Raw genomic sequence first — 50893 nt, 5'->3', positions numbered from 1 at the left:
TTACATAATTTTTTTTAAATTATATAAAAATTCTTTTAAAAAATTCAATTATTTTCGAAAAATTACATTAGAATATTTTTAAAAAATTAATTCTCAGAATTGTTTTATCATTAATTTATTTAAATTTACTTCTTCAGATTCTTATTAAAATTTCGGAAAAATCATGTTTAATTTTATAATTAAAATTCTTCCAAAATTTGATTATTTATTTTATTTTTCAAAAGTTCAATTATTTTTGAAAGATTTTGTCAAATTTCAATTATTTTTAAACGATTTTACCAAAATTCAATTGATTTAAAAAGATTTTATCAAATTTAAATTATTTTTAAACGATTTTACCAAAATTAAATTATTTTTTAAAGATTTGGTCAAATTTATATTATTTTTAAACGAATTTACCAAAATTAAATTGTTTTAAAAAGATTTTATTTAATTTTTAATTATTTTTAAAGGATTTGACAAAAATTTAATTATTTTTAATAGATTTTGTCCAATTTCAATTATCTTTAAACGATTTTACCAAAATTCAATTATTTTCAACAGATTTGACGAAAAATCAATTACTTTTTAAAAGATTTTATAAAATTTCAATTATTTCGAAAAGATTTTACCAAAATTCAATGATTTGAAAAAAATTTTGTCAAATTTCAATTATTTTTAAACGATTTTACCAAAATTTCAATTGATTTAAAAAGATTGTATCAAATGTTTGAATTATTTTGAAAAGATTTTGTCAATTTTCAATTATTTTTAAACGATTTTACCAAAATTCAATTATTTTCAAAAGATTTGACCAAAAATCAATTATTTTTAAAAGATTTTATAAAATTTCAATTATTTCGAAAAGATTTGACCAAAATTCAATTATTTTTAAAAGATTTTGTCAAATTTCAATTATTTTTCAACAATTCTACCAAAATTCAATTTCTTTAAAAAAGATTTTATCAAATTTCAATTATTTTAAAAATATTTTACCAAAATTCAATTGTTTGGTAATTTTTTAATTGTACATGTAATTGAAAAAAATCTTAAAAATTATTTAGAAATATTTTTAAAATATTAATTTTAAGAGTTTCTTCATTATAATTTTTTAAAAATATTTTACCTTAATAACTTTAAAAAAAAACAATAATTACTGTTACAAGATAAAATTTTTGTTGCAACATTGAATTAAATAGACGACTTTTTCGACTTTTTTTGTGTCTTAAAGTCGATCCGAGGCCTGTTGAATTAATTTACGATTGGTAAATCAGAAATTTTTTTCTCCAGTTTGAAATGAAAATTTTTAATTTCTATTTAATATAAATTTTTTTCTAGGTTCTACAAATATGTTGTGATTATTTTGCAGATGACGACGCAAACTTCCATTTTGGGTAAAGGCAGTGTTGCAAAAATTACAAGAATATTTCTTTTTTCCTCCACATTCGTAGCGAATATGTTTAATTAAACTGTTTGCTAAAATATAAGTTCTACCACAAACAGCACAGCTAAATTTTCCTTCAGGTACTTTTTCACTTTCCTTTGTATTTCTATATTTTCTCGCTCGATTTTCTCCGAAATTGAGATTATTTTCTGAAATTGAAAAAAAAATTCATTAGTTTATTTAAAGCGGTAACTAAATTAATTAAATTAATTAAAATTAAGCACAAAAATATTATCAAAAGAAAATAATTATACAATTTATTTACATAAAATGTTATAATAACAGTGAAGATAAAAATAAGAAATACGAATTTATTTTTTTAAAAATTATATACACCTGATTGATTACATTCTTTTTTTACATTTTTAGTGATAAAATTTTTTTTTAAAACGGACGAAACAAATTTTTAGTTTAAAAAATTAGTTACATGTATTTTTTTTAAGTTTTTCAAGACGAAAATTCGAATGAATATTATAAGGAATTTGAGTGCCAGCTTATATAATTAATTATTTCTAAAATTTCCAAAACCAGGAATTGCTCCAGTTCGATGTTTCTCAATGTGTTTATCTAAATAAAATTTGTACGTCGATTTATATGGACAATAAATGCATTGGAGAAATGGTTTTTTACCGCATTCGTGCGATAAATGTCGTCTGAGATTTTTGGCATCATAATAACGTCTACCACAATTTTGACAAAAATGTCGTCCCAGACCACGAGATCTTCTCGGTTTGTATCCTAGAAACATAATAATATTTTTTAAGTAGAAAATTATTTTTCATTTTTTTTTTAAATTAATAAAATTTTTGTCATAAATATTGAAAAAGTGTCTATATAGAAATGTACAAATTGAAAAAGAAGGAATTAAAACTAAAACAGCAAAAGTATATATGTATATAAATTACTATTGTAAATAATTAATTTATTTATTACTATTACTAGCAAAAGATACGCGCGAAACGCGATATTCCATTTATTATTATTTAAATAATAATTCCATTTATTATTTTGTAAATAAAAATGTTTATATTTTAAAATGTAAGCATAAATTATTTTGAACAGTTTTTATAAATTCTTAAGAAAAATTAATTATTTTTATACGTTCTATTAACATTTTTCGATTCAATTCAATTATTTGCAAAATTTTTAATAAAATTTTTTCAAAACATTCAATTATTTTCTGAAATTTTTCAAAACAATTCAATTATTCTCATAAAGAATAACATTCTTTGGAATAATTCATTTATTTTTATAAAACGTAAAATTCCCCGAAGGAATTCATTTATTTTCAATACAATTTTTAATAAAATTTCTATAAAAAGAAAAATATTTTTAAAAATATTAATTTGAATTTCATTATTTTCAAAATTATTCATAAAACTCTTTCAAAAAATTTAATTATTTTCAAAAATTCTGATAAAATTCTTTGGAGGAATTCATAAATATTTTCAAAAATAATAAAATTCTTAGCAAGAATTAAATTATTTTTAATTACAACTTTTAATAAAATTTCTCAAAAGAGTGTAATTATTTTTTAAAATATTACAATTATTTTCAAGTTTTTATAAAATTCTTAAGAAAAATTAATTATTTGTTTTATTGACATTTTTCAATTGAATTCAATTATTTTCAAAATTTTTAATAAAATTCTTTCAAAACATTGAATTATTTTCCAAAATTCTGTTAAAATTCTTCGAAACAATTGAATTATTTTTATAAATTGTAATAAAATTTTTCTAAAAAATTCAATTATTCCTCAAAAGTTTTTATATAAAATTCTTTGTAAATTTCAATTATTTTTCAAAACTTTCAGTAAACATTATTTTTAAAAATTACATTTTTTTACGAAATTTAAAGAAATTCTTCAAAAATTTTTAATTATTTACCACGAAAACGAATAGAATTTTTTAAAAGAATTTAATTTTCTGTCAATAATTTAATAACATTTAATAATAAACACGATTATTTTAGAAACAAAAAGAATTCTTCATAAAATTCAATTACTTTCAAAATTTTCAATAAAAATGATTAAAAAAACATTATTTAAAAAAAATTCAAATAAATTCTTCAAAACAATATAATTATTTTCAAAAATTTTAATGAAATTCTTGCCAAGAATTAAATTATTATTTTCATTACAATTTTAATAAAATTCTTTGTAAGAATTCGATTATTTTCATAAATAATAAATTTCTTTCCTGAAATTCAATTATTTCCAATACAATTTTAATGAAATTTTTCGATTGAATTCAATTATTTTCAAAATTTTTAATAAAATTCTTTCAAATATTTAATATTTTCAAAAATTCTGATAAAATTCTTCGAAACAATTGAATTATTTTTATAAATTGTAAAATTCTTCCAAAAATTCAATTATTATTATAAATTGTAATAAAATTTTTCTAAAAAATTCAATTATTCAAAAAAAGTTTTTATATAAAATTCTTTGTAAATTAAAATTTTTTTTTAACTTTCAGAGAAATTTTTTTTGAAAATTTACATTGTTTTTACGAAATTTGAAGAAATTCTTCAAAAAATATTTAATTATTTTACAAAAACAAATAAAATTCTTTAAAAGAATTTAATTTTCTGTCAATAATTTTAATAAAAATTAATAATAAACACGATTATTTTAGAAACATAAAAAGAATTCTTCATAAAATTCAATTACATTCCAAATTTTCAATAAAAATAATTAAAAAAAACATTATTTAAAAAAATTTCAAATAAATTCTTCAAAACAATTTAATTATTTTCAAAAATTTTAATAAATTTCTTACCAAGAATTAAATTATTTTCATTACAATTTTAATAACATTCTTTAGATGAATTCGATTTTTTTTAAAAATAATAAAACTCTTTACTGAAATTCAATTATTTATTATATTAATTCAATATACCTATTATATATTCAATTATTTATTATAAAATTTTATTTAATTTTAATTAAATTTATGGAAAGAATTCATTCTCTCGATAAATTTAATTAAAATTGTATTGAAAATGATTAATTTTTTAAAATTAATTTAAAAATTGAAAACATTTAAAAAGAAAAATTAGAAAAGTTAAGAAAAAAAGAAGAAAACAAAAACTAACTTCAAATTATGCGAACAGATTACCGGAATACAACGATTATGAATATTGATTATTAAAATTAATTAACTTATAACTAATATTATTTATTAATTAATTTATTACTATTATTTAGCAATTAATTTATTACTAATATTATTAATTAATTAATTACTAATATTGATTATTAAATACCATTTTTTTTGTAGTGGGAAGTAATGTAGTATCGAGTATTGTAAAAAACGATTTTTATTTACATTTGTATAAAGACATAACGGAATAATTGTAATACAGAATTTTCGAATCTACATGAAATTTTCTATCTAATTGAAGGCATATCGGGATGAATTAATTTTACATGTTTTAAAATGCTCGCTTTATATTTGGAATAATGAGGGCAAAACGGACATTTTTGAGACGGTTCTCGACCACATTCGACTTTTAAATGTCTGCGTAATGATTGCTTTATTTTATAACTCCTTCCGCACCGGGGACATGAATACATTTTCTGTTGATGATAGCTGTATTGTCTCCAATCTGAAAAAAATATTTTTCGTCATAAAATTGCATTTGAAATTGTTCTCGAATTTTAGAAATAAAGGCTTTAATCTAGAATTTAGTGTGAAGCGATAATATTTCAAATATGGAATTAAAATTATTTTCTAAACACTAGCACAAAATAACAGTTTTCGCAGCTAATTTATTAACAAAGAAAAATATATAATATTTTATAAAATAATTTTTATAGTGGAAAATAGTGCAAATATATTGAGAAAATACTGTTAAAAATCTTCGTTAAAAAAATATGCAGTACATTTATTTACATATGAAATAAATTAATTATACAACAGAGTATGTGATCACAAAATAATATTTGTAATTAAAAGTTATTTTTTTTTTTGTATCTTAAAATTAAAAATTGCGACTTTAATTTGAGAGCGAATTTTTGTTTCATGAACCAGAGAATGCATCGATACAATAAATATTTTGTCCCGGATGACTCGAACGTATGTGTTGATATAAATTTCCTCTTTGCTTCGTACAGTGTGTGCAATAGGGACAACGAAATCGGGCAGTTTTTCCACACTCATGTTTTAAATGACGGGAAAGTGTTCGTTGATGTTGATAACTTTTATTACACTGATTGCATCTGTAAAAAAATTGCCGATCTGGTTTTTCAGACGTGTGACTTTGTTTCTTCAGTGAGTCGTTCCTCGGAGAACTCGTCCAATCTACAACAAAAAAATTACACTTTTTTTTAATAATAAACATTTTTTTTTACAAAAATAAAACTAATTTTCAAGAAGTTAATTAAATAATATTTAAAGCTAAAAAATATATAGTCGACCTTTTGGTTAAAATATAAATGAAATTGTATTACAAATGTACAAATATTTTCTTAAAAGAAAGAATTATTATTTATTATTCTTTATTAAACACTAGCAAATGATACGCGGTATTCCATTTCTCATTATTTTGTAATTTGTAAATTAAAAAATTTTATATTTTCAAGAATAAACATCAATTTTTAAATTACAGATTTAAAATTTAAAGAATTCACTTATTAAAAATTTTAATAAAATTTGTCACAAGAATTTCATTATTCCCATAAATAAGAAAATTCTTCGCAAGAATTAAAATATTTCCATAAATAATAAAACTCTGCAAAGAAATTCAATCATTTTTATAAATAATAAAATGTTTCGGGGGAATTCAATTATCTTCAGAACAATTTTAATAAAATTTTTTGGAAGAATACAATTATTTTTAAAAATTTTAATTAAATTCAATTATTTTCAAGAATTTTCATCTAAATTCAATTACATATTTTCAACAATTTTGATGAAATTCTTTTGAAAAAAATCATTATTTTCAAAATTTTTAATAAAATTCTTATTCGAAAAATTCAATGATTTTCAATACAATTTTAACGAAATTTCTCGAAACAAATCAATTATTTTCATAAATAATAAAATGTTTCGAAGAAATTCAATTATTTTTAATACGATTTTAATAAAATTCAATAAAATTCAAGATGATTTTAAAAAAATTTCTCTGGCAGGTTAGATTATTTTTAAAAATTGTAATATTTTTCTAAACAATTCAATTGTTCTCAAAAGTTTTTAATATAATTCTTAAAAAAAAATGTAATTATTTATAAATACACTAATAAAATTGTTTAAAAGAATTTAATTTTCTATGAATAATTGCAATATAATTTAATATGAAAATCGTTAATTACAATTAATATAATAAACACAATTATTTTATAAACTTAAAAGAAATTCTTCTTAAAATTCAATTATTTTCAAAATTTTCAGCAAAAATTATTTTTAAAAAACTCCTTTATTTCCATGAAAATTGAAATAAATTCTTCAAAACAATCCAATTATTTTAAAGAATTATAATACAAATTTTGCCAAGAATTAAATTATTTTTAAATTATTTCAATACAATATTTTAATTACATTTTCTCGAAAGAATTTAAATTATTGAAAAAATGTTAATAAAATTCTTGAAATTGAATTCAATTATTTTCAAATCTTTTTTACAAATATTTTACAATGATTCAATGATTTTCCGTACATATTGATAATAATTTAATTATTTCTGAAAATAATTGAATTCTTGAATAGAATTTTATTAAAACTTTTTTAAATAAAATTGAATCGCTGCGAAAAAATTTATTATTTTTACAAATAATTGAATTTTTGCAAAATTCAAAAAAAAAATTGAATTTTTGCAAAATTTAAAAAAATAATTGATTTTTTGAAAAATATAAAAAAATAATTTAACTTTTGCAAAATTTAAAAAAATAAATGAATTTTTTAGAATAATTTTATTAAAATTGTATATTTAAAAGAATTGAATTCCTGTGAAATATTGACTATTTATTAATATTATAGAATTCTTTCGATGAATTTAAAAAAAATATTAAAAAATAATTAAATTTTTCCTGTAATTCAATTAAAATTGTATTTAAATTTTAAAATAATTGAATTCCAGCGAAAATTTCATTAATTTTAAAAATAATTGAATTCTTGAATTGGATTTTATTAAAAGTTTTTTAAATAATTGAACTCCTGTGAAAAATTCAATTATTTTTTAAGATTTTTAAAAATAATTGAAATTTTCGAAGAAAATAATTAAAATTGTATTGAAAATAAAAGTAAAATCCTGTTAAGAATTTTATTATTTATATTAAAATAATTTAATTTTTTTCGAAGATTTCTATTAATTATAAATTGATTAAAGAATTTTTAATACAATTATTGAAAATAATTAAATTATTTTGAAAAATTTAATTGATTTTTTTAAAAATAATGTCGTTTTTTTAATCATCTTATTAAAAATTTTGAAAGTAATTGAATTTTATGGAGAATTCTGTTAAGTTTCTAAAATAATCGTGTTTATTATTAATTGTAATTAATAATTTTATTATTAGTTGTTATTAAAATTATTGACAGAAAATTAAATTCTTTTAAAGAATTTTATTGATTTTCGTGGTAAATAATTAAAATTTTTTGAAGAATTTATTTTTAATTTCGTAAAAACAATGTAATTTTTTAAAAAAATAATTTTCAATAAAATTTTTGAAAAATAACTGAAATTTACAAAGAATTTTATATAAAAACTTTTGAGGAATAACTGAATTTTTTTAGAAAAATTTTATTACAATTTATAAAAATAATTCAATTTTTTGAAAGAATTTTACAATTTATAAAAATAATTGAATTTTTTCGAAGAATTTTATAAGAATTTTTGAAAATAATTCAATGTTTTGAAAGAATTTCATTAAAAATTTTGAAAATAATTGAATTCAATCGAAAAATGTTAATGAAACAAATAATTAATTTTTCTTAAGAATTTTATAAAAACTGTTGAACATAATTGTAATATATAAAAAAAATGTATTAAAAGTTTTATTAAAAATAATTTAATTCCTGCGAAGAATTTTATTATTTATGAAAATAATTGAATTCCTCCAAAGAATTTTATCAGAATTTTTGAAACTATAATTAAATTTTTTAAAAGAATTTTATAAATAATTTTGAAAATAATTGAATTCAATCGAATAATTCTTTATAAAATTCAATTTTTTTTAATAAATACTTTACAAGAATTCAATGAGTTTCAGTACATTAATTTTTTAATTTTAAACATTTAAAAAGAAAAATTATTTAAAAAGTCTGGAAATAAAAAAGCAAAAAGCAACTAACTTCAAACTGCGAACATTTTACCGGAATACAGCTATTATATATTCGTTGTATTCCGGTAATTATAATTAATAATTATTAATATAAATTAATAAAAACGTTTATAGATACTAAATTATAATTTTCAATAAACAAAATTAGTCAGGTAAATTAATAATAATTATTTAAATATGTACAAAGAATGCGACATGTATTTTCAATACAAGATTAATTCGTAATTAATTTATTACTGAAATATATTACAATTATCACTAATTAATTTATTATTAATTAAAAATTAGTACAATCACTAAATAAATTATTTAATAATTTATTAAATATTTAATTTCCTGAATGAGGAAATTTGCATTTCGAAAACTGACATCAGGGAATCTTTGTCTGAATGTCTTTGTTTTGTTTCTGTGTTATTAAATTATTTTAATTGCTCAAAATGTACAATATTTTCAGGATGTACAGTTCTTACGTGAACAGTAAGCAACCATCTGTAGATTGCTTTTTGCGGACAAAAGGGACATTGAAATTGTGGTAATTTACCACCGCAAACATATTTTTGATGTCTTCGTAAATCCCTATCGTTCACGTAAGCCTTATTACATTCGGCGCAAACATATTTTTTTTTTCTATTGCTTCTTATCATGAAGTAATCTGAAATGGGAAAATTATAATTATTTAGTAAAACAATTTTTTTATTTTTAATAGTTGAAATAAAAATTTAGTGATTTCCTGTAGCAATACATCAATTTATACTTTGTGCAATATATTTTAGGCAAGAAAAAAATAATCAATCGTGGCTCTCGAGGTGGTAGACAAAAATTTCCTTTTTTTACAGAAAAAATAATTTTTTTTTTATTTGAAAATATTTTTCATACAATTTTATTATTCATTATTATTTAATTTTATTATTTAAAATTTTTATTAAAACTCATTCCGAACTTGGAACTTTCAAGTCAATCACATAAATAGTGTTTCCCTTGTGTTTTCTTCGGATATGTTTGTAAACGTTCGATCTCTGCTTCATGCAAACATTACAATAAGGACACTGAAAACGTGGTGGTCGATTGCAAAAAACGGCCAAATGTTCTTTCAAACTTCGCTTCCCTGGATACTGAACATTACACTTTAGGCACCAATATTCTCCGTCTCTGGAATCTAAAAAGAAGATAGTTTTAATATATTTTCATAATTCAAAATTGAAATTCAATTATTGTGACAAAAATTCAACATTATTTCAAAGAAAAAAAGTGTAAATAAAAGAAAAATGTCTGTATAATTTATGAATTTTATTTTCATATCATTACATTCAGTTTTAAAAAATATGCTTCAGCAGTTTTTCTTTTCTATATATGGAAATTTAAAAATACAATGTCAAGTTATTTCCACGTCAATTTTTCTTTTTCTTGCAAGATTATTATTTCAAAAATCGAAAAAAAATTGACTAGTTCAGACAAAAAGCAGTCTTTCGAAAATCGAGATTTTTCTTGAATGAAATTTATAAATTATAAATTATAAATTATAAATATCGTGCACGTAGACTCTGAAACCCTCATGTTTTCGTCGAATATGCTGCTGTACGTTTGATGTTTTCTTACTGATAAATTGACAATATGGACATTTGAATCGTGGTGGTTGTTGACACTCGTAACGCAAATGAGTCATGAGACTGTTCTTGTGACGAAAAACACTCGTGCACGATCCACAGGGATATTTTTTAGCGTCGATTGCGTTAATATAACGCGTACGTTGATCCATATACTTTAGTAGTTTCGTCCGTGAAAAGTTTTGTCCGAAACCTGAAAAAAAGAAAAAGAGTTAGTTCAAAGTAAATTTCAAGAACATTTCAACACTTCAACATTTCAACATTTCAACATTTCAACATTTCAAAAATTGAACAACATTTGAAAAACTCAAAAAAAAACATTATAGAAATTCATTCAAGTAACAAATAATTCAAAACCAGGTAATATTGTAATATCTTCCCATATTAGTACAATTTCATGCAAATGCAATAAAACGATAAAGAAAATTGGATCTAAGGACAATACCTTTTTTTTCTTCAGTAGAAAAATACCGAATTGTGACAAATTTTTTTTACAAATTTTGTATGAGTAAGAAAAAAACCAACGAACAGAAAATTAACAATTTTTCATTTTCAGTTAGAATAATTTCGACAAAATAAATGATTTTTCAGCTTTTGAATATGAAAGAAATAAGAAATTTTTCTAACTTAGAGAAGTGAGAAAGTGATTGTATAAAGTGCTTTCATATTACAAACGATACCATTTATTTGATTGAAAATGTATTACAATTTCATTCAATTAAAGTCAAAAACACAATACACATAAGATAAATGAATTAGAACACATATATTATATACGTGTAATGTTAATTATATATTATTGTAATTATTATTAATATTTATTATTAATAATTAAAAGTCGTTGTCATATCTTATAGCATTAGGTTTAGATCGGCGAGCTCTGAAACCTTCCCAGTCCTTGGCATTCGCCAAAACAGATCCTAATGCTGATAATAAGTTGTGTTCTGTTGCTTTAGTTCCGGTATTTTTATCGATATGATTTTTTAAAAGTACACCTGGAAAATGAAAATAAAGTCAATTAGTTAAGGTTGAAAAAGATTTTTATTGAATTGAAATATTGAGAAAAAAAAATAATTAACTTGATTTTTTGGATTAAAATTCAAAACTTAATTTATTTTTAGTAATATTAATTTATTTTGTTAATTTAATTTATGTATTGGATTTAAAATTCGAAAATTGTGTCTTACTTATTATGCACTTGCAGAAAGTTGTTCCCTTCAAGACGTATTTATCTTTAACGGGTTTAACAGCAGTGTAACTTAGGGCAACGTCTCGAGACATGTATTTCTTCATTATGTTTACCAGTGTTTTTGTTGCAACATGGTTTCTGTCGAATAGATCCAGCAACGAAGCCATCTATCGCAAACAAATAATTTCTTTATCAATAAAAAAGTTTTTGTCAATTATTTATCATTGTTTTCTATTTTTATTCAAGTTTCACTCAATTTTTGTCAGTAAAGTCAGGGAAATGTTAGGAAAAAAAATTTTTTGTCAGGGAAATTTAGAAAATTGGGATTTTTCCCACTTATTTTTAAAAATTGCGACTTTTTCAATTTTTATAGTGCGAAAAATAACTATAAATAAATCTTTCAAAAATTATTTTTGAATCATTTTTCTATTTAAATTTTCAAAATATAGAATTAACAAGATTTTGAATAATTGAAATTTTGTACAATTTAATTGAAAATAATTGATTTTTCTCAAGTATTATTACTATAATTTTTGAAAATTAACTTTTAAAGAAATTTAATTGCAAATTTTTAAAATAATTGAATTATCAAAAATTTTAATGAAAAATCTTTAAACGTAAATTTAAAAATGAAAATTAATAAAAATTACCTTCTAATTTTTTAAAATTTAGTATTTTCCGTACTTTCAATCACATATTTCCGAATTCAAATACATGCAAAAAATAATAACATTTTAGAATTATTTTTAACATTTTGGAGAAGAGAATCATGTTCAAAATATTTAATTAAAATTCATCAAGAAATTAATTAGTTTTTCTCTTAAATATTACAGAAACTCTTTTAAGAAATTCAATTCTTTTTGAAAAATTACATTAAAATATTTTTAAAAACAATAATGAGACTTCGCTTGTATAAGTCCTAGGGGCTAAGAACAAGGTTTTGAATAAATTAAATTAAATTAAAATTATTATGATATTTTTAAAAACTACTTAATTCTTAGAATTTTTTTATCATAATTTTTTAAGATTTAATTATCTTCGAATAAAGCAAATAAAAATATACTTTTTTGGACTTATTAAAATTTCGGAGAAATAATGGTTATATATATAATTAAAATTCTTCAAAAATTTGATAATTTTTATTTTTTGAAAATATTATAGCTTAATAATCTTAAGAAAAAAGCATAAACAGTTACAATTATTATAAAAAATTGAATTTTAGTATTTTTAAATTTAATTCTCGAAGAACTTTCAAAAAATTATTTAAAATAATTGATTTAGAGATGAAGTTTAGTTGGAAATTAGAGAAAATAATTTAATTCATGAAGAGTTATAATTTTAATTTCTCGAATTTACTCTATTTTATTTAATTTACTCAATTTTAATAAACTTAAATCAATTTAATCAATTCATACAAAAATTTATGAAATTTACGAAATTTCTTATACAAAATAAAGGTTTCTTTAGGGACATTTTGTTGAATTTTTCGATATATTAGAACGTTGAAATAAATGAATATTTTTTTTCTATTTATTTTCAAAAATTACTAGAATGAAATTGAAAATAAAATTCAAAAACATTTCTAGAAATTAATTAATTTTTTAAATCAGCAAAAAATAATTTTTTTTGTCTAAGAACAAAATTTAAAATTTTAACGAAATGTACAAAAAAAATCGTCATTCATTTGAACGTTGAAATCCTGTTTTTTTATATTGTAATATTTTCGATAATATAAATATTTTCAAAAATGAATGATTTTCATAAAAAGCAAAAATAAAATTAAACATTTAAAATCTTTATTATTTATTTTTCAATACGTGACGCAATATTATTGCAATAAAATTTTAATTTAAAGGAAAAATAAATAAATTTTGTCCGAAATTTAAATTCTTTCAAAATGCGAGTCAAGCTTTCTAAAGTTTTGAAAATTTAAATTAACGAAATTTATTTATTTCTATTTCAAACTTAAATTTTGCGTCATGTTTGAAAAAATAAACAATTTATAAACTTTAAAAATGTTACAAATTAGATTTTTTATTTCTATTCAAATCAATAATTTTTGAAAGATATTTTTCTAAAATATAAAAAACAGAAAAAATTCATAAATTTTCCACGAACAGAAAAAATTTTTAAAATCAACAGAGAAAATTTTAAATGATTGAATTTGAAATTAATTAAGATTAGAATTTGAAATTTATATTGTTTAAAATTTGGACGAATTGTATGTTTGATCCTGATTCTAAATCGGCTGAAGCTACATTGGAGCTTAATTATAAAAAAAGATAAATTTCAAAGATTTTTGATTTTTTTCCAAAACATTTAGTTGTTACGAATTAAATTCAGAAGAAACTAACATTTTAATCGATGAAAGTTTTAAGAAATTGAAATTCAGATTTTTTGAAATATAAATTAATTTAACTATTTTTCAAAAACTGAAATCTTGATTTAAAATATTTGGAAAATTTACAAAAGAGGCGAAATAGGAGAAAATTAATAAAATTATTGAAATAAGTGAAAATTAACAAAATTGGTGAAATGGGAGAAAATTAATTAAATTAGTGAAATAAGTGAAAATTAACGAAATTGATGAAATAGGTAAAAATTAATGAAATTGGTGAAATAGGTGAAAATAAATGAAATTGGTGATTAAATTGAAAAAAGTGAAAAGCTGACAGTCTGTGATCCCTGATTCCTGAATATGTGAAATCAACTTACAAACTTAGCTCGAAGTGTTGCATTTGATGCCAAAGCGACATCGAAACGTTCGAATTCCCCAACGGATTTAAAAGGTAAACTAAGTGAATATTCTTCCATAAATTTGTCAATTGCATCCAATGGCGTTGGTTCAATGACACCAGCGGAATTTAATTTATTAGCCAGCTGCTGTTGACTATGTTGTATGTCTTCCAATTGCGATCGAATTCTAATTAATTCCTTAACAACATATTTTTGGAAGTCTGCAATTCAAGGAGAAACTTTTTTTAAATTGTCTAATAAATAATTGTTATTAACTTCAAATATTTTATTTTTATCCCAAAGTTCCGAACAAAATCTATTTATTTAAAAACATAAATCAAAATCTATTTATTTCTTCTTGAAATTAAACAAAAATTTTATCTCACTATAAAAGAAAATTAATTATAAAGTTTTTAAATGTAAAATTTAAATTTTTCCTGCAATCATTAATTTGTGAAAAGATTTTTAATATTTTATTTTAACGTTAAAAACTTGTAGATAATATTCTTAATTGAAAACTTTTCAAAATATTGATGAAAGGCAAAAAGTTGACATTATTATAAATTGATAATTTGAATTTTAAATTTTTTGGGTTTTTAACACAAATTTTATTGAGTGAGAGTATAAAATATATAATATGAAGAAAGTCTTGTAAATTTCGAAAGAAACATTTTGTTCTAAACTCTGAGACTATTTGTTTAAATTGAAATTCCCAATTTTTATATTTTACAAAAATATTCGATATTCAGATTTCGAATATTATCAAAATAAGAATAAAATATATATTTACTAGATGAATAGCGATTGCTCTCCTCCTCGTCTGGTTTAATACGTTTTTTCTGTGGCTCAGAGTCCTGTTCCTTATCAATTAAATCAAAATCTCTCGCCAATATTGGTTGCAATTCAGAAATGGAGAAATCCACAAATTCAAAATTAGACGAAGGATTTGACGTTGGTAAATCAGGGCCACTTTCTGAAAAAATCATTACACATTTATTTATTTTTGTGTATTTCAAAAAAAAAAAAATTAATCTTTAATGATAAATAAACAGAAGGCATAACAAGGGCGTGGGTGTAATATATAATAAATAAGGAGAGAATAAGTCCTACAAAAATAATAGTATAAAAAGGGAAAAAATGCGAGTGTCAGAAAATGAGAGATAAGGATATTTAGATAGAAAATAAAAAACCGCAGTGTTAGTAAATAAATTTATTCTTATATTCAGATATGTAAACCCGAAGGAAACAATATAATCCTAATTTCCAAAACAGGTTCGTCACTTACTATTACTTTAGTTTTTATATAAAACTCCCGAATAAATTAAATCACATCGCTGATATCTTATCAATTTACCACTTCTTCAACTAATGACCTTTAATTCACTTATATAAAAATTAAATTATTTTAGTTTAGTATACTGTATCTGTACATATATATGTATCAAAATAAAACTTTGTTTTGATTGACATAACCTAAAAATACAAATTGTAAATCTTGCAAATGCTTCAAAAGTGTTTTATTCACGAATAAGATGAATAAAAAATATTATTTAAAAAAGTAGTATTATAAAAAATTATTCATAATATTTACTAAAATATAAATAAAAGTACAACTAAAATTAAAATACTTATATACGTGTAAGTTATACAGTATGAGGCGATTAATAGCTTTTAAAATAAAAATGATTAGATGCAAATGATTGCAAATATTTATTATACAAATATTCCAGTGCTTTTAATACAATAATTGTGTTCAATAGCTGACCTTCAATATCAATATCTTCACTTTTTATCGAAAAAGAACTTAAGGACTCATCCTGAGTATTTGATGGTTCTTCAATTTCCTGTAAAGCTTTCTTTATTGCTCGGAATTTTCTTACTCGTAGACGAGCTTTATCACGTTTTCGTTGAATTGCATCCATTTAGAGATGAGAATTTTCAAAATTTTTATTAACACATTAACTTTATTTATAAAACTTTATAAAGAAACGATAGATTAATTCAAAACGATGCATTTACACATGTGTATCCTGTGTCGCATATTCAACACTTCTCTCCAGGTTCTCATCGCAGGGCCGTATTGTTATGGTGTTCAACAGTAAGAATAAAGAATTTTTGTCAAAAGGTGGAAAATTTCGGTATTTCAGTTTAATTTTGATCCGATTTAGAGGAATAATTTTAAATATATTCGTAATTATAAAAAATGTGCATAAAATTCAATAGAAAATTATTAAAATAAAAAGATAGAAATATTTTTTTACTTCCGCTCCTGGTACAAAAATTGTAACCGCCGTAGAAAAAAAGTAATTAAATAATAATTTTTAAAAACAATTTTCTTATTAAAAAATTAATTTCTTTTCAATTACTGCGGTTATTTATCTTTTCCCCTTGCATCTTTGTTTCAAATGTCTGTTCAAGGAAGATTTTTGCGAAAAACATTGACAACATTTGAAGCATTGGTGCAATTTGCCACAATCATGTTTCTTATGGTAGGTCAAATTGGCATAACTTGCATATCTTGCTCCACAATATTCGCAAACGTGTCTTGACATATTGACTTTAATCAACGAATTTTTCTTATAATCAGTCGCCCAGTTACCTAAAACAAAAAAAATATTTCTTATTAGCAAATTATTAAAGCAGTTAGCGACATTTTTATGGGCCTATATGCGCAATTGCTTCGCGAACGCAACGCATGGGTTAGAAAAGGACAGTATACATTTGTGTCCTTTTCTATCTCATGCATTTCTTTCGTGGAATTGTGCGTTGGCCTTTTTCCTAAAATCGCTTATAGTTAGAAATGAGTTTTAAAATTTAATTTGCAAACATCCTCTAATAGACTAAAAATACGGAAAATACGTGAAAATCGTGAAAATAAGCGTGTGAAAAAAGAAAAAGTAAAATTAAATTGTAAAAGTTAAAAAATATCTTTATTCACATGACTTGAGAGTATATATAAAGTAAACAAGCGTTTGTAATAAATACGAATTTTGCGAAAACTGAATACTTTTAGTTCAACTACAAAATTTCGAGTTCAATACTAAAAATTTTCCTGTTAACTGTCATATATAGGTCTGGCTAATCCTACGATACTGTTTTATTGAGATTGTTACTTCTATCATACTGTAGAGTTACTTCTCAGCTATGTGGGGGTTCATTTGATCATGCGCATGACAGTACCGCAAGGACACAGATGGCAGTCACCAGGTCATGGCCGTATATACGCAGCGTAACGCAAGTATAAGTGCCAACGCTGAACATTGAAATTGAAATTGACACAGATGGCTAACATAACCTATATCTTTCCGACAGAGATGGGTACGTATATTTATATCAGTATTATTTTACGTATAGAAAATCGTTCTCTTTTAATTATAATTAGAAAAAAAGTAAATTCCACTGATACGAAAAAATTGCAACGAAGCTTTATAATACCGATAATTATAAAATTTGCTATATATTATACACAAATTTAACTATATCTCTTCCTTAGAATCTTACATATGAACAAATCTCTAAAATCTATATTTACAAATTAAAACTAAATTTCGTGCAATAAAGGGATCGTTCAAAAAATATGTAACGCTATAACCCCCTCCCCCCATGTTGTATATATTAGCACCATTTTTTCTGCTAACAGTAATAAATAGCTTCCCCCCCCCAAAAAAGCGTTACGTATTTTTTGAACGACCCCATAAGTCGAGCACATTATTGACATATATAATTTGTTTTTCAATGGCAGAAAGATTCACAGAATAGGCGCTTGTAAGCAGAACTAATTTCCCCAAACGTAAAATTTTACATGGGAGAGAAAAGGATAGAAGAGTCTTTTTTCCTTTTCTCTCTCATGTGAAGGCTTTCGATTCACGATTCTTGGAGGTTATATTTTGCTTACAGGCCTAAAATGCAAATATCTAATCTAAAAATTGCTAATGACATCTATTCTTCAAGTGTCTGGTCATAGAACACTTTTGTGAAAAATATTGACCACATTTGTAGCATTGATGGCTTTTTCCGCAATCGTGTTTCTTGTGGTATGTTAAACTGCCAAAATTTGCATAACTTGAGCCACAGTAGTCACATATGTGAGGTCTTGGCCTATGACCTACTCTGCTCGGAAGTTTTATTTCACTCCAATTACCTAAAACATAAGAAAATTATTTTTTGTTAGTGTAAATGGAAAATTATTTACAGGAACAATATTCCAAAGTGTTGAACAAATTATTGTACATATAATTATTTTAAAGTGTTTATTTATTTAGAAAAAATGTGTGTTTTGAACAAAATTTTACAAATTATTTAATTTGGATGAAATGTCAATTAGTGTGGTATAAACAATAATGATAATAGTTGATTGATGATGATCTCTGACGACGAAATCCTTTCTTAAAAAAGACATGGAGTGGAAAGGTCGAATGTATCGAAAAGTATCGAAGTAAAGAATGGGCAATGAGAATGTAAAATCTTAATAGAAGGGTGTTTTTAAAATTGTTTGTACATGTGAAGGTGGCGCTGCAGTCGTATGTTATTTAAAAAGAGCGCGAATATATAAATTTTATTTTTGTTAAGAGAAAGTACTCATAATAAATCTTATTTTGCATTGTCAAAAAAAACGTCAACATTTCAAATATAAATAAGCAAATTATTAACTGAAAAAATTTGAATATTATTATTAATGAAATAATGGACTCGGACAATGGACATATTAAAACTAGCACCGTAGACGGCCGCTTGCGGCCGTCGGAGGAGCTAGTAAAGTAAAACTTAGAGGTTTTGAGGCGAAAAATTGTAGGTTATGTTTGGTTGATGGTTCCTAGTGGCAAGTGGACTAACTAAAAAGTCTGATTGGTAAGAAAAGGATAGAGATAGCTCCGTTCTTTTCTCACTAATGGAATTTTTTAGTTAGTCCACTTGCCACCAGGATCCTTGTTGAACCAAAGTAAATTATCTTCTCATTAACTATAAAAGTTCTAGAAACTTTTTTTACCCCGTGGAGGGTAAAGTAGGGAAGGATAAATTAAGCTGAAGAAATAGTTAAATTTGCGCCTGCGCAGCACAATATTTCATTGTTGAAAACAATGCTGCGTTCTGCGTATGCGCGAAATTAACTTTTCCTCTGTTTTTGCAGCTTTTACCACATTCCCTACTTTACCATCGACGATTTAAACAGATTCATAATACTGTAATTTTTTGGTTGTTTCTGTATAAGAAAAATAATTTATTTAAATGTGAATTCAAAATTCACTGTAATTCATTAAGTTTATTGTAATTTTTTCAGGTAGTGCAACAAAGCAAGGACTCCGGGACTTTTGCTCATAAGTACATCACGCGGGCAATGTGCGGAACGTTAGGATTTGAAACAAACGGACTCAATTCGATTGGTGGATCACAACGGACAGGATTTGTCGAAAATTATTTATTGAATTCAGTTTAAACCTGTCAGTAGGTCTGCAAACAAGAAAATGGATATAAGATTGTTAAAAACAATTTTAAGTGAGATTATATGTTGTCTTCGCAGTTGATTGAAGAAACAAGTGTGTTCGCTGCGTAAATTGAAAGTGAAAAAACAGTAATAAAATGTGAATATAATTCGGAAAAAAGTGTTAAAAACGTAATTTTTGGAAATGCGACAAATTCTGAAAGTTTAGCAATTAAAATCGTCTTCTCGGGAGTGCTCGTTTACACACTAAAAAAAAAGTTTTACTTTCAGCCTCTTTTTGAGGCTGAATTTATGATGTAAACGGAGTCAGCCCCGTTAAACAAGGACAGACTTATGTGAAATACATGGGCTGAATTTAAGGTGTAAACGGAGTCAGAATTTTTTTTTCCTGTGTATAGACCATAAAATCGCGTTCATTTGAAAGTAATAAAATCGAGTTATCGGGAGTGTTCGAAATTGTTAAAAATCGCGAGTGTGTGTGTATTTTTCTTCATCGAGTAAGTTACCTGCTGCGCGAGCCATGTGCGCACTATGACCGAACGAGTTGTTGCCTTGGAAATTTAGAATACTTAAGGGGATGTCAAAGTAGAGGCAATTTTTACACAGATGAACTTTAATAGGAAAATATTATCGACTTTTACATCCCCTTAAATGATATTTATTAAAAGTGTCAGTTATAAACATAACATTGAAACGTAGGCCGAAAATAGTAAAACCTACGCTACAAAAAAAAATTGCGCGGATCTTTCGAGTAAATTGCATTGCTCTCTTTACATTACAAGAAATAAATGTTGCCAAATAACAAATTTGGTTAATATAAGTATTCAAATCCTCGGTTTTGAATTTTAATAAAATACTCTGCCGCATTAAATTAAACTTTATTCTCTTTAGTGTTTTATACTCAAAACGTACATTATACTTTAAAATCTGTAGGTACATATCGTAGTCTTGATAATTTTAATTCACTTCTTTGAAAGTGCATATGTCATAAATTAAATTAAATAAAAATTTTCTTTTTATAATAATCCTTAATAATATTGAAATCACAGAACCGGAACTAATGACGCCGACTAATTACATACATTATTTTTTTAATTCGTACTATAAATATATACGAAATTCATTATTATTTCTCTATTATCTTCTTCTTATAATTTAATGGAACAAATTTTTGCGCTCGAAGCCAAATTATTTTTCCCTATATTTAAACATATTCTTACAAATAAAATTCATTGATGACTATAACAGAAAGAATTATACATTTTAATATATAATTAATTTATCTAGGAAACAAAACAACTTTTTGATAAATTTCTAATAAAGAATTTGTGCTAACTAAATTTTTTTTATTCTTACCAAATAAATTACTATTCGACTAATATTAATTATATTAATAATAAGTAATTTATTATTAAAATTAATAATAATTACACTGCAAAAACTGAATCTTACTTTCAGTTCAGTTTTGACTAAAACCGTTTATATTTCTTTATTTATATATTAGAAGCATTTTTGAATTTTAGCATTGAGAGCAAAATTTTAAGACCTAAAATTTACTTAAAATGATTTTAAGCTCAAAAATAACATTTTCCAATTTTTGTGTAAACGATTTTTTAATATGTAGACGATTTTAGATTTTGTTTTTGCCGTGTGATTTATTATCAAAATTAATAATACTAACACAGTTTTTCTAAGGATATCAAATTGAGACAAAAAAACGTATCAAAATTGTGCAACAATTTTGATACGTTTTTTTGTCTCAATTTGATATCCTTAGAAAAACTCTGAATTAATTTATTATTTATATTAATAATATTACTATAATTAATTTAATAAAACGCGATTTGCGTTGCCTACGAGGAATAAATTGTTTCTCTCGGTGTGAAATGGCACCTTTGTTTCGCGTGTCTTATCATTGAACCTTTTTGTGAAAAAGATTGACCACATTTGTAGCACTGATGCCTTCTGCCACAGTCGTGCTTCTTGTGATACGTTAAATTGCCATAACTTGCATAACTTGCGCCGCAATATTCGCAAATGTGAGGTCTGTACTTACTGCCTCTATTCGATTTATGCATTTCGGGAAGTGTCCAGTTGCCTAAAACAAAAACAAAATACTTCTCGTTAGTCGAATGTACAAATTTTTATACATTTGAAAAAGTATTCTAAAATTGTAAAAGCTTTTTTAAAAATTTAAGTTATGAAATATGCACAGAATTGTTTAACAACTACACAATATGAGACCAGAAAGTATTTTGTTAGTTTTTTTTAATGTGAATTTTTAAACATAAACGAATTATTGAAAATTATTCTTAAATAAATAAAAATAAATAATATATTATAAGATATAATAAAAATAATAAAATAAAAAGAAATAAATAATAAGAATAATAAATAATGAATTTTTATAATAAAATAAACGAATTATTTTAAGACATAAGGCAAATAAAATGGAAACGAAACAGAAATAAACGAATTTTTAACGAATTATTTTAAATTATAGTCTTAAATGAATAAAATTTAGTACAATAAACGAAATATTAGTGAATGATTTTAAATTGTAGTCTTAACCTTGAAGGGCCCGGGGTGCCCACTAATAGTGCCTAGCATTTATTTTAACGATTCTTTTTATCGAATTGACTTTTTATTTCATTTTTTTAAATAAAAAACTACTCAAATTTGTACAAATTTACCTGCCCTCTAAAGGTTAAATGAATAAAATTTAGTACAATAACATTTATGATTAAAATATACAATCTTTTTGAAAAATTCTGTTTATTTTATCCTTTTTTCAAAACAGTACATTTTGCCTAATAATAAACGATAGACAAAGTTTCATTAAAAATAGTTGAAAATTTTATATAAATTCGTTGAAGAAGTTTATACTTTGGAGAATATATATAATTACAATAGACAATAGAAACAATAGAATTAGAATATAATTATATTTTTTTTTCACTTATAATTTTCCGTATTACATATACGTTTATGTCGTTGTAAACTATGTAGACAGGAAAATATTCGCTTGCATAAATTACATTTGTGAAGTATTCCACAATCATTCTTCTTGTGATATCTAAAGTGATTCATTTTACTGAAATTTGCTCCGCAAGCCTCACAGCAATACAATTTATTCGCTTTAAGAGCGGCTTCTGGATTTAGGAAACAAAAATTGTTCTCGTGTCGATTTTTTGCACCAAAAGTGCCAAACATTTTGAAACAAAAGCGACATTGGCAACCATTTGCTTGTGCCATTAGTTCATCACGTGGTATCATTTCTTGAATAGTTGTTACTGAATTTATTACTGGCATCCAATTTTCATTGTACGTACCTAGAATGAAACAGAGAATTCAGATAGTTTAGAAATGTAGGAGAAATTTTAATTGCTTTTTCATCAATTTTAATATTGATTTTTGATAAATTTAGTTACCTAATTTTGATTCATTGTAAATTGATTTCAATTTATGTAAATCAAATTTTCATTTGGAATTATTACTTTTTTGCTCTTTGAATTTAAATCTAAAAATGTTTACTATGTTTGAGTTATGGTGATTGAATTTTTGATTATGAACTAGTAAATTTTACTAATAAATTACTAGAAAACACTATTTATTAAGTTACTGACTTTTTGATTATGAATTAGTAAATTTTACTAATTTAATAGAAATCACTAAATTTTTTTTAAGTGACTGTCTTTTTGATTATGAATTTAGTAAATTTTACCAATAAATTAGTAATAATTGCTATTTATTAGCAAAATTTACGAATTCAAAAGCAAAATGATATAAAGGAATACTGTGGAAAGAAAATCTTTCCATAAAGATTTTGGATAAATAAAAAGAACAAATTTTTTTGTTTAGACTTTCTCATTGCTATTTAATTTAGAACTAATCCAATTATAGAATAAATTATATAAATATGCAAATAACGTCTCATAGAAATTAATTTTTATGGAAATAACACATGATAGAAAATTGTAGTTATGTGCACAGAAAAAACGTTAATCTAAATTTAAGTAGGGAATATTCTTGTCTCCTATTTAAATAGACGCTTTTTAAAATTAGATCATCGTTTTTTCTGTGTTCTTATAGAATTTTTAGAATATTGTTTTTTTCGGTTAAGAAAAAAAATTTATGGAAATAACATTGGATAGAGAAATTTTCAGAAAATAACGTGTTATATAAACGAAAATTCTCTAAAACTATGATTTATGAACGACAATTGTTTCTTAAATGTCTCATTAAATTGTGCCTGGCATTAAAGCAAGCATTGCACTTTGAACAACTGTGCAAATAATTTTTCAACAAAGAAATTCTTGGCTTCTCGTCCTTTATCTGACAGGGTCCACTGTTCAAATGACTCTTCATTTTTGATTCATTGGAAAATGTTCGATAACATTTTTCGCACTTATAATTTTTTATTCTCTCGTCGCATTTCTCTAGCTTGATTTGAATCATCTTTTCTTCCTTTCGCACTTTCTGGGGATTTGAAATACAACTGTAATCTTCGTGTAGGACTTTTGAATAATAGGATCGAAATGTTTTTCTGCAATATTGACAAGTAGGTTCAATATCTTCAACTATCTCCTGCTTGATGGGCTTAAAAAGTTTACTCGCGCTCTTAACTTTAATCCTTGGCATTTTTCTGTTACGTCTTTTTCTCATTTTTCCTGCAATCATGATTGGAAGTAATTTTGTTAATATTATTAAATCATATTCACAGAATTTCTAAGGATTTGAAATTGAGACAAAAAAAAAGAATCAAAAGTGATGCGAGGCAACACGTTTGATTGATAAGATTTGATAAGACGTTTGATTATTTAACTAATTATTAAATATTTGTTGGAGGGGATATTTTTAAGTAACAAGAAGACCCCTCGCAGTAGTATATCGACAAGAACAAACAATTATTAAAATAAGGTACAATTTTAGAATTTTTTACGGAAAAATACAATTTTGAATTAGTTCTATTGTTTTTTATTTCAATAACTTATTTACAAAAAAATAATTAACATAAATATATTTAACATTAACATAAACTCGTAATTCTAAAGTAATCAAGAATATATTATTGATTAATAAAATTTGACTTAAGAATTTAGTCATTCTTTTATAAAACTAACAAACGCACAAATATTTTTTTTCGTCTAAAAATATTTATATAATTTATGATGGATTTGTTCCTTGACAAGTTCCCAATCGCCAGTGGCGTTTCAAACCACTCAGTTGAGAGTAAATTTTGAGGCAACATTTACATTGATGACATTTTCCGCAGTCATTTCTCAAATGATCGACAAGATTATGCTTATGGGTGTAAGTGGAGAAGCAAGTTTGACACGAATATAATTTAGAAAATTTGCTCTTATTTCTTGTAGGATTCAAGAAACACGAATGAATTTCATGACGTTTCTTCCCTCCGCTTTGCGAGAAAATTTTACCACAATATCGACATTTAAATTCTTCTCCCGAGGATTTTTCTTCTTCACCTGATTGTGAAAAATCCGGTTCATTTTCTGTGTTCAATGTTTTATGTTCTTGAAAATTCGTCCCAGTTCCTAAAAAAAGGAAAATAATTATTGAAGTGAAAACAAAAGTCGAGGTTTAAGTTATAACGACAAAGTTTAGAGAATGATAAAATTTATAATGGAACCCCCACTGGAAATACATTAGTTTTGAGTCCCAGTCGATTTTCGTATAAATAACCTAACGGCCCCTCTTTGTTTGTTAAAGCATGCGCGTCGTGAGAAGCAACTGCGCTTGCGCCACTGACTCTATCTCATTGGTGGAAAATAGTAGCGCATGCGCAGTTGCTTCCAGTAGTTGTCATTGGCAGCGCTGTGCACATGCGCATTTAGAGAGAGAGAGAGAAAGAAGAGGGGCCGTTAAGTACACTTCACAATCTTTCTTCTTCATATTATTAACGTAACAAAATCTACTACTAAAGAAGAAAAAACATTCTTCAAGTATTTATTTTTATTCTTCAAGTATTTATTCAAATATTTAAGTCAATAAATTATCACACACAAGGACAAGTCAAAAATAATAACGAAAATTCACGATTGGTTCATTCCTGGACATGCACCGGTTCGCCAGTGACGTTTCAAGCCATTCAGTTGTGAATAAATGCGGAAGCAACGTTTACATTGATGACATTTTCCGCAATCGTTTTTCAAATGATCTAAAAGTGTGCCCTTATGGGCATAACTGGAAAAACACTTTTCACATGAATACAATTTGGGAAATGCGCTTTTACTCTTTACGGGATTCAAAAAACATGTATGAACTTCATGACGATTTCTCGCACGTCTGCGGGAAAATATTTTCGAACAATATCGACATTTAAATTCTTCTCCAGTTCCTGCTTCTTCATCGCCTAATTGCGAAAAGTCGGCTGTGTTATCGGGGTTTAGAATCGATATTTCCTGATCTTGAAAATTGATTCCGCTTCCTAAAATAAAAAAAATAAGTGTTAGGTTAGGTATATTTTTAGATATTCTTTTCACGAATATTTGGTTTTGAGAGAAAAAGTTGCAAGAAGAAGTAATTTAGATTCTAGACTATTACTACACACTGGGTATTTTTGGTAATAATAATGTACAAAGGGGTTACAAATTCACAGAATTTAAATATTTGGAATTTATTGAACAAATTTTCATTTACAATCATTTACAAATTACAATAAAGTAGGTAGGTGAAATTATATACAGTCTTAGGGTAACTAAATGTGACGCGCGCTGAAGAAAGGTGGCTAAGAAGCTAGAAATTTTAGGTTATGTTTGTAATTTTCGAAATGAGAATCAGAATAATCCGATTAAGTTTCCATATAAAGCACTGAAGTCTTCATTATAATCTGAAATAATTAATAAACATTGATTTTGGTTTTAAATCAAACATGGAAACTTTTAGCTAATGTAACAATGACACAAAAAAACTTTAAAATGGTTTGATTTTTAGGCATCTTTCTTCAGGGTGTCACAAATACATTTTTTCTTTTTTTCGAATATAAAATAATTAGAATAATATTTCTAATTAGAAAAATTATATAACATTAAAAACATTGTCGAATTTAATTTTCGTTTGATAATAATTTAACCCTCTGCCTACTCTGTTGATCCGTTAGGGACAAAAAACGACAATTCGAATGTTTGATGGTGCAAATTATGGCAACTAAGTTTGATTACTGAATCAAACTTATTTTTAATTTTAAAAATTACTAATTCAATTATAAAATTTAATTCAAACATATTTTCTTCGTTGGCCACTTATTTTTGGATTATAAAATTTAATTCAAACCTATTTTCTTGGTTGGACACTTATTTTTGGATTAAAATAATTTTTTCCCAATGCTGAGGCAGAGGGTTAAATAATTCATCCTGGAGATGACTAAATTATCTAATTCATGTGTCATGTTTCGTACATTTTTAAGCAACCTGATACTCGATAATGTTTAAGAAGAGCCGAGTAGGCGTTGTAAATTTTATGACAATTTTTACAAGTGTGAATCTTTCCACAATCAACTCTAATGTGTCGATGATAATTATTTTTAAAATTAAAATTAGAACCGCATGCAGAACATGTGTATAGCTTATCTGATTTTTTATTGAAATTCATTGGATGCAAGTGACACGTATTATTTTGATGACGATTTTTCGATGATATTTGACCAAAAATCTTGTGACAATATCTGCATCTATATGGATCTTCATGTTCAAATGATTCTCCGTATTGTAGATAATCTGCAAGAAAAAAAAGAAAAAGTTGATTAATAGAAAATAATTATCAAATTGTATGCATATACATAGATTTTTTTTCCTATGCAAAAAATGTTTCGTGCAAATGATCGAAATTTATTTATTTCTTCTTCAAGTTAAACACATAGTTTTTCTGATATCAAATTGAGATAAAAAGAGTATCAAAATTTTTGCGATGCAATGTTTTGATGCTATAAAGGTTTCAATTTGAGAATCTGAGAAAAGCTGTAAAATTTTTGTTGAAGATAAAAAAAAAAATTTGTAAAATTACTGAATATTAAATTTAGGTTTTCAATTTTTATTATAGGCAATATAGGCCAGTCGGTGAGTGCAAAAAGTGCACAAAAGTGCAACTGGAAAAGTCTCAATAGTTTCTTGTAGTTTGGGGGCCCCATATAAGAGCCCCATGGTTTGCTCTCGATTTCCGGTTGCAAAAAATAGTGTAAACAATCGTCAAAGTTCGAGAAACGTAGTTTTTCGATGACCCTTGCTTCCGGTTAAATTTTAGAGGAAAAAGTTGTTATTGAAAGTTGTAGAGCCTAAAAATACCTTTCAAATGATTGGTCATACGTTGAAAAAGGTTAATTAGTTTAGTTGCAAATGAATTTAAACCATTGAAAATAGCACTTTTTTAATTGTTTAATAACTTTGTTAATAATTATTGAATTTGTTTACAACTCACCAGGAATATTCTCCTTGCGAAGCTGAATAAATTAAAAAAAAAGTCAACTCGATCGGACAAATAGTTTATGTTTTATTCCATTTGTTAACTAAAAACATGAAATTTTTCAACAGAATTTCCCCACTTTTGGACCTGCGAATTTCGTTTTTTTTTCTTCGAGAGTACAGTTTAGGAGTCAAACTTTGATTCCATTTAAATGGGAAATTGATTTTTCTTATCTAAGTGCATAATAATAGACGTTAAAAAAGGGTATGTTTTTTTGACATAAACAAATGGAATAACTCAGTCAATTTTCACTTTATCGATTTTGTGTAAAGGGATTTAAATTTCATTCGTTTTCACAAAACTTTTCCAAAAAAAAATCCGACCTAGCTTCAAGGAGGGGGGAGTTAGTTTATTTTTTTCAAAAAATTCCTGACTAGTTAATTATCAATATTTTTAATTGCAATTCATACCACTTATAGTTCAATGTATGTATTTTATGAAAAAAAATTGGACATAAGGTTTTGTGCATTTATTTTTAATTTATATCAAGTAAAAGTAAATGTATCCATTTTTCAACCTCTGAACGGCGGAGTGGGGGTACTCGGAGGAGCGTGATTCTCGCCGCCACAACTCAATTCAGCCGTTCAAATTTGCAAAAATTGTCATAACTTCGTTAATTATTTACCGATTTTTATCTTTCTTTTTTTAATTTGATGTATTTTTTTACGCTGAATCCAAAAATAATTTTATATGTTTTCAAAATACAATATTTTTAATAATAAGAAAGAAAAAATTTTTAACAACAAATTTTTAATTATTATTTATCATATTTGACAAAAAATTCTTTTCGTACATATAATTCCATTGAATTTAAAATAATATTATGACATAAAAAATTTATATGTACGAAAAGAATTTTTTGTCAAATATGATAAATAATAATTAAAAATTTGTTGTTAAAAATTTTTTCTTTCTTATTATTAAAAATATTGTATTTTGAAAACATATAAAATTATTTTTGGATTCAGCGTAAAAAAATACATCAAATTAAAAAAAGAAAGATAAAAATCGGTAAATAATTAACGAAGTTATGACCATTTTTGCAAATTTGAACAGCTAAATTCAGTTGTGGCGGCGAGAATCACGCTCCTCCGAGTACCCCCACTCCGCCGTTCAGAGGTTGAAAAATGGATACATTTACTTTTACTTGATATAAATTAAAAATAAATGCACAAAACCTTATGTCCAATTTTTTTTCATAAAATACATACATTGAACTATAAGTGGTATGAATTGCAATTAAAAATATTGATAATTAACTAGTCAGGAATTTTTTGAAAAAAATAAACTAACTCCCCCCTCCTTGAAGCTAGGTCGGATTTTTTTTTGGAAAAGTTTTGTGAAAACGAATGAAATTTAAATCCCTTTACACAAAATCGATAAAGTGAAAATTGACTGAGTTATTCCATTTGTTTATGTCAAAAAAACATACCCTTTTTTAACGTCTATTATTATGCACTTAGATAAGAAAAATCAATTTCCCATTTAAATGGAATCAAAGTTTGACTCCTAAACTGTACTCTCGAAGAAAAAAAAACGAAATTCGCAGGTCCAAAAGTGGGGAAATTCTGTTGAAAAATTTCATGTTTTTAGTTAACAAATGGAATAAAACATAAACTATTTGTCCGATCGAGTTGACTTTTTTTTTAATTTATTCAGCTTCGCAAGGAGAATATTCCTGGTGAGTTGTAAACAAATTCAATAATTATTAACAAAGTTATTAAACAATTAAAAAAGTGCTATTTTTAATGGTTTAAATTCATTTGCAACTAAACTAATTAACCTTTTTCAACGTATGACCAATCATTTGAAAGGTATTTTTAGGCTCTACAACTTTCAATAACAACTTTTTCCTCTAAAATTTAACCGGAAGCAAGGGTCATCGAAAAACTACGTTTCTCGAACTTTGACGATTGTTTACACTATTTTTTGCAACCGGAAATCGAGAGCAAACCATGGGGCTCTTATATGGGGCCCCCAAACTACAAGAAACTATTGAGACTTTTCCAGTTGCACTTTTGTGCACTTTTTGCACTCACCGACTGGCCTAATAATTTTAGGAAAATATTTTGAACCTTTGAAGCTTGTGGATCGTTGTATGTAAAAATTAATAATTAAATCCTGTAAAAAATTTTATGACGAAAGCATTTCAGTTGAATATCTTTAAAGGGATAAAGTTTACTAAAAAAAAGCAACAATTTATTAGTAAAATTTACGAATTAAATTAAATTTGACTAATAAATCAGTAGAAGAATAATTTCTACTATCTCATTTATTCAGCAGTAAAATTTAATGAATTAAATTAAATTTTACTAGTAAATTAGTAGAAATAACTATTTAGCAGTAAAATATACGAATTAAATTAAATTTTACTAGTAAATTAGTAGAAATTACTATTTAGCAGCAAAATTTACTGATTCAAAAGCAAAAATCCAGACACTAATTCCAGTAAACATTTCTACGAATTAAAATTTAGAGAGTAAGTTTTATTAACTGTTAATTATTATCACATCATTATTTACCTAAACATAAAAATAATCTGGGTAAATTTTCACATAAATGAATTTATTTACTTTCCAAATACACATATACAGGAATTATAAATTTTTATAACAGTTATGAACAAAACTAAGTAAAGCACACCGTGTACACAAACATGATTAAAGTATACAAGTCAAATATTTATAATAATATGAAGAAGGCCGAACGTGAATGTCCCGCAGTTTATTATTTGTGTACAACATTTTTAATATATATATTAATAAACTTTTTAAAAATATCCCCAGCTATATATAATAATAATAATTTCTTTTTCCGATTAGAACAGCTATAGCGATTTACGACAAACAATATGAATATTATGTATTTTTCGATTATGATTTACTAAAGCTGTCAGTGATGAATAGATTTTGTCACACTTTTTACAGAAATGCGTCACTCCGCAATCGTAGGTTTGATGTCTAGTTAAAGTGCTTTTATTTCTACAATTAAAGCCACATTCGTTGCAAGTAAACGTTGGATAACATCTTTTCTTTCCATTTCTAATTGTTGGATTAAGAGCACATTTGAATTCGTGATATTTTCTTCCTTTCACTCCTCCAAAACCCATTTGACAATATTGACAGAAGAAGCTCTCCTCTTTAATATAGTTTGGCAATGTTAACTCCTCGATACTTTTTATTGATAGAAATGGAAATTTTGTCATAAATTTTACATCTGTAACAAAAAAGAAACAAATTATTTGTTAATATAAAATATTCTTTTTGGAGGTATGTAGAATGTAGTTTTTTAGTACAATATCTATAATTGAAGGGATATTATACTTTTTGGGATTTTTTTCGAGGGGGACAGGGAGGGACAAGCAGACGTCGATCATGCAGTATCGAAGAACACAATGGGTGTTTTCGACGTTGACACTCTGAGCGCTCTGAAAGTACGAAACGTGGTTGGTTGGGCTAGGGGAATTCTGAATGTTGATTGGCTGAACTTCAAAATTCATAGTTTTATGCTCTGGTTTCCACACTCTGTATCGCTCGGTATCAAAGGTCCGAGCGATACAGAGTGTGGAAACCAGAGCATAAAACTATGAATTTTGAAGTTCAGCCAATCAACATTCAGAATTCCCCTAGCCCAACCAACCACGTTTCGTACTTTCAGAGCGCTCAGAGTGTCAACGTCGAAAACACCCAATGAAGCACACAATTTTTTAAAAATATGAATCTTTGAAATTTTGAATCAATCAAAAATGAATCAAATTTTTTAATGAACATGAATATGAAAATGCGGTGCATGGTAGATTCTTATGTTTATGAAGTTCGCAACGTTTATAAAATCAACGATTCAGAAGAAAAAAATATTTTTACATTCAGATTTCTGTTTAACAAAAATTTTCACTATTTCTTGACGATGAAAAACTTGAAAAAGAAAGTTTTGTAAACAGAAAATAATATTTTCTTGGTAAAAAATATTTTTACTTCCATCATTTTGTTTTTAAAAATCAGATTTTCGGAAATCTATTGGAAAATCCTTCCACTTGTTTTCTATTTCACAAAGAGAAAAAAATTATATCCTTTGAAAATTAGAGGTGAACTTAAAAACAAATACTTTATTGATAAAAATAATTAATTTTTATTTTATTTGTTTTATACATAAGCAGACTCGTCGGAAAAATAATCAAAATTACAATTAAAGAATCATTCAGAATAAAAAAATTAAAATGTAAAATTTATATTATTTAGAGAATTAACAATCAAAAAATAAATACAAATAGTATAATATACATAATGATTAAAACATGATTAAACATAAGTTTCAAAAACATATATAAACACACAGAGAAAAATTTTATTTAAACCAAATATAATTTATTTGAGTTAAATAAAAGTATATTTTTCTCAGAGCCAAATAGGTTATTTATTTTAAATACAAATTTTATTCGACATAAATAAAATTTTTATTTGAACCAAATAAAATTTTCCTGAACCAAATGAAAATTCTAGTTGACTCTGAGTTAAATATATATATGATTTTTCTGCTCTCTAAATAATTAATAAAAATGTTTACTAATTTGAATTAGTGACTGATTTTTTGCTTTTGAATTTGTAAATTTACTAATAAATCAGTAGAAATTACTATTTATTAGTAAAATTTACTACAAAAGCAAAAAAAAATCAGAGAGTGGATGTAAGATAGATGTACAAAAATGAAAATTCCTCAAAATGATATATTTGTCAATAATATTTTTTACAACTTTACTCTACAATAACCATTTCTAATGTGTCGCCACAAACCGCTTCGTGATCCATAATTTTTTTGACACTTGTGACATTTATGCGTTTTGCCGCAATCATGAATCTTGTGATATTTTAAATCCGATTTTCGATTACAACCATAACTGCAATCACTGCAATTAAACGGCGTTTGTTTCTTCTTATCTGTTGAATTTTTTGGATTTAAAGAACAATTATTTTCATGGAGCTTCTTTCCAACAATTGCCCCGAAGTTTGCTCGGCCACAATGTTGACATACCAATGTTGTGCCTTCGATGATTTCTTGTGATGATGATGATGATGATGATGGTAATAGCAATGATGTTGGTGCTAGACTTTGGTAACCGATAACTGATAAAACTGGCAATTTTATCTTGAATAAATTATCTGAAACAGAGAAATTGAAAAATTTACTATAAAAATAAGCAAAGGGTAAATTTTTGTTTTTTTAGGAAACATTTTTATGTTTATAATCCCGAAATGTATTTCTGTTAATTTTTTCTTTGCAACATATGTTGCATAAAACATAGAGTTCTAAATGCGAACATAAATGTTGGAAAGTTGCATTTAAGGTCAAAATGCGAGCATAAGATTTATGGAATAAAATGAGCCACGAGTTTTACATCTAAAAAAAATATTTTTGATTCTAAAAAAATATTTTTGATTAATAAACTAAGAACTCAGAAGAAAATTTGTTTGAAACATGAAAATTTTGATTGAAGTAACATAAAATAACCGCATTGCTATACAGATAACCAAATATTTGTTTGGTTGAACTAGAAATTTGCTTTGTATGATCAAATTCTTTCTTTGAAGGCAAAAGTGGTTAAAGTGAACCAAATACTTATTTAGAAAATAAATAGTTGTTTAGATTAAATAAATTCTGTTTAAAATAACCCAAAAATAAGGTTCATGCAGCAAAGTAGAGTATTTATTTAACTCAAATAAATTACATTTGGTTTAAATAAAATTTTTCTCTCGATATAAATTTTTCTTCTCTTTTATAAATTACTTCGTATTTACATTGAAAGAAGTAAGGTTTCTCACGGGACAATGGTCTTGTAGAAATAATTTTTTTATTAATAATAGGATGTATAGGATTATTTTTACAGCAGTCTTGTTGATAATTTCGTTGTAAACTATAATTATAATTAAACAGAAGTTTGTTCTTATTCAACTAATTGACGATTTAAGTAAACAATTGTTTTGGTCAGGAAATTTCTTTTATGAAACATAAAATTTATTTATGTGATTTTCTTAAGGAGCAACTTCAATATTTTTTTTGTATTTAAACTGCAGATGAATCGTTTTGTGACCAAATTTGGTTTGGAAATAAAAATCTGTTGAAAGAATTATCGCAGAATACAAAAACAGGAAGTAGTTTGCAGTGAGTAACAATTGTGACGAAAAAGCGTCTTCTTCGTAATTAATTAGTAATTAAATCAGTAATTTTTCATAATTAGGTTGCAGAATAAACTACCGTAAACATGTGGATTTTTTAGTTTTTAGTTTGTTTTAAGAATTTTTCGTGAATCATAATTATTACTATACTTGTAGCACCTTATTTTTGATCTTTTCGCAATAAGTACGATAATCGTCTTTTATTTTAAGAACTATAATCAAAATAAAGGATAATCTCTTTGATTATTAGGATCTTTTTTTTTATTATTTCTATAATCTGTTATAGGTTCTACATTGATGGCAAAACTGCACTTAAAGTTTTCACGATATATAAAATCTCTTTTCCTATAAAAGCAGAATTTATTATTGGCAAGATAATTCTAATTTAAAATAATAATTCTAATTTATTTAAATTAAAAAAGGATTTGAAGAATAGTTCTTTTTATGATCCTTTCTCTCAAAAATAGCATATAAATTCTCTTTATGTCATAATAATAATATATTAATTCCTTGATTTCTTTTGAAATTGGTGACTACTTTAACTAAAACACAATTGCTATTATAATATTGATAGCAATTAATACTAGAGAGTACAGTTAAAAAATATCTTTCACATCTAAAATGTTAAGTTATTTTTTCTTTTTAATCGTTGACCATAAACGTTGTGAACATCATCTACCATTCAATCACAGGGATAAATATATAATTAAACCTATTTTCAACACAGTTTCCTAATATTTATATTTATAATAATATTTATATTCTTTATAATATTCATATTATTTATATTATTTATATTATTTATAATATTCATATTATTTATATTAATTATAATATTCATATTATTTATATTATTTATGTTACTTATACTATTTATACTAATCATTAATAATGAAATGTTTATCCATGTAAAAATGATTTTTATTACTAATGAGATAAACAATCCTTTTTACAACAGTATACATTACTATAATTACTTTAAAATCATTTAAAAAAAAATTTAGGTATAAAAATTCAAAAATTGAAAAATTCTACTTAAAATTATTAGTAAAAAAGTTTTTTAAATTAAGATTAAAATTTTCTAATGTTCCTGCTAATGCACTATTATAATTTTCTAATTTCTTTCGAGTGAACTAAAATTAATTTTGTCTAAGAAAACACTTTTTAAAAAACTACGAAAGATTACACAACATTACACTGAAAAAGAAACAAAAAATGTAATTTTTAATTCAGTAATTATTGTTTAATATGTTAATTTGTAGAGAAAAATTGCAATGTCAGGCCTCGACAAATCATATTTTATGACTTTTTCGACCTTTTTTCAACTATTTTCAAATAATGCGACTTTTATCGATTTATATATTAAAAAATTGCGACTTTTTCGACTTTTCTTTTAAATTTTACGACAAAATAACATATTTTTAGTATAAAATGCAACTTATTTCGATTTGTGTAAAAAGCATGGACAAATCTTTTGAAAATTTATTTTTGAATTATTTTTCTAATTAAATTTTTGAAATATACAATTAAAAAGGATTGAATAATTGTAATTTTGTAAAATTTAATTGAAAATAAATCATTTTTTCTAGTATTTTATTACAATTTTTGAAAAATTAACTTTTAAAGAATTTTAATTGAAAATTTTTGAAAATTAGGTTCTAAAAATAATATTAAAGTAGTTTTGAAAAAAGTAATTCACTGAATTATTTCGTTCTAATTTTTTAAAATTCAATTATTTTCAATATTTTTATAATATTCAATATTTCAATATTTCAGAAAATGCAAATACATAATACACAAAATAAAAATATTAAAATTTTTTAGAATTATTTTTAACATTTTTGGACAGAAAATCCTCATATTAAAAATTTTTAATTAAAATTCTTCAAAAAAAATATTTTTTTAAAATTATACAAAAATTCTTCAATTATTTTCGAAAAATTCAATTACAATATTTAAAAAAAAACTAATTCTTAGAATTGTTTTATTATAATTTTTTAGGATTCAATTACCTTCGAACAAAGTAAATTAAAATTTTTAAAAATTTCCTATTTTAGAATTTTTGAAAAATTATTTATAATTAAAATTCATAAAAAATTTGATTATTAAAAAAAATTTTTTTTTTTTAAAAAACGCAATTAGGTTTTTACAAAGATTTTACTAAATTTAAATTATTTTTTAAAAGATTTTACCAAATTTCAATTTTTTGATATTTTTTAATTGATGTTATTGTCAAACTATTGCGTCTTTCAAAAATGATTTAGAAATATTTTTAAAAAGTTAATTTTACGAATTTCTTTATTAAAATTTTTAATATCTTTAAAAAAAAAATGGACGGTTTCAATTATTATAAAAAATTGAATTTTTTTTTGTTTAAGTAATTGAATTCTGGAAAAACTGTCGGAAAATTATTAAAAATTAATATAGATAATTGATTTAGAGATGAAGTTTCGTTAAAAATTGTAGGAAATAATTGAATTTTTCGAAGGGTTAAAGTTTTAATTTTTAGAAATTATTAAATTTCAGAAGTTGAAATTTTTTAAATTTTATTTTCTGTGAAAAAAGAAATAAGAAGTATTTGAATATTTATTTAGCTAAATTATTCAAGTTTTGATTAATTGAATTTAGAAATCAGTGAATAGAATCAGGGAAATACAAGATAAAATTTTCGTTGCAACACTGAATTAAATAAACGACTTTTTCGACTTGTTTTTCTATTTTTAATCGACTAAAGCGACTTTTTTTTCTTAAACTCGATCCGAGGCCTGCAATGCTTTTACTTGACAAAATTTGTCAATAAATTACAATTTTTCTAAGGATATCAAATTGAGACTGAAAAACGAATCAAAAGTGTTGCGAAGCAACAAAAAAAAAAAAAAACAAAAAAAAAAAAAACAAAAAAAAAAAAAAAAAAAAATATTAAAAAAAAATATTAAAAAAAAAAAAAAAAAAAATATTACTGAATTAAAAAGCACATTTTTTTAATATTTCTTTTTTCCAGTGTATACACAAAAAATCGTTTACGACTCTAATAGCAGCTCATATTTATCTCTCATTAATGAGATTTAAATTAATCCTTTTCCCACAACCATTGCGAATATGTCGCCGTAAACTTCCTCTTGTACCATAATTTCTATTACAAGTATTGCACATTTGACTTTTTCCACACTCATTTTTCATATGATATTTCAATTGAAATTTATCATTGCAACCATAGCTGCATTCGCTGCAATTAAATTGTTTCTGTGCTCTTAAATTCTTTGGATTATAAGAACATTTTAATTCGTGATTCTTTTTACCAACAATTGTTCCGAAATTCTGTCTACCACAGTGGAGACACATTTTAATATCTTGCGCTTGCAGAAGTAGACTTTCACGTTTGCGAACCATTAAAATTGGCAATTTTATTTTGAACGAGTCATCTGAAACAGACAAAATTTTCGAGGTTACTGTAGATGAGAATGAAAGAAGTAAAAAAATTTTTTAAAAGTTATGGAAGATAATTGGATGATGGTAAATTAATATTAAACTAATGCTGAGATAATATTAAATTACTGCTAATATTTAAATTACTGTTTTTTTATTAAATTACTGATAGTATTTAAATTACTGTTTTTATTAAATTACTGCTAGTATTTAAATTCCTGTTTTTTTTATTAAATTACTGCTAGTATTTAAATTACAGTCTTTTATTAAATTACTGTTTTTTATTAAATTACTGCTAAGTTGAGAATAAATTAGCATTAAATTGATATTAGCTTAGCATTAAATATTTTTTGGTTCGGGGGCAAAAAAAGTCTTGGGCGTGAAAATGTTTTTTGAAAAATGATATTTATTACTAAACAGTACAGTTATTTTTACAATAGTCTTGTTAATTAATTCTTCTTAATTAATAGTACAATTCTTCAAAATTTACATATTCGTACAGCTGCGACAAATTACTGAGAATCAATTTTTTATTAGCAACACAAAATCAATAGAAACTCAATCAAAATTACAATTTAGAATTTTTAATACAAATAACTACTTTTTATTATAAACTTTTTATACTGTTATTTACAATAAGTATAATTTGTCGCAAAAAAATTTAAATTATAATTTAATTATAATCACTGCAAAAATAAGTGTCTTATTTGATATCTTAAAATAAGATGTAAGATGGAAAAATGGTATCTTACATCTTAAAATAAGATGTTTTCTAAAGTATCTTACTGATTTTTAAGATGTTTTATACGTCTTAGATATTTCTTCTATCTTAAAAAAGTAAGATACTTCTGTAAGTTTTTTAAAGTATCTTAAATTAAGATGTTTCTGTCTCAATAAGATGTTTAGCAATAAGATACTTGTGAATTGAAAGATGCGAAAAAAATTTAAGTTACTAAAAACTAAGATGTATAAAATGTCTTACATATAAGCCCATAGTTAACCTCAAAACTTTTTGCCCCAAAAATACACAGAAAATGTGTACGAAGATACTTTTAACATCTTAAATTAAGATATTTTAAATGACTAAAAAGTGACTACCATAACATCTTAGAAATGACTACCAAAACATCTTAAATAAGATACTTCTTTTTGCAGTGATTTTGTAATTGAATAATTTCAATTGTAAAATTACAATTTAATTTTACAAAAACCATTTCTAATATGTCGTTGCAAACCATTTAATGATCCAAAATGTCTATTACACTTGTGACAAATATGCTCCTTTCCACAGTCGTGTGTCTTGTGGTAATTTAAATATGATTTTCGATTACAACCAAAAGCACAATTCCCACATTTAAACATTAATTGTTTCTTTTCCTCGTGATTTAGTGGATTGAGAGAGCAATTTTTTTCGTGAAGCTTTTTCCCAATAACCGCTCCGAAATTTGCTCTTCCACAATAGTGACAAACCAATGATGTGTCTTGATTGAAATCTTGCGATGGTGATCTTAGACTTCGACAATTGATTATCGACAAAAATGGCATTTCTTGTACATTAAATGATTCATCTGAAACAAATAAATTTTTGAATTGTATAATGAAGATGAGAAGTCGCTTGTACAGTGCAAATGAAAGTAATTTTTTTACTGCAAAAATCACGTACAATGTAAACATGTGAAGATGATATGTAAACATAAATATTATACATTAAAAATTAAACATGAAAAAAAAAAAAACTAAAAATTTTTAATAGAATGTTTTGAAAGACGAATTTTTATACTTTCAAGACTTAAGTTAAAATACAGTTTTAAATAAAATTATTTGCTCTGTTTTGCAATTAGTGAAATAATAAAATAATATTAAATTAAAAAAATCAAAACTTTATTTTTGATGAGAATGTAAATAGAAAGATGACAAACATACACAAAATAGTTTATTGAACGAGTTTTTATTAAAGTCACACATAATTTTTTTTTTTGCACTTCTATAAAAATTGACTGAAACAATTTCAAATATTTTCGAAAGATTACTGCTTGTTTTTTAAATAGCTCTTTACAGAAAAATCCTTGATAGTATTTTATTTCTTAGTTCTTGAAATATTTTTTCATTTTCTAAAATTAAAAAAATTTTTGGTGCCTAGAACTGTAAATTAAATATCTGTAACTGTAAATTAAATAAAATTAAATTAAATATCATTACAAATTGTTTTTAAAGTCCTAAATTTAAGAAAAAGGAAAATTGTTAATATTAACAATTGTTTCTATTTGTTGCTGAAATAAATTTTTTGTTATTTGAACAAAACTTGAGAAAACTGAATTTTTATTTTTTACATTCACTTTTACGAAAATGTCGCAACAAATTCGCCAAAGTGGAATAAATACGATTACATCGTTTGCATTTGTGTTCAACGCCACAATCGGAAGATTTGTGTCTTTTAAATTGTTGCCTCAGATTAGAACTGTAACCACAGTTTTCACAATTATATATTCGTTTTTCCTTGGCGAGAATTGATGGATTCATGAAACATTTATTTTCATGAAATGATTTCGCATTTTTCCTACTGAAATTTCTATTACAATATTGACAAACACTTCTCTCTTCTTGCAGTAATGTTGGTTGTCGAAGAGTCTCAATTTTTTTAATCAGTAAAGATTGCGGTAAATATTCGTCATCTGAAACAAAAGAAAAAATTTATTTTGTTAATAAAAATTTGAAAAATAGAGGAAGCACAACAGTTCGGTTCTAAAAATTTTTAATAGTTTTGAATTCTTTTTGTTCGAATGGTTTCTGAAAATTCTGAATCAAGCGCCAAGTGTTGAGGCTGAAAATTAACAACAATTTTTAGATATAATTTTTGCGCAGAGAAAAAAGAATTAATTACTACAAAATTTCGATTGTTGACAAATTTTTTTGTTGCTTGAATATTGTACTTTTACAGACTGAAAAAATTGTTTGTCAAATTAAAGATGGTTTTAATTTTGAATCAATTTTTGGTAGGTACTAAATTGTTTGTTTTGTTTTTAATGTCTAAAAAAAGGTTTTAATTCGAAACTTCTTTGTTCAAATATCTAATTTGACAACTTTTTTGGCATAAAATCTGAATCTGAAACTTCTTTGTTCTAATTTGACAACCTTTTTGGCATAAAATCTTAATTATAAGGACAATGAAATTAATTTTGTATTGAATTACAAATAAATTAACAAATTTATTGACAATTCGATTTTAAAAATATAACAATCCTTTTTCTCTGTGTGTGGTACAAAAAACAGTTTTGATAAAATTAAAAGAGGTTAAGATTTTTCAAAATTTAATAAAAATGCTTATTACATCTACAACTCACACTATAGATCCAACAGGAAGTCTTTGTTTTTGGTTGCAATAAATTGTTCACACACTAAAACTAAAAAAATACTGAATTAAATTTTCGCCTAAAAAGAACAATGGTAACGAATAAACTATGGAAAAACTTAATTTAAACTTAACTTAGTTTGACTTAAGAAGTTGAAGTCCAGAAGGTCGATCGACGAAAAAGGTTTCATTAAGTACATTACTCAAAGATGATGCAACAATACATAAAAATTAACAAAAGAGGATTTTTATGTTTTAATTCTAATTTTTGTTTTGTATTTTTATTTTGTTGTTGAATATTGTTAAAAATAATAAATGAATAAAATAATTGAATAATAAAAGTAAATAATACAATACTAAACAATAAATATACAAATACGAACACATCAGACTAACTCTTCTTCTTGATCAACATTTCGGACTTCAATTTCGTATTTTACGCTCGATGAGGTTTCGTATAAACAATATTAGTAAAAGTAATATTAAAGTTTCGTGACTTTATTTATTGACACAATTTAAAAATCATAAATAATAAAACGTATATTATAAATTATATGATATCCTTTTTTACAGACTAAATTTCATGAACACGACTTTTAAAATACAGGTAACATAAGTATTTAAATAGAGAACAAAAATCAGACATTTAAAATGTCTCTATTCAATAATAATTTTCCCTTCACTGCGGACGTATCTCAGAAACTTTTAATTTTACGTTCCTTGAATAATTTGATATGTTCATATATTTGATAATTATGTTGCTCTTGTTAAAAACTGTTTTTTTTTTTTTTTTTTTTTAAATTGTTTTTAGTGCGAGCAATTCAAAATTCAACCGAAAAATTATTATTAATCAATTTAAAAACATTGTAATGACATAATGATGACATCTCTAAAAATTAACATAAAATTTGTTTAATTTCTTTTAGTTAACTTCCTATGCTCGTAAAAGTTCCTAAGACAGGTCCTCATGCATCATCTTAATACTGTTTTAAAATCATTTAAATAAACTAAATAATATATCTTTTGAAATCTCAGATTATTCTATAAAATTGATTTTTGTAAAATTGTTTTTTTTTCTATACAGAAACAAAATTGATATATTACATCAATTTTTTTGTTCAAAATTTAACAATTTCTTTTGCAAATATTTGAATCAGAACTTTTCTAAGGATATCAAATTGAGACAAAAAAAAAAAGAATCAAAAGTGTTGCGATGCAACACTTTTGATTCTTTTTTTTTGTCTCAATTTCTTCTTAGAAAAACTATTTAATAGATAAAAGAAAATCAATTCGATCTTCGACTTTCTTTACAATTATTTTTACAATGTCGCTTCAATGATTGAAGTGTTAAAAAGGTGTTATTACATTTTTCGCATCTGTGCACAACACCACAGTCATGTGCCTTGTGATAGGTCAAACTGTATTTATTACTACATGCAAATCCGCAATCATTACAAAATAAAGGCAATTTCTCCCTGACAACCGCCGGATTTGAGAAACAAGTTTTTTCGTGAACTATTTTTGCGGGAATTTTTTGAAATGACCTTTTACAATATTGACACGTTAGTCTGTCCTCATTATAATCATCCGTTGGCAGTGTTGGTTTCAGAAGGCGGTGAATATTTTTAACTGATAATGCCGGCCATTTTACTTTCAATGACATTGCTGAAACAAATAAAAGGAGAAAGAGTTATAAATTAACAGTTTAGGAATGTTGTGAATTAGATTTATTTAATGTGTTAAATTACAGAACATATTGTACATTGCTGGTTTTAAGATTTACCCTGTAAGGTATTTTTCTTAGTGGAAAGTTATAAATACAATTTATAATTCATTACGAATACATACCTATAAAAGAATTTTTACATCATGTTTATTTTTCATGCAATAGAGAAAAATTTGATAATGTTTTTTACTTTTTTTTCACCGATTACAAAGATTTAAAAGAAAGAATAACGTAGAATTCAGAATGGATATGAAAAGTTTTATTTGATTCTTCAAGTTTTGGAAATGTTTTTACATTTATAGTCAAGATGGTGAATATGATTATAGCATAAAGATGGTAATGATTAAAATTAAAAGTTCCATCGATACTTGGGGCTAATTCCACCAACATCAATTAAAAGTTCATCAATGATTAAAGCTAGTTTGACTCATGATTGGTTGATTAAGGATTTAGTAATTGATTAAGGATTTAATGATTAAGGATCTAATCATCGATTAAAGATTTAATGATTAAGGATTTAATCATCGATTAAGGATTGATTAAGGAATGATTGATTAAGGATTTAATGATTGATTGACTTTTAATCATTATGGGTGAAACTGACCCTTAAATATTTAGTGCATCGATTTTGCTTTAAATGTCGCTTAAGATTGGCTAATGATGCATAAACTCTTTGACATTTTTTGCATTTGTGTGTCACGCGGCAGTCGTCCCTTTTATGTGTCGCTAAATCTCTTTTACGACTGCAATTAAAACCGCACTCATCGCAATGAAACATTTTTGCTTTTGATATTGTTGGATTTAGAGAGCAATTATTTTCGTGAAGAAGTTTTCCAATTAGTCTTCCCAATTTCTTCTCGCAATATTGGCATTTAATACAATCTCCCTCTTCCCCTTCATCATCATCATCATCTTCTTCGTATTCTTCCGCCTCTGGAAGTATGTTGAGTCTTCTCACTGATATCATTGGCAAATCTACTTCATATAAATCATCTGCAACAAATAAAATTATTTTTATTAATATAAAATATTTTTATAAATATAAAATATTTTTATATTGATAGAAAATAGTTTTATTTATTGCAGAAAGAAAAAATTTGTAAGCAAATGTAAATGTTATTGAGAAAATAATGTAGAATTATGTTGAACGATTTAATGAAAAATAGTGGAAAGTATTGATAGATTTGATTTTAAAAATTGTTTTAAAAATATTTGATTTTATCACTCTGTTTTAATTATTTAATAAAACATTGTTTGTTTTTACTAAAGGAAAAAAATTTAATTTTCTGAACTTTAACAGACACAACATTTCATAAACTTTCGAAAATTGTGATGAAACTGAACTTCTTAACATTTTTGTTGACGCAAAAAGAAATGTTGTTTTTGAACCAAGAAGCAAATTATTTTTGAGAAAAAGAAAATTCTTATTGTTGTAGCATCTTAAACAGATTTTCAATCCACTGGAAAATTAAATCTTTCTTCTTTAACTTTTCGTTAATAAAAACGTTGTTAACTCCAGTTTCATAAATTATGCAGGTACTATTTGACAATCAAACAAAAGCTTTCAATTCTCAAATTTTGCAAAATATCTTTATTCATAATTACAGTGGAAAATATAAAAAAAAAACATCGGTTTTCTTCTAATCGAATTTCATAAAAACTAAACAATAATTTCATCATCAATATTTTGCGACGGAAGAAGAAAATAAAAATCTAGCAACTATTATAATAAACGCAGTTTAATTAATCAGAGAGAGAGACATGCGTAAATAGTTTGTTTAAATACATCTAGAGAATGTGTTTTTTAAAAAAAAGAAAATGTATACATCTATTTGCAATTATATTTTACTAATACCGAATTTTAGTAATTTTTAATTAATATAATAGTATCTAATTTATACGATAAAAGAATTAAAAGAATTAATTATAATTTTTTTTTTCTCTTTAACAAACATTATCTCTGTAATGTTTTTGCAAACTTTGTAATCTTGAATAAACTTTATTGCATTTTTTGCACACGTGCATTATACCGCATTCATGTTTCTTGTGACTCTTCAATAGATATTTAGTGCTAAAACTAAAATCACAATCGTCACAATTAAATAGAAGACCCTCTCGCCTACGAATATTGAGATTCAATGGACAAACTTTCTCGTGAAGAGTTTTCTCATAATCAACTTCGAACTTCCAATTGCAATATCGACAAATAAGTTTCTCTTTTAGTTCTTCTATTGACTGGAGCATTCCATTTCTTCCCACGTATAAAGTTGGCATTATTTTTGCTTTGTATGATTTTCCTGGAACAAATGGAATAAATCGATAAAGTAATGTTCTGAAATATTTTTATTTCATTTATTTTGAAGTAATTAAGTAATTATTTTTGCGTTTTTATTAAAGAATTCTATACGTTAAATGAACAGTGATGTATTTTTCATGCAAAAAGAGATGTTGTGGTGGTAATAAAAATAGGTACACTGGAAATAATTCGTATGGTAATTTTTATTATTTATTACATATAAGTATTGTGACAAAATTTTTTTAATATTTAGGTGAGAAAAAAATCATTTTTTATTATATATTAGCAAGTTAACTACTACTTTAGTTATTAACTTAGTTAATTACTACTTTCCATAAAAGTGCGTCATATTTATTTATTTCTTATTACAAAATAGTAAGAGGGCAAAAAAGTAGTGACGCGGGGAAAAAAAGACTCGCGCAGTCGCTGTGCGCCTCTTTTTTCCCCCGCTCACTTTCTACTCACTTTCCTATTGGTGGAAAATGGCGCGCTTATTCGAAACACTTTAATATAAAAAAATGTCATCAATAGTATATTACGATACTAGGCCAGAAAGTTGGATTTCCTGGCCGGCGTGATATATAAGGCCGAGGCTTTATATATCACGCTCGCTAGGGTATCCAAATTTCTGGCCGTGTGTCGTATACAATTTTTCTGTATCCCCAGCCGAAAGTACGTTAAATAATTATTGTTTGAATAATAAAATAGCTCAATAAGTTGCCCGCCCGACTTTTGCAAAGTCGAGGCGAAGCCGAGACTTAGCTGGTCGGGGCGGGCATGAAAAAAAAATTATAAGTAAAAAATAATTGGAAGTAAAATTTAAAAAATAGTAAACAAGAAATTTTCTTTTACAAATATATATTTAATAATTAAAAAATAATAAAAGAAAATAAGAAATTTCATGCATTATTTTGATGACTGTCAGTTGTTTTCAAAACGTGAGCTCTGTAAGTAACGTGTCTGTGTGGTTGCTATGCTAACATGTACGTGTGTTGAAATTCTTGTAACCAATCAGAGCGCTCGTTGGGTCTGTCGAGCCGGCCACAAAAGTCGCTATTCCCGGAGCCAAATCAGACCGGGAAGACAGTACTTTCGGCAAAGGGATACAGAAAAAACTATTTTTACCCCTGAAATTGAATTGTTTAGTAATATATTTTCCAAATTCGAATCGATACATTAATTTTACTAAATTTGTTTAAGGTTAATATTTAGTAGGAATAATTTTCAAAGACCTTAGAGAGCAAATATTTCCTGCAAATGTATTCAAGTAAAATACTTTAGAAATCTATATTTACATTTTTAAAGAATAACACAAGTGAATCCTTTTTAAAAAAATTTTTTTTTTCGTCTACGTTGAAAATATTAATTGTCATAGATTATTATTACTTTATTATTAATTAAAGAATTCCAAAATTATTCCAACCAAATATTAGGCGTAAAATAATGTAATAAAATTAATCCTGACTGGATTAATTTTAAAAAAATTACGGAAATAAAAAAAATCAATTTGAGAGATTAATATTTTGGAAATTCGTTTTCTTTTAATAAATGTATTAAAGCAGTTCAAATAAGAGCGGGATTTTTCTACCAATGAGAGAGTGGCGCAGGCGCAGTTGCTTCTGGTGGCTGTCGATGGCATCAACGCGCATGCGTTAAGAGACAAAGACAAAAGAGGGGACGTTACGTTTTAAGAAGTGTCTAGAATGTTAATTTATAGCTTAATTATTTATTCTTATTTTAATTATTAAATTTAATTCATCAATTTAATCCAAAAAACAAAAACATCTTATATATTAAATTTAATTGTTGAATTATGTTTCTTCCCAGTAAACGAAAACTAATTGAAATGAATTAAAAAGAATTCACAAAGAGCTTTCGTGAATCCCGCTTTGTGACAAATACGAATTGGAGCCATGATGCAATTTTCCTGAATTCGTGAAACTGTATTGAACTTCCGAACCTTCTATCCGTACCAATTCACTGGACAAGTTTTGAGCCTTTAATTTTTTTCAATTCGTTAGCACGAATTCAATGCATTCCTTGGCCATTTCTTTCGAATGCGAATTCGTTTGGACAAATTGGTACATATTGAATTAAATTCAATTGAATATACAAAGAGCTTGAGTGAATCCCGCTTTGTGACAAATACGAATTGGAGCCTACCAAAAATGTTAATTCGTTTCAATTCATTTGAATTAGTTTTTTTTTACTGGGTTATTCTAATTTTAACAATAAGTAATACAAATGTATGTGAGATAGTAAATATGTTTTTATTAAAATGAAATTATTTTTTGTTTGTTTGCAGAAAAAGGTATTCTTAATGGCAGGACGTCTAAATTCTTTCTGACAGGACAAAAAAAACTGGTGAGTACTTTTGAAATCGTGATTCTAAAATTGAGAAGGATTCAGATTTAAATAAAGTTGCAATTCGAGAGAATTTTTCTAAGCCTATAAGGTTTATTAGGAAATATAATAATAATAATTATAAGATAATGCAATATAAATAATAATAATAATAAATAATAATAATAATAATAATAATAATAATAATAATAATAATAATAATAATAATAATAATAATAATAATAATAATAATAATAATAATAATAATAATAATAATAAGTAATAATAATAACAGTAATAATAATGTTTGTTTGCTTTTTTCTAACTTTTTTAAATAATTGTTCTTTTTAAAAATATTTTTAATTCTAAAATTAATGTATTGAAAATCATCAAATTGTTGCAAAGAATTTGATACAAAAATTTGAGAATAATTGAATTCCTTCGAAGAATTTTATTATTTAGAAAAATAATTGAAATTATTGAAAATAATTTAATTCTTTTGAAAAACTTTATAACGAATTAAGAAAAAAATTGATCTTTCTGAAAATAATTGAATTTTTGCAAAGAATTTTACTATTTATAAATATAATTGAATTGTTTCGAAGGATTTATTAAAATTTTTTAAAGTATAATTAAATTTTTTTTAAGAAAAATTATTAAAGTTGTATTAAAAATAATTGAATTTTTGTGAAGAATTTGATTATTTATAAATATAATTGAATTAAGGAAAAAATTGAATTCTTTCGTGAAATTATTTTGAATATAATTGAATTTTTGCTGAGAATTTTACTATTTATAAATATAATTGAATTGTTTCTAAGAATTTATTAAAATTTTAGAAAATAATTGAAATCTTTTGAAAAATTTTATAACGAAAAATTGATATTTCTAAAAATAATTGAATTTTTGCAACGAATTTTACTTATTTATAAATATAATTAAATTATTTCGAAGAATTTATTAAAATTTTAGAAAATAATTAAATTTTTTGAGAATTATTATTAAAATTGTATTAAAAATAATTGAATATTTGTAAAGAATTTGATTATTTATACCTAAATATAATTGAATTAAGAAAAAAATTGAATTCTTTCGTGAAATTGTTTTGAATATAATTGAATTTTTGTTAAGAATTTTATTATTTATAAATTTAATTGAATTGTTTTGCAGGATTTTTAAAAATTTTAGAAAATAATTGAATTTTTTGCAAAGATCTTATAAAACAAAATAAAAAAAAAATTGATATTTCTGAAAATAATTGAATTTTTGGTGAGAATTTGACTATTTATAAATATAATTGAATTGTTTTGTTTTGTAGGATTTATTAAAATTTTAGGAAATAATTGAATATTTGCAAAGATCTTATAAAGAATTAAGGAAAAAATTTGAATTCTTTCGTGAAATTTTTTTGAAATTAATTGAATTTTGTCGAAGGTTGTATTAAAATTTTAGAAAATAATAAATTGTATTCGTTAGTTAAATTTTACTAAAATTTTGTCTTAAAAATAATTGAGTTTTGCAAAAAAATTTACTATTTATAAAAATAATTGAATTCTTACGAAGAATTTTATTCTTTATGAAAATAATTTAATTCTTGCGAAGAATTTTATTAAAAATTTTGAAATTAATAAACAAGAATAATTAATTAGTAAATTAGTTAATAATTGAATTTTTTAAAGTTTGAATCTGAAATTATTTGAAAATTAAAAATTTTTTAATTTGCATAATAATAATAAACTGAATATCACGTTCCGCGCTCTAGCGCGCGTAATATTTGCTAGTTCTACATTAAACTGGAATATTTTTTCTTGAGAGGATACATTTTTAAATTGAGAGTAGGTACACATTAGATTTTGAACATTAGAAAAGTGTAGAAATTTGCAAATTGAACTTTTGCAAATTATTATCATTGATTTTTTTTTACATATTAAGGGTATTTTTGTTACATTTTTCGCAGTACGCTGCATTCATATTTCTTGTGACGGTTCAGTAAGTACTTGGTACTGAATCTTAAATTACAATTGTTACAATTAAAGACAATCTCCTCGCTGGGACAAATTTTCGGCTTCAAGGGACATTTTTTTTCGTGAAGTACTTTTCCGACATTTCTTTCGAATTTCCATTTGCAATATCGACATATGAGATCTTCTTGCATCTGTTGAGGTACCTCAATTCTTTCCACGAATAACGTTGGCAATACTTTTAGCTCGAATTGTCCATCTGCAACAAATTGTACAAATAAGTACAGCAGTGTTCGAAAAAAAGAACTTTGTTTTATTTTTCTTTTATATTTGAGTTTATTTCAAGATATTTATATTTATAGGTGAAATCGAAGTGTAGCTATACAATAATTTACATGCCGAAATAGTAGATTTAGGATATTAATTTTTTCAAATATTTACAAATATTGAATTGTTCCCTTGCAAATTTTTTTTGTCAGTTAATGATCTCGATTTAAGATGCTTAAAAAAATTTAAGGATCTTAAATCGAGATCATTAACTGACAAAAAAAATTTGCAGGGGAACAATTCAAAAACAGTTATGACCTCCTCAAATAGCAAAAGTAGCAAATTAATACCCAATTGGATCAAAATGATACTACAAATTGTGATTAAATTATTGATACTTTTAAGTTACCAGTGTGCTATCTGGGTCAATTTAAGATCTTTAGAATCTGTGCAATTATAATGAGTACCTAAATAATTAATACTCGTTCCAATTAAAAAGCTTTTAAAAAAATGAAAATTATATTCTCCAAAACGTAATTATCTATTTGCTTTAATTAAGATATTTAATCACCACTTTAGAGTACTTACCGTTATTATTTAGGAAATGAGATAATGTATGAAATCAAAATCAAAACATTTAGAATATTTTTATTTATTGAACAAATTTCGAAAAAAACTGTAGTTACGAAAATTTAAAGCAATGTCCTTTAGTCTTTCGACTGCAAAAAAAATTTAACAATTTTGTGTCAACATTGTTACATTGTTGAAAATATAAAAGAAAATAATAAGTCTTGATTCGAACTCTCTTCTTAGAAACTAACTTTTAAATGTTTAAATTTAAAAGTTAATTTAATTACATTTTTCCAAAAAGAGAATAAAATAAAAATACAAAAGAAAGAAAATACAAAGTCCTATAATTTAAATTGTTTTCGCAAAAACGAACATTGAAATATTTAAACGTTGATTTGTAAAAAAATAAAGTACAATTGAAAAGTAAAGAAAATAATAAGATTTATGCTTAAGTTGTTTCCGGAAAATCGAACATTTAGATATTTAAATGTTAATTATGTGAATTTGCGAAAAATGATCACAGTTCTTGTTATAATTCGTCAATAATTAGAAAATTATTGAAACAAGTTATAAAGGTGCGAAATAATGTTGCAAATTAAATTCTTTGCAAATTGCAAAATAAATTGCAGATAA

At 24.3% G+C, this 50893-nt stretch overlaps 4 protein-coding genes across 4 annotated transcripts; all 4 read right to left on the bottom strand.

Annotated features, from left to right (window-relative positions):
• Positions 1 to 4814: 4814 nt before the first annotated feature.
• Positions 4815 to 10461, bottom strand: LOC122500624 (zinc finger protein 271-like). The gene is made up of 5 exons (XM_043609635.1): positions 10254 to 10461; positions 9646 to 9861; positions 9247 to 9357; positions 5455 to 5727; positions 4815 to 5032 (listed from the first exon to the last, which is right to left on the bottom strand). Exons 1-5 carry the CDS (start codon positions 10459 to 10461, stop codon positions 4815 to 4817), a joined length of 1026 nt encoding a protein of 341 aa, XP_043465570.1.
• A 508-nt stretch (positions 10462 to 10969) lies between these two features.
• LOC122500661 lies at positions 10970 to 16486 on the bottom strand. Its single transcript, XM_043609701.1, has 5 exons — positions 16000 to 16486; positions 15025 to 15207; positions 14214 to 14455; positions 11497 to 11665; positions 10970 to 11304 (listed from the first exon to the last, which is right to left on the bottom strand). The coding sequence occupies exons 1-5, from the start codon at positions 16154 to 16156 to the stop codon at positions 11141 to 11143; spliced, it is 915 nt and encodes a 304-aa protein (XP_043465636.1). The 5' UTR covers positions 16157 to 16486; the 3' UTR covers positions 10970 to 11140.
• A 5041-nt stretch (positions 16487 to 21527) lies between these two features.
• On the bottom strand, positions 21528 to 24354 carry LOC122500623 (zinc finger protein 813-like). Its single transcript, XM_043609634.1, has 3 exons — positions 23892 to 24354; positions 22713 to 23006; positions 21528 to 21772 (listed from the first exon to the last, which is right to left on the bottom strand). Exons 1-3 carry the CDS (start codon positions 24352 to 24354, stop codon positions 21528 to 21530), a joined length of 1002 nt encoding a protein of 333 aa, XP_043465569.1.
• Positions 24355 to 24840: 486 nt separating this feature from the next.
• LOC122500622 (zinc finger protein Xfin-like) lies at positions 24841 to 42861 on the bottom strand. Its single transcript, XM_043609633.1, has 11 exons — positions 42846 to 42861; positions 42421 to 42762; positions 40079 to 40420; positions 38984 to 39316; positions 37409 to 37744; positions 32908 to 33308; positions 31476 to 31735; positions 30994 to 31325; positions 27105 to 27410; positions 25757 to 26122; positions 24841 to 25229 (listed from the first exon to the last, which is right to left on the bottom strand). Exons 1-11 carry the CDS (start codon positions 42859 to 42861, stop codon positions 24841 to 24843), a joined length of 3423 nt encoding a protein of 1140 aa, XP_043465568.1.
• Positions 42862 to 50893: the final 8032 nt, after the last annotated feature.

The sequence above is a fragment of the Leptopilina heterotoma genome, unplaced genomic scaffold, assembly GCF_015476425.1.
Source record: "Leptopilina heterotoma isolate Lh14 unplaced genomic scaffold, ASM1547642v1 Lhet_19, whole genome shotgun sequence".
In the NCBI taxonomy this organism is placed as follows: domain Eukaryota; kingdom Metazoa; phylum Arthropoda; class Insecta; order Hymenoptera; family Figitidae; genus Leptopilina; species Leptopilina heterotoma.
Note: the sequence above shows the minus strand (reverse complement) of the source record. Positions and strands in the feature narration are given on the sequence as shown.

Coding starts and splice junctions, on each gene's coding strand:
- LOC122500624 (XM_043609635.1), bottom strand. CDS start 10,461: ATGGATCAACGTACGCGTTATATTAACGCAATCGACGCTAAAAAATAT. Junction 9,862..10,253: donor TATTCGACGAAAACATGAGG/GTTTCAGAGTCT, acceptor TCTTCTTTTTAG/ATTCCAGAGACGGAGAATAT. Junction 5,033..5,454: donor TTGTATCGATGCATTCTCTG/GTTCATGAAACA, acceptor TATTTTTTTCAG/ATTGGAGACAATACAGCTAT.
- LOC122500661 (XM_043609701.1), bottom strand. CDS start 16,156: ATGGATGCAATTCAACGAAAACGTGATAAAGCTCGTCTACGAGTAAGA. Junction 15,208..15,999: donor TGAAGATATTGATATTGAAG/GTCAGCTATTGA, acceptor TGATTTTTTCAG/AAAGTGGCCCTGATTTACCA. Junction 11,666..14,213: donor CAACACTTCGAGCTAAGTTT/GTAAGTTGATTT, acceptor TGTTTGCGATAG/ATGGCTTCGTTGCTGGATCT.
- LOC122500623 (XM_043609634.1), bottom strand. CDS start 24,354: ATGATTGCAGGAAAAATGAGAAAAAGACGTAACAGAAAAATGCCAAGG. Junction 23,007..23,891: donor ACATTTAAGAAACAATTGTC/GTTCATAAATCA, acceptor GTTTCATTCTAG/GTACGTACAATGAAAATTGG. Junction 21,773..22,712: donor TTGTGGAATACTTCACAAAT/GTAATTTATGCA, acceptor TTTTTGTTTTAG/GCAACTGGACACTTCCCGAA.
- LOC122500622 (XM_043609633.1), bottom strand. Junction 27,411..30,993: donor TAATATTCATATTGTTTGTC/GTAAATCGCTAT, acceptor TTTTTCTTGCAG/ATTATCTACAATACGGAGAA. Junction 25,230..25,756: donor GAAACGTCACTGGCGAACCG/GTGCATGTCCAG, acceptor TCCTTTTTTTAG/GAACTGGGACGAATTTTCAA.